The following is a 72089-nucleotide window of genomic DNA, read 5'->3' on the forward strand; positions in this document are numbered from 1 at the left end:
GTGTCTGTTGACTAGCTCTTTCCCTACCGGATGCCACCCCACCAGTAGAGAAGAGGGGAATAAATTAAGGAAGAAGCAAGAGTATGCCTGATGTTAAGTGTGTTACTCTAGACCAGGGGTGTCCAAACTGTGGCCCGCAATCCATTGTTAATTGGCCCGCAGCAAATTCTAAAAATATATTTAGTTAAATAAACCAGGTGAGGCAATACGTACTTCACCTCGAGTGAGTGGCCCGGCTGTTTGTGTATTTTACCACATATGGCCCTTGGTAAAAAACGTTGAAAAAAGTTTGGACACCCCTGCTCTAGACGAATGGCCGTGGGAGTTTGCTGAGTGACCGCAAAGCTGTCCCGGTTAAGAAAGTTACTCTTAGCCTATGCTAAGTCTGATGCCGTACCAGCTCGATGGCTTAGCTCTTTTACCGATTAAGAAGCTTTTCTATGGAATTTGACTGTTACGATTTAAAATCGACCGTGTGTTTGTCTTACATCTCACCCCCTCCTACCATGTTAACTACCAACGATTGACTTTTTTTTTTTCCCTTGGTGAGCTGCCACAATTTAAATGTGTGAAAACTTTGGAACCTTTGGAATGGGAGCACGAGATGAGTCTCATGGCAGAACGGGGTCCCTTGTGTCTGTGCAGCACCAATGGCGCTGGCTATTGTGGTTCTGCACTCTTGATTTGGGAAGTAATCTTTGCTCAAGGTACCCCTCCTCCTCTCGGGTGGCAAAAAACATTTCTTAAGGGTTGCTGCTATTACCCCCAAGTAGACAACAACAACTCTGAATCCAAATGTAAGCTGAGATGTGGAGAAATTTTATCAGCACTTTTGCAGGTTTAAAAAACGAAAACAAAGACTTTCCAATGTCTATTGCAATCTGATTATTTTAAAAGACAGAAATCCATAGCATGAGCTTGTTGATGGAGCCGATCATAGCTTGTCTTCCTGCCACCCGTGTGCGTTCTTTCCAAACTTGTACACTAACCTTCGGTCAACCCGTTCCAAAATTCCCGTTTTATAGTAGTACCTGAGAAAGACAGCAGAAGACAAATGTGGGGAGGGTTTGCACCCCAGGAAAACAACAGAACATAAACACTCTCTCCTCATGCCTCTCAGGTGACAAGGCTGGTCTTTGGTTACCTTGGTATTTTCACACCCTGTTATCAACTTACACTTAAACCTTTTCCCAGACATCTTGGAAGAGTGAACCTCGCATTCAGTTCAAAACGTGTTTTGTGTGTGTGTGTGTGTGTGTGTGTGTGTGTGTGTGTGAGATCGCCTGGATTCAGAGTGATCCCTGGGGAATGCTGCCAAGAATGAGAAGGATGGCATGTCCATTTACAAACCATAATCCTGCCCGTAACTAAGAACCAAAGTGTTGTCTCATGACCTTTCGATTATCAGGAAAAAGCTGCAAAAACAATTTAATTTTCTGTGGCCAGTCATTTTATATAACTCTGCCAGAGGGTTCATGGTATTTCATACTATTAACTTACCTCAGAGCTCTGCTCAACTTTTCATACGTCATTCTGTCATTTTTCTTCCTTTGTCCCCACATCTTTGCCAGGGCTTCTGATTTGACCACCCGAAAAATACCTTGTTCCCTATCTTCCCATTCCAGAATGCCACAGTTTTCTTCAGGAGATAGAAGCAGGTCTCGTACAAATTCCCATAGATGAGAACTCTGCAGGTCTTTGAGGAGGAAAAAGAGTTCTTGAATTTTTTTTTTTTTTAATTGTAAGAGAAAATTTGTACAACTTGTCATTAACCCATGAGCATTGCTGCTTTGTGGGGTTTCCTCCCATAGTTGTGACGGAGTGCTCTACTTGGGACCTTATCAAGCTGTAAAACATCTGTCTCTGGTAAAGCAATGACAAAACACACATGCGGGGACACTAAACTGACATCGACTAGCAACACTGGCTCATGGATTGTCCTTGCTCTATGGAATCATGGATTAATTCTTATGGAATCAATGATATGACCATTAAATAATCTTTTCTTTCTGACAGGCAGTGTGGTTGTCCCACAGCTGCAGCTGTCTGGGTGGACCAGCCCTACAATTATGTTTTTCATGGAATTTCTCTTGTTCTACTGTATTGTAGTTAAGACTGGTTCGGGAGTCCAACTGCTTGAATTCAGCTCTTCCTAGGTCTGTAATCATAATCTCTACTTCATCTGTAAAATGGGATCATAAGAGTACCGACCTCGTAGCAGAGGTTAGGGGATTATGATTTAATCCATATCAAGTGACTAGAACCAAGCCTAGCAGACTGATTGTGCACTGGGTAGATGTGTCCTAGTTTGGGGAAAGGCTAAGAGAATTGCCAACTCATGGTGTTTTCTCTACTCTTGCCCGAGTACTTCAGTGAGAAGGACCCCCCAGGACGCCAGGACAAAGAAACCTTTCTTCAGAAATTCAACATGTTTAGAAAATTTCTTCCTCAATTTAATTCTTTATAGTACCATTTCCAAGTGAAAAGAAGTAAGTATACATTTGATAACATTTATAAAAATCATCATCAACTTCTGCTACCTCTTTTGGGAAATAACTGGTCCCACTTAAACATTCAGTTTCAAAGTTATGAAAGCAGATTACTTTGTCTCGTAGTTTTAGGACATTAGAAATGAAAAGTGGTGTCTGTACACTTACTCGTTCGACTATGACTGTGACAATCTTGACTTTTGATGCCACTTGTTTTCAAGCAGCTGGAATCAGCATCTGAAATAGAATGATTTATGGCCGTAGGAAGGAATTTAGAGGCCACATTCAGACCTCAAATCATACCAGATATTAATCGAACCCCATTTGTGGTAGAAGACACCAATTTGGGTGCTTTGGGGGTAATTAGGAGGTGAGAGGTGCAAAGATGCCCGAGAGTCAGTATTTCTCTTTAAGGAGCAGGGAGCGTTTATGTTGAACACGGGGCCTGCTGTGTGCCGGGTTCTGGGCTCCATGCTGGGGATACAAGAGCCAACAAGACAGACTCGGTCCCTGATGATGTGGAATTTAAGGACGAATGGGCAAGGTAAAATGCAAATGAAACAAATCACCCATGGTTTTAAGTTTTATGAAGGAAACGAGACATTGGATAGAGAATGCGGTGGAGGAAAGTCTAGTACTTACTTTAGACAGAGTGGCCTAGGAGGGCCTCATGAAAAGGAGACATTTATGCTGACAGATAAAGATGAGAAAGAGCTGAGTGAGGAGGAGGGATAGATATTCCAGCATGTGCGAAGTCAAGCATGGAGAGAGGACCAGTGAAGCAGGACCAGTGAGGCAGGTGTCTGGGGAGAGTGGTGGGAATGGTCCTGGGGAAGCAGGCCCAGGTAAGGACTTAGGGTTTATTCAAAGAGAAAAGCGAAGACTTTGGAATTTGACAAGATCCAGGTTTTAAGAACATCCCTCTGGCTAGTGTATAGAGAACAGACTGGAAGGGGCACAGGTAAAAGCAAAGAGATCGGTGCCTAGCTCTGGGGCTGGCACATAGTAAGTGTTAACAGATGTTTGTCAAATGGATGAAAAGAGAAAGAAACAGATGAGAGAAGCAAAGAAATGACAGGCTTCAGATTTAGACACACCTCGGTCATCTGTCACCTAACCTTGTCACCTTAACCTCTAAGCTTAAGTTCCTACCTCGGTAAAAGGCGGTGGTACTTACTAGGCCTTGTTTAGGTTATAGGAGAGATGACCTGAGACATTGTCTGTAAATGTCTAGCCCAGGGCCTGGCTCAGAGTAAGCCACGTCTCCTGCCCTCAAGGCCAGGACCTTTGTACGGGACTCAGGTAACTAGCAGCAATAATCATTATCATCTTAAAACAGAAAGCGCCCAAGTTCCCTTTCTAAACCTTCTCCATCTGCAAAAGCAAAACAATGAGGGTTAATTTCCAGAATCAGCAAGGCCATCTGAGCTCCTCCATCACCTTATAATTACAAACTCAACCTGCTTTGTGAGCTCAGATTCTTCGCAGACACTATCAACCACAAGCCAGCCCCTGGTTAGTAATTAGGATGATTACTGCTAACGGATACCAGTTTTTGGAGCTCCTCAGCTGCTGGCACCGGCCAGACACTTTGTAGGCATTGTTTCTTGAGCTCACACCATTTGATAGACAGGCAAACGGAGCCTGGGGGAGGCTAGGACAAGCCCCCAGGCTCTGTCCACTGCCTTTCTCCTGCTGTCTGCTCTGAGCCTGTGTGACTGTTGCAGGCCATCCACCTGTCAGTGTGCTCCTAAAAGAATGATCACGCCCATGTGCCAAACAGTAGCCTCAACAGAGCCTCAGGTGGCTTGAACTTGGCTACTTACAGTCTTTGATGGCAGCCTTGGTCTCTTCAGCATCATTAAAAAAGGAGTAACCTGGGAAAGAAAAAGAAATCCACAAACCATACCATACAATCCTGATTTCCCCTGGCCAGAACTGGAGAGGAGGTCCTGGGGAGAAGGGGAGTAACTGTCTCCTAAGCAGCATTGTTTTCTTTCGGAAGGAACCTTGGAGACCATCTGGCCTTTATAAGGCCACCCTGAAGCCAACCCTGAGAGGTGACAATCTCCTCATTTTGAAGAGGAGAGATTCCCCCGGGGCCAGGTGTTCCAGCAGCCTCTAAGATTTTCTGAGTGGGCACTGGTGAGTGAGTCCTGGCTCAGGGCCTGGAGGCCTGGGCTCTGAGCTGGGCTGGGTCACTGACCTCTGTGAGGCCTTGCCCAGCCATTCAGTCTCTGGGCTCGTGTTCCTCATTGGCAACGTGACAAAACCACCAGTGAGCTCCCCTTTGGCTCTGAGAGTCTGTGATCTGTGACTCGGCCTCTAATCCCTCAGGGATTTGAATGCCTGTTGGGTGCTGGTCAAAGGAGAAAATGGACATAGGAGGCCACAAGGAGTGCAAAACCTGACATGAGGATTTAATGAGGATTTGGGAGACTTGGGGCCTTGGTTTGCTCCTCTGAAGAATGGGTGGGCTGGAGGTGAATTAGGAATTTCAGATCATGCTTTCATGAAGCTGCACTGGCCAAAGGACACTGACTTTCTAGCTGCATGTTTTGAGTTTTTCTTTTCTTTTTAAAAATGTACTCAGCTCACTTTCCTATAACTGGCTCCCTTTTATCTACAGTCTCCGATTCTAGCATCCTGGAGCTTTCTCTAGGTTTTGAGAGGTTTGGGTTCACAGGGAACTTGGGTGCCTGACACTGACCTTGCGAGCGGATGTTCTGGAGGATGAAGTACAGGTACTCCCCGCAGATGCCGGCCGCCTCCACGAACTCCTCCTGGGTCATGCTGCACAGCTGCAGGCCGCTGATGTTGAAGTGGCAGAAGGAGATGCAGTTGATGTCTAACTTGTACTGGTCGCAGCAGAACTGGAGCCATTCCCAGACGTGGCGCTTAGTCCAGTACTCAGGGTGGACGGCTGTCCAGTACGAGTCACAGGCTACACCAGAGGAGAGAGAAGTGAAGGACTGTGGCCCCAGGAGAGCCTCTGGAAGGGCCCCCAAAGGTGGCTCTGGTTGTTATCATCCTCATCGCTTGTCCAATGAGTCGGAAGGACCTCCAGCCCTGGAGTGTCCTGCTGGGGCCCAGGTCACTTACGTTCCACAGTAAAAACCAGAGGGGATTGAATCCTAATGGTGGACTTTGGGGTGGGAGAGGGAATGACAGGGACAAGAAACCCAGGCACGGCTTGTGAGTGCCCACGTCTAGTTACATTGCTTAAAAAGAAGGGAACTAATGGAGAAAGAAAGAACGAGGCCCATCAGCGATTCCGTTTTGGACAACATGGTGTCAGGAACACAGGCTTTGGAGCTGGACAAGCCTGGGTTCAAATCCTGGTTCTGACACTTTCCGCGTGGGCCAGGTCCATAGACACGTAAGCCTCAGTGTCCTCATCTGTAAAATGGGGATAATAATATGCCCAACTCATAGGGCTATTATGCACTTTGGGGTTAATATATGGAAGTGTGGTGCATAGAAAATAATCAGTTCAATACTTATTAAATGCCTACTGTGTGCCAGCCACCATGTGAAGCTGATTTGATTTCCTCTCTTCTCATGGACAGCTGCCACCACTAGCTACTGGTTTGTGCATTGCTTCTGGCCATCTTAAGCTGAGGGCCTCGGGCTGGTGAAATAGTCCTTAGATCACAATAGCAGGCTCCTCTGGGGGAAAGGGAAGTGGAGGAGTTCATTGTATTGTGGTGTTGGTGGTGTTTTGAAGAATTTCTCTCCTGAGACCAGTGCCCCTTCACTCCTTTAGAGGAACCCTGTACACACCCAGACAGAGCTGGGTGCCATCCTGTGTGGGAGGCAGGGCAGTGGCCATGTTTGGCCCAGGGCAGACACTGAGTGCTCAGCAGCCCTGTCCCAATGCCAGGAGAAGGAGAAAGGGTGGCAGACATAGGGGATGGAAGAGGTGAGGTACCAGGAACTTGCTCAGGCTCTTTGACATAAATAATTCTTGCAACTGCTGTGGTACTCGTTCGTTCATTCATTCATTCCTTCATTCAATAAATGAGGTTCACTTTCCTCATTGGTAAAATGGATATACAGTGGTACCTCGGTTTTCAAACATAATCTGTTCTGGAAGTCCATTCGAGTTCTGAAACGTTAAAAAACCGAGGCACAGTTTCCCCATAGAACGTGATGCAAAATGGATTAATCTGTTCCAGACCTTTAAAATCAACCCCTAAAGCTGCAAATTTAGCATGAATTTTACTATCTAATGATACCATAGATCCATAAAATTTACGGCGCTCGTAAACCGAAATGTTTGTCAATGGAGACGTTCGAAAACCGAGGCACCACTGTAATGATAGCACCTATATCATAGTTGTTCTGTGGATTAAATGAGTTAATACATGTAAAAGTACTTAGTACAGAGCCTGGAAGAGTTGAATGCTATTATTAAGATTGTGATTGAACACCTAGTATATGCAAAGCAACAAATTGTATGCTAAAGAGTAAATAAGAGGTTTGGACCCTGTCCTCTAGGAAGTCACAGATGAGGAACCTGAGGGTCATGGAGGACGTGCCCAAGATCCCACAGCCAGTGTGTGGCAGAGCTGGGATTTGAACCCCGGTCTAAACTTGAAAGCCCATTCCATCTCTTCCCGTTCCATCAAACTGGTCCTCAGAGGGTCAGCACAGACAAGAGATGAACCATGGAAAGAGAGGTGGGGGTGGTCAGAGAGCTAGAGAGAATAAGAAGGCTTGAGGGGAAAGGCAGAGAGCAGGGTACAGACTGGCTTAGGCTGGGTGGATGACAGAAAGGGGCACTCACAGTTTAGTCTCCACAGCAAATGGCAATGAGACTATTCCGATGCCCTCTTTAAATGCTGCATTTGCTGCCACTGGCCCCAGTGGAGCTGTGGAGCTTCCAGTCCTGGACAGGAGATGGATTCTCTGCCCTGTCAGGTGTACTGCTCCCTAAGCAAGTATCTCCTGCCTGTCAGCTTCTTACGTTCCTCAGATCCTCCTAAATAGGTGTGATTAGGCTATTTTATAAAGAAGGAAACTGAGGTTCCCCCTAAAACTCAGAGCTTTCACAGAAATCTCTTTTCCTACCCTGGCATGGCTTGAGAGGCAGTCAAACTTACACAATCGATTTGTTCTATTTAATATTTTTAACCAGAATTCTGTGTGCATGAGGATCAGAGTTAATATTCTACCAGGATCATGGAGACCGATGTCGTCACCTCTACCTGGTGGCTGAGGAGAGAAAGGGGGCCGGTGAGGCCCACGCCAGCCTTCTGGCTCACTGGCTACTGGCTGGAGCCAGCCCAGCGGGCCGTGGTGCTGGTGGTGCGGCACCATATGGTCAGCAGGGTCTCCTGGGAAAATACGGTGGCCATTCTCCAGTCTGGCCTGTGCTGTCATGTACTGATTTATGGCCTGAGGAAACCTAGGGGCCTTTAGTTTTCTGATACTCTGGGAGAGATGTTTATGAGCCTTGAAATTCTTCTACCTTTGGTCCTGCGCTGAGCCCCGGCAGAGATGGCTATCTCTGCCCTGCAGTTGGAGGGCACAGCTTATTTCTTTTCACGGAAAGGTTTCACCAAGTCTTCGTTCCTTCCCCTCCCTCCTTCACGCCCACCCCCTCCTTATTTTCTTTGGCACTTGAAGAGGGCCATGTTGTTTCTGGAACACAAGAGGGCCTAAAGGATTCGGAGAAATGCCTGGATGGGGGTGGCCCTGACACTAGGAAGGTGTCGCTGGCACAGGCTCCCTTCTTTCCTCAGCTCTCTCCTTTGAAGCTCACCCACAGAGCAGGCTTTGTGTATGGCTTGGGCCCCTGGAGGGAAGCCAGGGCCAGAACCAAGCATGGCGGGCTCTCCTCACTAGGAAAGTCCTTTCCATAGCCCCCAAAGCAGAGAAGAAAAGGGCAGTTCTCAGTGATGTAGAGATACCATCATGGGGTACTTTTCTGTTGCGGTGTGTTTCTATGGCCCCATCCTCACAAGGAGGGTGACAGAGGTGAGGATGACGGGGTGAGAAAGGCCTGCTTCTGGGCCTTCCCTTATCGGGCCTCCCCTGTCATCCCCTCGGAACTGGCTCCTGGCTCAGTCCTTCCACAGGTGCTTCCCTTTGCCGAGGACAAGGTCCCCATCTGCCTTCTAATTAATTCCTGCTCCTCCTCAAGACCACACAGCTCACGCCCCCCTCTCAGAGTCTTCGCCTCCCTGCACAGCTCTCCTCAGGTGCCCATCTCACAAGGATTTGCACCTGCCTCCCTCCCTCCCCAGACCTTGTGCTCCGTGAGGTGGGGCCAGCTCTGCGTTGCTCACCCTGAGTCAGGAGTGCTTGGAGCCTGGCCTAGCCCACTGTGGGCGCTCAGCGAGAATAACTGACTGAATAATGGATGATTATTAATCTCCACTTGACAGGTGAGGAAACAGGTTCTGGGTGGTTAGATGAGTCTACTAATGCCACACAGCTGGCCAGTCAGGGAATTAGGCCCCATGCCAACTCTTCCCTTTTTGGATGTGGGAATTTTACATGATATCTTGCCTCACTCATCCTGGTTGAGGAGGACCAAGTTGGATATACGTCTTGAAGACCGATTAAAAAAGATGTGAATGTATGCAGATATATACATATGAGTGTGTGTGTGTGTGTGTTTCTATACATTCTGTTCATATATTTAGATACATTCTACACATGTAGTGTAGGTTTGCAAAATCAGAAAAAGGATTGAGAGATGATGACAGTGTTTGCAACCCCAGTGAATGACCTGAAGAAGACCCTTTTACTATTTAGAGGAGATGAACTCAGGGCCAATAAAGAAAAGGGTAATACACCCACAGAAGACGTTATCTTCTGTATTGTGTGGAAATGTAAAGTGTTTTTGTTGTATTATCTGGAAATGTAAAGTGTTTTCCTCAATGCACCTTCCATTTATAAAATAATCTGAACTTTTTGGAGAAGCTGAGCTATGAGGACCTTCTGTCAATGTCTACCGGTTGGGGACAGATGGCATCCAGTACCAGGTAGACTTAATCCAAATGTCCACAGGCCACTATTAAGCAGCAGCCTCAGCCAGCTCCTTTGAAGTCAGAAGTGAGTCAGGACACTTGTTTAGGGGTCAGCTGCCCTGGGAAGAATTGAGGAGCAAAAAGGAGCAATTCTGGGGGAATTGCCACAGGTAATGCTATAAACTGGGATTACAGTCAGAAGGAGGACTTGAGCTTTTAGAGTTGGCTGGCACCCTCAAATACCCACAGACTCAGCAGGCAATGTCCATGCCTGAAGTGCCCCCCCCGTGGGGACAGCGGAAATTGGAAAGTTCATGCTAAGTGGACAATTGCTGCCGAACTCTACTTGGCCACTGCCATGAGGGAAGGGGGGCCCTGTGTAGCCAGGCCCAGATTGTTATGTGTTGGCAAGTTATTTAATTTTTAAAAACACTCTGAAGGCCAATCACAACTCTTCCATAGACTAGATCACTCCTGGAAGTCACTTTGTGAGGGAACATTTCACATGCTTTTGGACGGTTGTCTTTTTCGAGATTATTGCTTAGAATGGGCATGCTAGAGTTTTAATTGTTTTTTTTTTTTTAATTGAATAGTATTTTCTTCAAATTAAAACTTATTTGCAAAAAAGGGGCACTGCTTTGCTGGGAGTTGAGATGAAGGTACTAGATGTCTTCCCTTCCACAGCTCCAGAAGGCTCCTTGAAAATCTTTGCTGTAGAACGTGAAACCAGGGTTCCTGTTTGGATTCCCCCTAAAAGTTGAAAAGGCATGTGGTCTCACACTTACTGGTCTTGCCCTCTTGGGACTCATCTGCAAAATGGGAATAATGGGACCTCCCTCACCATGATGTTGAAAGGATTAAGTGAATCAAAACATGGAAAGTGCTTATAATGGGGGCATGAATGGAGTAAGTGTTCATTAAGGACCATCCGTTTATACTTGTTAATACTGGGGCTATCCATACGGCTACTTTGATTGCATTTCTTCAAATACTTCCAATATGTTTTTTCTCTCTCTCTCTCTCCCTCCCTGTGTGTGTGTGTTTAGGCCAGCAGCTATGTTCTTTTCCAGAGTTTTGGGTTTATTTTCGTTATGAAAAATGAGGATATTATATTATTGATCATGCTACTTTGTCCTTGTATGGCTAGCGTGAGTCAGGTGGCCAATGCTATTCCAAATATGGGGACACAGGTGAGTCTGTGTGACTTTGTAAAATACTTCATGATCGGGACATACGCCAGACTCACACTTCTGAAACTGGGGTGGAAGGGTGGAAGCCAAGGCCCCGGAGTAGATAGAGGGTGACAGGGATAACCAAAGTCACACGATAATGCCTGTGCCTCTTTACTGGAGATGCCAGAGAGGGGTCCATTATCCCCCTCCTTTATTTTTTTTTGTTATGGACATCTGATGTCTTCTCAGTCTTATCTAAAGTGCTTTAAAAAAAATTCTAAGCAAGTCCCTTTGCCATCTCTTCCAACTGGATGGCTGTCCCTAAGCCCTTCCTATATAGAAATTTTGGAGCCAACACTTCATTTTCTTGGAGCCTCACTTGAAGCAAGAATTTGGGGGCGAGGTTTTGACTTTAGTACAACAAAACAGATACGCAGCAGAATGCAAACTCTGCAGACTGCAGAAGTACTTTGAGCGTAGAGCTTTGAATTCCTAGACCCTCTGAAAGAGAAGTTGATCTTTCTCCTCTGCTGATCGGGGAGCATAGATGGGAAAGTTTGCGAAGCTAGAGGAATCTGCCAGACTCTCGTTCCCATCCTCCATTCTCGGGGTCTGTCAACCGAGCTGGAGTGAGAGGGACCTTCCAATGGGAATTGTAGGACTGTGGGGGGTAACTGAGCTTGGGCTGTGGAGGTGGACCTTCTTGATTTGTAGCCCTGGCTCTTCAACTTCTTAGCTGTGTAATCCTAACAAAGTTTCCTAACCTCTCTGGACCTCAGCTTCCTTCATCCATAAAACAAGAATAATAATAGTGCCTACCTCTTCGGAAGTTTGCTGTGAAAAGGAAAACAAGGGATCCACGTAAAGTACTTAGCTCAGTTATCTGAACGACAGTAAACTTTTGATATAAGTCACCTATGATTAGTTATTATGTTGGGACTACATTTGTTCTCCGGAAACGAGGCCTTCCCCTCTGGGGCCTCAGTCAAACTGAGGGACAACCAGAATAAGGGAGCCCAGGGATCAGCTCAGGGGAGGCAGAGAGTCTGGGTTAGAGAGGGCCTGAGTTACACAGCTTGGGCCATAATTAGCATAATTTATTAGCATGGGGAAAGTTTTGGGAACGTTTTTTTGCCTAGGGCGGCACTGAAGAAACTTGGTCAGTGAACTGGGTGGCACGGGCACCATCAATTGTGGCTTTGTCACTGAAAGGAAGGACTTTATGAGGGGAAACTTGCAGTGATAAATTGCTTCCAGGTTTCCTCTCAGAGCAGGTGTAGCCCTTCTAGGCTTTCCTTTCAAGCCTCTGGAATGATTTAGGCCAGGAGATGGGAAAAAAAAATATTCAGAGCGGTGTAAGAAACAGGATGGAGAAAAGACGAGAAGGGATGGCTGGGTATCAGCAAAGAGCTGTGGCCTGAGGTGTGTGGAGTTAGGATGGGGTGAAGAGTGCCAATCCCCGAGTGGCCCTGGGCCCACAGCTGCCCAGAAGGCTCAGATATATGCAGGATAGCCCAGCAGTGGCAAACAGTGAGGCCTCTCCCTGGGGGTGTCCTGGAATATGACTGCTGCCACAGGGCTCACCTCAGACTTTTCAGCGATGTATTTGTTTATCTGCTTTTGATTGAGAGATTCTTAGATTCTTTCCTTTTCATATGCTCTCAAACTGCTATACCCAGCACATGAATTTTGCTTAGACAAGCCCATATGAGACACACATACCTCTCTCTCTGATCTTCTGGCTATTAATACCCAAGATCAGTGGGTTTTGCATGTCTTTTTAAAGTTGTATAATAACAGCTAACACATTTATTGAGCACATAGTATGTGCCCGTTACTGTGCTACGCTCTGAGTTTTCTCATGCTCTCCTCTCCTTCACACAACGTTATGAGGTAGGTCCCACATCATATCACCCATTTTCCAAAGTAAATGAAGGAAGGAAGGCTCAGAAGGGTGAAGTCCCTTTTCAAGGTCATGTGTGAATAAGTGGTGGAGCTAGGAGTAGGTCACACAGGTTCCTTCTAGCTCTTTAGCCAAGCCTCAAGGACCACTCCATTGTGCTGTCTTCAGAATTAAAGTATAGGAACCTTGCTTGAGGGTGGGGGTGGAGAGGGGGGAGCTGGAGCCTGTCCTTCTCAATTGTTACCCCAGGTCTCTAGGGGGACCTCCCAGGAACCCCTATATCTGCTCCAACCTAGAAACCACTGCTGCAAAGTATAAATGAGATTCCAAAGCAAAGGGGGCACTGCATGGGGGCGTGACCACCTTGGCAATCCTGGAGGCCTGTGGGTGTGTGGAGGTTGGGATGGAGTTCCAGAAAGTAGGAGTGAGGCCAGGATACTCCATGACTTGTCAGATGATTGGCTGCTGGAACTTGATTGGAGACATAGTGTTTTAAAAATATCGTATGCTTGTGAAATATATGCAGCACCTCCTTTGACAAATGTTTCCAGTACTTGTAATTCCTTGTTTTAAGAGCCGAAGAGAAGACCAAGGTGAATTGATGAAATTCTAGAGTATTTGGCAATGTGACTGCCCACTCCCCAGCCTGCAGTGCAGCCACGCAGAAGTCCTGCTTCGATGAGCAGGTCAGATCCTTTGCGGTTAGCGCAGCTTCAGCTGCGCTCTGCTAAAGCCGTGGGAAAAGCTTGTGAAAGCAACTGGTTTTCTTAATTCTGTTGCATATCGCTCCCTACCCTCTCACAGACATCCTCTGTCCAGCGGGCACATCATTTCTTTTCCCCTTTCTCTCCCTTTGATCTCAAATGTCTAAACTGTCAAAAATTCTGAATTGGAAAGGTTGAGCTGGAGACCTTTGTTACTTTTGCTCAATATGGAAAAATGAAGCGAGGAGAGAGAAAGCTACTTTTCCATTAACTGGGAGTCATCAGCTATTTCTGGCTGCGGTAAGTGCCAGGCAGTTTGTCACGCACTCGATATGTGCAACCTGTCGGTCCTTCCGACTCGAGGAAGCAGATACTGTTCCAGCTGGGGAAAGAATATCTCAGAGATGTTAGATAACACCTGCTCAAGGTCACGGGGCTGGTAAGAGGCAGAGCCAGCCCTCGAACCAAGACTCTAACAGGAAGCTGCCACTGGGACAACCCTGAATTCGAGATGGAATTTCCCATGAGGTAAGAGAGATGTCTCAGAGCCTGCTGACCACAGAGCACACTGAGCCTGCTTGCCTCTGAACCAGCCCTCTCAGAGGGGGCTTTTACAGACACTGAAACTGATGCGTCAGCTCTCTGGGTGAGAGAGAGACAGAAGGCAGCCCCAGGCCTTCCTCCCACAGGTGGGGCTCTGAGGACAGCCAGGACCTAGGAGGCTCATGTAGTGCTCACTGGAGACTACCCACCTTTGACCGTTAGGAGGTTGGAGACACCCAGCTCCTTCTGAAACCCAGAGGGCCAGATGGCAAGTCAGAAGTCTGGCTCTTCCCTCAGGGAATATTAGGAAGCCGGATCACTCCTGGAGGCTATTTTATTGCCATTGGCCTCAGATGTTGGCGGGAATTTCTATTCTCTCAATGGGTGATGGGGGAAGAGGGCTACATCTGCGATGTTGCCTGATGCAGGAATCAGAGAAGCTTCTGGAAGGGATCCTAGCAATGACCTGGTCCAACCTCTCTTACACTGATGGAAGTGCAGAGGTCTCAGACAGGAGAAGGCTGTGTTTACATATATAAGATTGTTGGATTTAAGCCACACTGGCCATTGTATTGGTGATCACTTCAGTTTACTCTTCATTTTCTAAATTGTGGTAAAATACACATAACATAAAACTTACCAATTTAACCCTTTTCTTAAGTGTACACTTTAGTGGCATTAAGCACATTCACACTATTGTGTAACCATCACACTATCCATCTCCAGACCTTTTCATCATCCCAAACTGAAACAAATCCTTCATTTAAAAACACTTCTATGTGCTTGCCGCATGCCTGACAGTGTCCCAAGCACTACACGTATTAACTCATTTTACCCTCGTATCAACTCTACAAGGTAGGCATTATTACTATCTCCATTTTACAGATGAGAAAACTGAGGCATGAGAGGTTAAGATGGCGGTTGTTAAATGTCAAAGCCAGACTCAGCATTTAGGACGCCTGGCTCCAAAGTCCAAGCTCTTGACAACTGCAGAAGCTGCCTGGGACATTGCACGAGGTGGGCGGCTGAGTCCAGCCCCTCCTACCACGGTTCCAGTTGCCACCCTGCAGAATAAGCAGGAAGAGGGGGCTCCCAGGATAGCTGGCCATGGGTGGAGAGAAGGACCAGGAGCTGGGCCCACTATCGTGGGACACATGGGGAGGGAACGGGAAGTGAAAGCCTTCATTTTCCTCCTTTGAGTTAAGCTTCTTAAACAAATATTGAGAAGAGATCAAGTACATTTCTCATCATCTTTCTGGGAATGAGGTGCATCTTAGGCCTAAAGGAGACTTGTAATATGCCTCTGAATGAATCAGGTCAAAATGCAGTGATCTGGACCCTTTGGATAAAGGTGTCAGAGGTCGTGTGCTTATGTGTGCATTGGGGCGGTGTTGGGAGCAGGTACACAACTGAATTATGTAGGCAAGTGACTCAAGTCTGTCTGAGTGGCCCTGGCCTCTGGCCCGGAGGTGGGTTTTCCTTGTGGTGATGGACATTTCTCAGCATCCTGGGAGGCCTGGCCTTTCCTGGACTTTTCCCTCAGGGAATGTTGCCTCCTGCTCCTGACCCAGCCTCCTGACTCTGAGTGTGGACCCGCCAGGCTGGGGTGAAAGGGTTAAGGCTCTGTGGCCTGAAAGCTTGATTAGCAATTGCATCACCACTGCCTACAGTCAGCCAGGTTTTCTGTGATGTGTAGTAGTCACCCAAGCACCTGCGGACAGAGGCCCTCAGTGTTTCTGGGGCGAAGCTCAGCTGGCCTCCCTTTGGCATGGTATTTGCACTCGGCCCTATTCTTCCTTCTCAAGTAGGGATAACTGGGCCCAGAGAGGAGGAAGGGTAGGGAGGGTGGCCTGGGGGGACAGTGAGGGTACTCATACATACTAAGCACTTGCTTGTGCCAGGCTATATATTTTACATACTTGGGCTTCCTTAATCCTCACAGTGACTCTCATCATTGCTGCTTTAGGGATAAGAAGATAGAATCTCAGAGAATAACGATAATATTAATATCAATAACCACAGCATTATATCACTTATAAGATGACCGTGTAGGATAGTTAAGAGCACAGGTACTCAAGTCAACTTGCACACAATTTAACTAACTGTGAAACTAACTTGAGCAAGTCTCTGAACCTCTCTGTGCCTCAGTTTCTTCATCTATAAAATGGGAATAATAATTGTTTCTCACAGGGCTTCTATAAGGATGAGATGGGTGCTTGGCATGGGGTGTGGTGCATAGCTAGTATTCAGTAAATGTTAGCTAAAGCCATGATGCTCAAGAAATAACTGTACTAAGCTATAGGCTAAGGGATTCTTTCTACTACATTGTTTAACTATAATAACTCCAAGAGATTGGTATTATAATCTCCATTTCACCTATTAGCAAAATGAGGCTCAGAGAGGGGAGCAGAGCTGGGAAGAGGTTGAGGAGAGGGTTCCAGTGCTTTCCTCTCTACAGAAGCTGCCCTCCCATACACGCAGGCCTCGCCTGGACCTCTGCCCTGAATACTGGTGAGATCTGGCATTTAGAGTCCCCCAGCATGTCCTTGTCACCTGCCCGAGGCCAGCACCACCTCCTGCCCCAGTCCGCCCCAGCTCAGGTGGACTTCTCCAGACATACGCACCTGTCTGATGCTCAAAGGCAGGATAATACTCTTCATTGCTGAACAGATCAGTCCACGACATCAGCGGGTCGCAAAAGGATGTGTTGGGCAGGAAGGTGCTGTGTGTCACTGAGTCCAACATCACCCTGCAACAGCGGGAGAGGCTGTGAGGAGGTGGATGGCTCTGGGAAGCCACACTGCAAGAGCCCTCAGCATGCCACGCTTGCTTTTAATAATGAGAACAAATACTGTACTTACAAACAGGCAGCCTCCTAGGAGCCAGGCACCCCTCTAGGTGCTTTCCATGATGACATTAATTAATCCTTGCCACATCCTGTGAGGTTTGTTCATCCATCCCCATTTCATAGATGAGAAAACTGAGGCACAGGGTTTGAGACAATGGCCCCTATAACATGGCCAATAAGAGGCAAAGCAGGGATTTGACGATTGGGGCTCTTATTATGCAACATTGCGTCTTTCTTTACTTTTCCTATTCACTCACATCTGACGCCTGAACTCTGGCTTATAATGTCTAATAATATGCTCCTGAGAACAGAGCAAGAGTCGCTATAAATGAGTATACCCACAAACCCTTAACCAAAATTCTGAAATTAGAGAGCTCTGAAACTGAAAGTGTGTGTGTGTGTATATGTGTATGTGTGTGTGTGTGTGTGTGTATTTAATGCATTTATTTCCCAGCAAAAAACAGTCCTGCACTGATGTTATATAGTTTTGTATACTGTTCCATATGTTACATCTATGCATCTATATATGTGTATAAACTATATACTATACATATCTAAGCACATACAAACTATATGCTATATTGTTTTATAACTACAAGTTAAAATTTTATTTATTCTACTTGAATATTCATGTGAAATACTGCAGGAACGCTGATGGGTTTAGGGAGTCATAGAAGGAATACCTGGGGGGGGGGGTGTATTCTGTGTTCTACACACTGTATAAACTTCCTAATGCCTGAAGAACTCTTAATTCTGCAGCACATACAGCCTCAGGGTTTTGGATAAGAGGATGAGGACCTGTCATTGTAACACACACGTAGACACTTTGGATTCCACGCTGAGCACTTTCGAACTTTACATTCTTTATTCATAGTCTCCTCAGAACAACCACTCTGAGAGGTGCTGGTAGTGGTTCCATTTTATAGGTGAGGGATGGACGCTCTGACATTCCATGTAACATGCCCCAAAGCACCCCGCTAGCAGGTGGTGGCGCCTGGGTGACCGCTCAGGTTTGTCTATTTAAGAAGTCATGACCCGAATGGCTGTGCTCTATTCCCTCCTCACACTGGCAAGTAGAATGTTTTGGGAGAAGGTGTCTGGTTGAAGCTGGGAAGGGGACAGAAGAGATGGGCCTGGGACCACAACTGCATGGATTCTTGTCCATGCAAGTCTCAATCTTTCAAGTTTCTCTTTGCTGCTTCCCATATTCCCACAATTCAGACATATATGTATCATATATCCATGGTATATATATCTATGTTGGTGGGTTAGGATTAGAAAAGTCTATCTGCCCAACTTCTCTTTTCTTATTATTGCAGTAATATTGATGACCTAGGGTGGTTCTACCCCTCCATTCTGCAAAGGGGACACAGCCGCTCAAGATCACGTTAGATAAAAACACATGGAATTTTAAGATGCTCAGGGGCTTATAAATCATCTAGTCCAGTGTTTCCCAACTTTTGTCATTTGCCTACCATCATGATAATCTACTTAATACATTAAAAAAAATCAACTCCCTTTTTGTTTTCACATAAATACATTTATTTAAAAGGAAAACTTCATATCGCCACTATCAATGAAAAGTCAGTATTTTTTAGCACACGTAAAAATCAAGATGTACGTATTTAAGTAAAAATTGTTCATCCATGCACCTAAATCAGGTGTTAGCAAACTACAACCTACAAGCCCAGTGCATTGCAGCTCACCACCTGTTTCTGAATGGCCTGTAGTTAAAAATGATTTTACATTTGTAAATGGTTACATATTAAATGACTATTTGCCTTTTGGCCCACAAATCCTACAATATTTACTTTCTGGATCTTTAAGTAAAAGTTTGCCTACCCCAACCAGTTTCATCCCGTGTGTCATGAGTGGTGTAAGTACCACATGTTGGAAAGTAGTGTTTCAGTCCCATCTTTCTCCTCACCCTGTCATTTTAGAATTGAGAAAGCTAAGGCCCAGGGAATTTGTGTCACTTGCTCAAGGTCACACAGCCAATGGGTGGCAGTGTTATATTGTATGAAGAGAGTTCTTAAGTTTTCCAACTCTTAACCTATCTCCTTCCTTTTCTACAAACACTCACAGTCCTATCTGCCCAGAAGACACACCCTAGCCACACTTACATATCAAATAGGTCCTCAGTACTGAGGGGACAGGGTTGTATGATTCCAGAACCAAAGACCCAATTGCTTAGAGATGTTTGCAAATCTACTATGATCATTACCATCAACTGTACATGCGAACTGTGCTTCTGACATAGATAAATAACCAAGTTCAAATTCTCACCCGTAGGCACCCATTCTGTGCCATCAATGAAAAGTTACTAGACCCCACTGGGAAGCCTTCCTGACGCCCAGAGAGGGTTAACGTGCCAGGCGGATTATCATGGTCATGGATCTCTCCCTGGGAGCCATATCAAACAGAGGTCAAGGCTGCCTGGGTTTAGACTCTGATTTTCCCACGGATTGGCTGGTTTTATATCCTGAGCGGGAGGCAGGATGAAGAGGGATGGGGGTGGGAGGTTATGAGAAAGGGAAGAGCCCCTGGAGCCCAAAGCCCCTTCTGCTATCTGGACTCAGCGTCAAGAAAGTTCCCGTAAGTGACGGCTCAAGGTAAAAATGCCTCCTGTCCCTCTGAGGCTCAAAAAACCAAGGCAGAGGATGGCGACCTCTGACATGACCTTCATGGTGGGTTTGGAGAAAGGATAGGTGGACACCACGTGGAAGAAAATAGAAAACCATCCCCAGGTCTTTCATGTCAGTTAGAAATCCTCCAGACATAAAACAACAGCGGGAGTGAATGCTCCCTCATCTCCACCTGACAAATAGCTCACACAAGTCATGCGGTAAGTTGATTTTGGTCATATAAAAAATTAGGAACATTTTTTATCAGTAGGACATTTACCTCCTTCAAGGATATTTTTTTCTTACACCAGCTCACTTGTTCTGTAATCTCTCTAGTGTCTCACACAGTGCAGTATCTGATTCCCTTTGTTAATTCCTTCTATGGACAATTATATCCATTAAGTTTTCTTAAACTGCTGTTTTTCTTCTGTAATCATTTCTTGCTTTGGGGGAAAAATCTTTTATCAAAGCAGCAGATGCTTTTTTTTTTTTCCCCTGCTATTGCATAGGAGGGCGTATTATTAACTCTGGGCTCTCCACAAAAGGACTTGGCTACTTAGCCAGCATGCTCTAGGTGTGAGTGTTCAGGAATAATGGCTGCTTTGTACTCAGTAGCCAGCTTCTTAGGCTCTCTAGGGTCCTTGCTATAAGTGAACATTTTAGCTCTCAAGATTTCCTTAATGTAGGTGGAACAAGGTGGGTGAGAAAGCACAGCTGTTTGGTGCCCCGTTTCTCACCGAGGACATTGAGACCCAGCGATAGTTAGGCCCAGGCCTGAAGTTAGATCATGCATTCCCAATGGGGGGGCGACATTGACCCAGAGGGAACAATACTGGTTCTTGGGTGTCAAAAACGTCTTAGATGTTATTATGTTTCATGACCCTCCAAAGGGCCACAGTACATTAACGATATACAGTATTTCTATGGTATTAACATTTCATGGAGAGGGGAGACGATTAAGAAACAATGATCGAAAAAGTCTCCTTGGTGGGGGCGATAACGAAAAAGTGGTTGAGCAGCTGGGTTAGACCTGGAGTCAGCAGTAGGACAAGACGGGGATCTCTAGGGAGGGCCACGGGTCTGCTGTTCTAGCCACACAGTTTTGGTTTTTGAGGGGCTGGCTAGTTTGTCATCATGGAAAGAGCACTGGGCAGGGAGTCATGGTTCTGCCTTGACCCCCACCCCCCCAAGCCTCAATTCTTCATCTACTAAATGGACCCGGTGGACTCCAAGCTGTGCCCTAGCTCTGTGGTTTTCTTCAGGTACCCACCCGATGTGGCCAACACACCCAAACACGTGCACTCCTCCACCTATGCATAGATGTTGGTTATATTTGGCTATTCTGGTCAAGCAATTCATGAAACCACTAACAGAGGTTAAACTTTTAGCTCTGAAAAGGGCCCCCGATTTCCTCCTTCTCCCTTTCCTCCTATGCCCACTACTTTCAGCGGTGGGTTCTGGATATCCTCTGCCTGGGCTAGCCAGGCCCCTGAAGCACGCTGGGCTCCCACTGGCTGCCCATCAACAGCCCCATGGCTGTGGCAATCAGTTTCCCCACATGTGGTCACCATTCTAGCTGCCTAGCAAGTAGGCAAGGATCAAGCACAACCCACACAAGGGGAGGAATGAGGTGGGTTCCCTTCCATGCACAAGAAAGGCTGGTCGCAGGTACCTTTCGGAATGAGACAGCGATGGCATGGAGGCTGAGGTCCCCGATGACTCCAGGGGCTTCCTAACCCCTCTGAGAGCCGGCTCACTCACCAAATGTGCACAGGGAGGGTCCACACAGTCAGAGGGACAGGCCCATGGGCTTCTCGCCCTACACGAATCAGAGGCCGCCATCAGAGGTGTGGTGCCCATGGCCTGAGCAACCAGCCACCTCTGTTCAGCCTTCCAGAGAGAGAGGGGAAGGAGCAAACCACCCAGCCTTGGCCTGTTTGCCAGAGGAGGAAAATTCCTTTCTGACCCTGGCAGAGATCATCAACTTCACTCTGGGCATGTGACCAAAAATCCACCCAATGAAGCATCTACACATTGGCTGTTTATACACCAAAACATCACCGGGCAGAACCAGGCCGTGAGGGTATAAACCATGGGAAAGGAAGCCAAGGAGGGCCTTCCTTGATCCCACCAGCTGAGCCGTCTCATTGGGAAGAAAGATGTTTTTCTTCCTTCAAAGCCACAGTGACATCAGAATGTCCACTTGGTTGTGAGCCCTGTGGGCAAAGTAGGGTCAGTTTCCCACCCTTTGGACCTCCCTAAGAAGGGACACATGGGGGAAAACCCAAGGGACTATTTCGACACTTGCTCTTAAAGGATTGTGGGTTGGGTGCTTGAGTGTTTGTTCTTCTGGGAGAAACCAGACCAGCTGTGAGAACAGACTTGCTGACGTCTTGCCAAGCGACTCCTCATTTTTCTTTAGCTTGCTTAGGGAGCTTATTAGTTTGTTTTTTAGTTGTTTTTCTGAAGGGGCAGCCAAGACCTACAGAAGGTATTCCATATAATGTGCTGTGGGCTCCAATGAAAAGCTGATTGTTTTTGGATTAAACCCATGGATGGTTCAATCCTACCTCTGCCATCCACAAGGCAGGAAACATGGGATACATTTCTTACTGCTCAGCCTGTCAAAATTATTTTTGTTTCCTACAAGGTGTGGTATATAAAACTTCATGACCCTCTCTGAGCTCATCTCTAAAATGGGGATTTTAATATGCAATCCTCAGAATGTCCCGAGGACGTAATAAAATTAGATAATATATGCAGAGGCCTGAGCACAACACATAGATTCATTTCCAGTTGGGGAAACAAACTCATTCGTCATCAGTGTATCTAAAAAGTTGCTACTTAGATGACTCCTGAAAAAAGAAGACAACCAAACTGTGGAAACTTCTGAGAACACCTTGAATCACAAATAAAACATTCTCACAGATAACAGAAGGACACAAGAATTAAGCTTTCACTCAGAGGGGCAAACAACCCCTCTCCATGGATCTTTAGACTAAAACACGAAGTTGTCTTTCTAAATCACTTTACCTTTCTAGCCCTCAGTTTCCTCACCTGTAAAATGGAGAGGTTGTACCTAATGGTCTCTGACATCCTTTCCAGCTTGTATAATTCTCAGCACAACCAAAGGTGGGTGGGTCTCCAACTTCAGCTTGAGAAGGGAGCATGTGCTACCACTGGCTGCCAGCAGGGGGCGGATGCACAAGAACCCCCACACACTGCAGTTTCGGAAAAGGTCTGAGAACATATAGTGGAAAAACCCTAACCATTGCTTTTCTGGAAGGTTTCTCTACTAAGGTGATGTGAGAGGGCAACATAGGTTTCTTTAGAGTATTACATACAGACGCATTTCTGAAAAATGCCCCAAACTGGAATAAGGCAGCTTATTTTCTCTGTCTTAAAGTGGGGATCGTGAACAGACCAATGGGGAAAGGAGGAGTTTGGCTCGGGGGAGGTGGGCTTTCCTTGAAGCTGAATATTTTTTTCTGGGTAAAATCCAGTTTTCCTTCCTAACGATAGCTTTAGGAGGCATAGAGAATTGAGTGCCTGTACGCATTCTCTCTTAATTCTGCTTGGTTGGGTAAAGTGATCCCAGGGGCTCCCGGGGAGGGGGTGGGTGGTTCTACACAGCCTGAGGAGGCAAAAATGTCTCTCTCAGGCAAACAGTTACATCCCGGTCGCACAGCTCCCAGGAGGCACTGTGACTGATGGAACTGGCAGGAGGGCTGGCAATCTGGGGATGGAGACCAATAATCAGACCCAGGTTCCAGTCGGAGCCTCTAAGCCCTGACACCCCGTACAATTCATCCAAAAGAGCAAAGAAAAGGTGCTTACGTGAGGACAGCGGTGACTAGGTCCAAAGAGGAGGCTTTCAAGGCAAGAGAAGGCAGGCGCTCCCAGCACCAGTGTACAGTGGAAATAAAGGCACCTGTAGCCTTGTGATATAAGTAACACCTACAGACAGGTCCGTTTGGTTTTTCAGGTTTACGCACAGCCCCTTTGATGACGGTGACATACAGTGTGACACGGCTCCTTGGAGGAGGGGGGGGATGGTTCTCACGTGCAGAAAATTTACCTTTATCCTGCTTTTGTGCCCAGCTCACCACCCTCCCTCCTGACCCAGGGGACTCGGTAAACAAGCCGAGAATTCTTACCTCTGGGAGCTTTGCTGGATCCTGCATTGGCTGGGGATTCTCGTTTGTGCAAGTTGGAGGGGAAGCTCTAACATACAGCCCTGGTGCCTGTCTCTGTAGCTTCCCTCTCAGCCCGGAGGAGTCCTGCCCTTTTGTAGAGCGTGTCATTCTCCCCTTTTCCCTTGTGGCAAGGAGGAAGGGCAGGATGGGGCAGTGGTTAAGAACACAGGCTTTGCAGCTGGATGGCTTTGGATTCAAGTTCTAGGTCCATCATTTTCTAGCTGTGTCACCTCGAATAACTTAATTAGCCGGTCTGAGCTTCATCACTCTGATGCAAATCAGTACCTGTCCACTGGGGCTTGTGAGGTCACATGAGGTAATGCACGTGAAGCACCGAGTAAGCCCTTTGTTAGCTATTATGATCATAGTGGGTTTTTTTGATAGTCCATGGTAACCAGAAACCCCTCCTCTATCATTTCCTCCAGCCTTATGCCTTCGGACCAGGTGGGGGGAACAGCCAGCTTGTAGAACCATGGTTGGGCCTTTCTTCTACATTTTCACTCAAAGCATGAAGAGGGCATTGGATACATTCACTTATTCGACTTCTAACGTCTTTGGATGTAATGAGCCATCTGGTGGCTTTCTCCCTCCCTGCCTCCCTTACAGACAGAGAAACAAAGAGCTGTGGGGGCCCAGTTAGGTGTCCACAGCTAGGAGGCAGAATCTGACTTCCATGCCAGCTCTCAGGTTGTCTAGCTGAGAATTACCTGCTTTTTAGGGCTTCATTATGAGAGCAGAAGTTCAACCTGAGTTAGGCTATAAAATACAGGGACCCCAGTCATCAGTAGGACAGCATGTGTAACTCTATGCCTTTTTGCACTGGGCTTCTAGTTCTCTTGGGCAGTTAAAACACTGTGTACAAAGTGCACACTCCAAGCTTTAGAGTGAAAGCAGCGACTGGTTTGTTGGGTTTTCTTGGGAACACTGGGCACAGGGACAAATACACAAATACAAACACACGTGTAGTCCAGAGAAACAAAAGGCAATTCATTAGCGAACTCAGGTGTCATCATGGAAAAATTGTTGGAGGAAGACAGGGGGACTATCTAGGCCACCGACTTGCTGTGTGCCTTAGGCAAGTTAAGTAGCTTCTCTGGGCTTGATTTTCCCCATTTGGTAAAAGTAGGCGTTTAGATTAGAATAGTGATTTTCAAACTGTGCTCCAAGGAACCCCAGGGGGGTTCCCCAGAGCCCTCAGAAAGGCTATTGGGGATGAGAGGATGGGAATGGAGTGGGTTCAACTTTAGGCTTCTCTTTCCTACTCCAGCAAGAGCACCTTAGCTTTTATACAAATCTTCAGGATAAGATTTCACTTGAACAAAAGAATCTGCACTTAAAATGTGTTCTCAAAGAACTGGATTAGATGGTCTTTAAGATTCCATTCAGCTCAGAATTCTGTGATCTGCCTCTTACTGCTCAGTGTCTGGGAGACGCAATGGGCCTACATCACATTCCCTGCTGTTGGGCGCATTCCCATCTTGTCACTGGTTTCTGAAATGCTTCTCATGTTTGTATCTGTACACAGACATTCTTCTGGGTGGAGAGGTTTTCAAAGAAAACATATTATTCTGCTATTGCTTTTAGAAAAGTGTCTTTTGGAGAAATTATATATATATATTTATATATATTTATACTGCCTTGGTTCAACTATTTCAGAGTGAAAAGTTTTCTGGCAGTGGATGTGTATGACCACAGACCCTGTTTGTCTCATGGTTCTGACTGTATAATACGGCATCTTTGAGTGCCTGTGTGGGAAATTACAGGCTTCAGGACCAGTGGATAAAAGGGGTGATTAAGATAAAACCAAAATAAAAGAGGAATTTGACTCTAATTAAATCTAACTATCACACTGAACCTAAACCTGATAGGAGCGGAGATCTGGGATGATATCAGACACTAAGCTTGTAAAAACTGTGTTATGAATGTCGGTCAAAGACAAGAGATGGGGGTTGAGAATGAGGAAGAGGCAGGTAGAAGAAGGAATGGAGCATTTTAGAACTTCCAGCCTATCCTTCTGGTGTCTCAACCACGCAGTAATAACTGGTAACACTAGGCTTAGAAGAGCCACTGGTGACCAAGACCAGATTCTGGAGGGCGACTTTTCAGATTTGACTCCTTGCTTTGCCATTTGCTGGCTGGGGGAGCCTGGGCAGTTTATTTAACATGCTTACATTCCAGTTCCCTCATCTATAAAATGGAGAAAAAGAATACATCTCTTCTAGGGTTGTTGGGTGAGTGAAATGAATTAAAACCTGGGGAGTGGCTGGAGTCCTAAGTAGGTGCTCTATTATCTACGTGCTGGCCTGTTACATTTGTTAAAGTAATTAAACAAGGAGGCCGCGAGACTCTGCTGTCTCTAATGCCTTGGTATCCTATGTAAGCAAACTGAAACGTAAGCCAGGGTTGATTGTACATGCACTCATATCCAAAAAACAACATTTAGAAACAACCAATCATAGTCAACTAGGCTTTCCTAAGGAAGGTAATGTCTTACGCTGTAGCCAATCAAACAATGCTCTTGCTTTGCTTCCATATCTGCTCTGCTCTATAAAAGTCTTCCCTATAACTCTTGTTGGTGGAATGCTCCTAACCACTTCCAGTTTGGTGATGTCCATTTGGAATCAAGGTCTGCTCAAATCAATAGTTGACATTTTCTTGTGCCTCAGTTTATCTTTGAATACATTCATTACGTTAAATTCTCACAACTCTTTGAGGAGGGAGTTACTTATTATCTCTATTTTACAGATGAGGGAACTGAGACACACGGAGGGTAAGTAACCTGCCCAGGGTCACACAACTAATAAGTGGTAGAGCAAGTCATTCCATCCAGGTTGCCTGCCTCCAGAGCCCATCCTTATAACCAGCATGTGACCCAGTCTCTGGGTGCTCCTGGGGTGTTGTGTGGTGACAGGGAGGAAGGAATCACACACATGTAGAGAGCATGCACCATGTGCCAAGTATTGTGCTAGAATCGCTCACCTGTCTTACCTTGGTTGTTTTTCACACTAACCCTGGGAAGTAGCTATTCTTACCTTCCTTTTAGGATGAAGAAACAGAGATGCCAAGCTTGCTGGGTGTCACCCAGTAAGGCAGTGGCCCAACCTGGGTGGAACTCAGGCCTGCCCAGTGTTAAAAGCACAACATAGACACAGGAGCTCAAGTTGGCCCCTCTCCTTTTGCTGAGGCCCTAACATTGGCCTCTTCCCTTTCTGTTGGTTCGCGATCCCTGGGTCTCATGGTTGTCACAGGTACAGACTGTCTCTCAGAGTGGAGTGGAAATTCTGGTATTTCACTGACTTCCTGGTGTCTCGTATGGTTCTTGGGACAAAGGAAACACTCAATACATGCATGTACCATGGAAGTGAATGAAAAGACAAGTCACCTGACCTACGGCCAGAGGCTCCTACCCAGTTCTTTTTCCCAGATATACAAGTGGATTTCATACTTTTCCTAGGCCTGCCTTCTTTAACATCGGCCACCATTTCTTTAGTCTTTTCTTGTCTCCCCCAGTCTGCCACCCTCACCACCACACCAAGAGGCAGCACAGGCTACAACAAAAGTGAGTTAAAAAATACATTCAGATAAAAAAAAAATTCATAGATGATGCGGTGAGCAGGAGAGCTTTGTAGGGTGATGCTGGAACGTGTAAGCTTTGGATTTGGCCTCTTGTCTCTATTAGCCTGATGCTGTTTTTAGAAATTACAGTTGCTGGAGTAATTACATTTTTCTATGCTCTATTGGTACAGATATCTAAGAATGAAAAGTTTTCTATCAGTGGGTGTGTATGACAAACGGCCACCTGGAAGACTTTGGATGACACATCAGCTTTTCAGGGCTTCAGGGTCTTCATCGGGAAGTACTTGCTATGATTTCTGGTACATAGTATGTTCTAAGTTCTCACCAAATGGCAATTACTATGGTCTATGGAGAGAAATGCAGATGTTGATTGAGATGCTACCTTTCAGCATTACCATATGAAGGAGGATAATGGGGCCTTTCCACCAAGAATAATCAAATCACAACCATAAATCAGGCATTTAGTAGGTGCCAAGAACTGTTTAGGCATGCTATTTGTATTCAGTCATTTAAACCTTACATCATTCATCCAGGGTGGGTGCCATTATTATTATCTGAAATTTACTAATGAGAAAACAGGCATAGGGAGTTTAAGTAACTTGCCTAATAGCACGGAGCTGGTAGGACTCAAAACAGGATTTGAGCCCAGGCAGATGGCACCATAGTCCACAAGCTTCACCATTATGCTATTATTTGGCACCTCTGGAGGAGGCAGAATCTAAGTTAAAGAGATACCAAGTTTCCTAGGCATCTCAGGTTGCTGTCAGGTTCCTCGAAAGCAGAGACAAGAGTTGCAAACCTATTATCCCCTAAAACACCTAGCATACACTTAAGCACCAATAAGTGCTCAAACAATTCTTGTTGGCTGATGGTGTATTTGCTTCATTTTCCCTTTGGGTAGCTTTCTCCAGTCTCCTATAGCCAACTCATCATTTAACTGTCTGTGCTCCTGACCAGGAGCCCTAATTCAGTATGGAGAGACAGCGCGGTGGCTCTCTGATCATCCCTGCTTGGCTATCCTCATGGAAATAGTGTGATTTCTAGCACTGAGCACATCATGAAGGCTCAACAATGGCAGTCAGTGGTTGGCAGACGTATAATGAAAGTGAGGATAAGAATACTGCTTCTGTCGTTATAAGGCTGAGTTCTCGTGATATTTGTGAAACAGCAGACACAACGGCACCATGGTATTTCTAGTCTCCCTTCTTCCCCTAATATACTGGAAGTCAATCTAATCAAAGTTTCTATGTGTTGGGTCAGCTCGAATAAATCTGAAGCGATCATGGCTGTACAAAGGCACAGATCTGAGAGTCCCGGGCAAAGGATGCCTTCTCAAACAGAGGGGTTTCGAAGACAGAATTTTCTTTCATTGTTTTCCTACCAAAGTCAGTCCCTTGGCAGGCATGAGGGCTTACTTTTACAGCTGCAGGCATTTTGACTTGAGGAATGGATGACATTGATTCCTCCATGCTATCGGTGGGAGGATGGCATGGCGCTAGTAGTGCCATTGAAACTTGGGGTATTGACTAGATCAGTGCCTTCAGCTCGAGCTAATTAGCTTGGTTAATCTGGAAACCACGCTGATGAAGGTGAGGCTGTCAGCAGATAATTAATCAGTCAACCATTAAAGACTTAATCTTCCTACAGGTGAGCTGACACAGGTCTGCTGGGAACTTAACTATCTCAACCTGTTTCCTTGCTTATACGTGGGCGTGATCATGCATGTAGTTGGACAACGTGTGTGACCACACGCACTTCCGTGTCTCCAGACTGAACTCCTCACTTTTGCTGGTTGTCATTCAAAGTCATGTCTTTAACCAGGGGATGGAGATGGTGGGAGTGGGGGGAAGGGTGTGAGAGTGAAGGTGGAGGGTGAGGAGGGTAAGGTTGCTAGGGGACATTTGTGATTGAATCCGTGAAGATTTATTCTCATCGATCAACCAAATCTTATTCTAAGATGGTGATTATAACATACTTCATTGATTTAGATAATTATGTTGAAGAGAAAACATTGCGTTAAATGTGCAGATAGATTACAAAGCTTATCCTGATTACAGAAATGTTAAAACGTGAATTTGGTCTGTACATATAGTAATTAAAAAAAATATATATGTATCATAGGCCAGTATTGTCAGGAATATAAAAAAGAGTAAGACCTAGTTGTGGCCTTTAAGTAATAGATATTTTAACAGAGAATTCATGAGGAAACATTTAGACATAGTATGTAATTCCAAGCCAAATTGTGAGTTAGGGGCTATAGGACGTCAGTGAGAGGGAGGTCAGCAAGGGCTGGAACAGTGAGAAAAAGCTTTCTGTGGGATGTGGTGTTTGAGCTGGGCCATGAAAAATTGGAATGACTTGCTCAAAATGGTTGGTTACCATGTGCCAAGCACAACTCTCAGAGTAGGGGGCTGCTACTACTCCCATTTTACAGAAGGGGAAACTGAGGCTCAAAAAGTTGCAGTAATTTACCCAAGGACACACAGCTCATAAGTAGCAGAGCCAGGATTGCATCCTAGGATCACCTGACTCAAAGCTCAGGCCATTGCCCATTATGCTCTGTGATGTCTGGGTTGACCAAAAAGAGAGGCTCTTTCAAACAAGAGGAAACCTGGAGGTGTGTGAGAGGAGAGAATAAGTGTGGGATAGCCCAAGATGCTCAGGGAAGGTTGGCAAGAGTCTCACACATGTCCCCACATGGCAGCCCAGGAGTTTTGAATCGTGATGCGTGAGGTGTCAGATCCTATGAACAAGAATGGTCCCTGGCCAGTTGATGGGGATTTTGAGTTTGAGGAGACCCCATCTTATCGGCTCTTCAGGGACAAATTTGTGCAAGGCAACCAGGTGAGACTTGGTTAGACTTTGGTTTTGTTCTCATTTTTCGGCCATATATTTTTCCATGATCATACAGTTATTTCTTATGGAGGTTGTTTGTGGGTTTTCTTCTTCCACCAACTCTGAAATAATATTGTTACTGTTGTTTCTTTGTGTGTGTGTGTGTGTGTGTGTGTGTGTGTGTTCTTCTAACTGTCTCCCACAGTTTAACTTGCCATTAGAAAGTATAAATGTCTGAATGTCCTGAGTTTGCTTCTGTGCAGGAACTGATTTAGAGAAACAGTCTGGGTTGTAAACAGAATCGTCTTAAGAATTTAGGCATTGGGCTTTTTACAAAACCTCAGTCTATCACTATTATGAAGTTTTCAGTGTTATCACTTTCTCCCAGCATTTGTCATCATATCCTAACTGAAATCCAATGATTCCTGGAACTTATAAACCTGAGGGGAGAGGCCTGAAACTTGGGAAGCTGCCCATCCTCGCCAAGAGGTCACATGGACATGGACACATCTGGGCCTGGGAGGTTCCAAGTAGGAACTTTTCACTCCCCGAGGTGTGTGTCTGGGATCAGCATTGGTGGACGTTATTGCTGAGCTGTCGGTGTTAAGGTGAAGGCAGCTGTCTTGTTTGCTCCCGTACGTCACTCTCGCTTCCATCCCTTTTCATAAAATGGTGTTTCAATTCCTTCTCAACGTGTGAAGGGAGAGGGCAGGAGTCTGTTTCATTTTGTGTCGACAGCTATCACTTTGGTTCCACAGAACCAGTGAAATATGGGACTTGCGTGAATATTTTCAGGTGACGCAATAATGAAACCGATAACCACAGTGTTGCTAAGAGCAAAAGCCCAACAAGAAGGCAGCTAAGGAAAAACCAGTATTCCGCAGAGCACTGGGTTTTGAGTCTGATAGATGTGAGTTCAGATCAGTTTCCTTGAACCACAGTTCCCTCAACTAAAAACCAGGATAAATTGTAACTTCATAGAGTTTTGGTGAGGATTAAACGACATAATGTAAGAATTTCTCAGCCCAATGCCTGACACATAATAAATACTCAACAAAGGATGGCTATACTATTACTACTAATTATTATTATTATACGACGACTACCAATTATCATCTTCACCATCATCATTCTCATCCCAGTCTCAGTTTCCTAACCAGCAAAATGAGGATAATATTGGCTACTCACTAGATTAATTGAAATAATACAGGATATGCATCTGCCACATTCTAGATATTCATCCTTCCATTTCTTTATTTTCAGCCTCTTATCTGGTGTCTATCAAAAGTTTATCAACCTTGGCAGTTAGGAGAAGGCTACAATACTTGGCCAACAGTCCTTAATTATCTTAAATGGAGCAATATTTTTATGAGACATTCATTCCGTCATCCAAATTTCTTTTCTGAGCTCCAATGTGCACTTCTGGGAACGAAAAAGCTCCAGGCGTCCCAACAGGAAACTCACTTTACAGAGTGGCCAACGGATCTGCCATGTGGCCATAACGATCCCAGCTGGCCCACTTTGCATCTTTCTACACAAGCCCTATTGGTGGGGCTTTGGCAAGTTCACCTTTCTGCAGAACCCTTGGGAGAATGGGTGTCACCTGGCTCTATGGGAAGGCAATAGCTGCTGGATCTCTCTGGTTTTCAGGTTGTATCCACCCCAGCCTGCAGCTGTCACTTTCGGCAAAGTTCAGGTAGCCTGTGTATTTAGGCAGAGGGCAGGTTTTTCACAAGGCCTTCTGAAGGAGGAAATAATCAATTGGGGTCAAGTGTGCCAGCTAAAGCAAGTGGTGAGTTGCACAATCAACCAGCAGATATGGGCTGTGCTGAGAAAGGGCTGGTCTGGGTGTCTAATGCTGCAAGTAGGCTGGGGGCGGGGGACGGGGGAAGGACAGAGATGACCAGGCTGGCTTTGTGCCTTTTCCACAGGTTGGTCACCCCTCTGTAGGGGGATCCAACTGAACCAAGCCTTGGAGTATTACCTGACACCCACCTGACCACTGATATTTAATTACCTTTAAATCAGAACTGGTGACTTTACAGGGAACACGTGTAGTGTCTGGACCCCCAAGAGATTCATTTCTCCTACCCAAGGGTGAGTGGCATTGACTTAAAGTCAGGCCAAACAATGTTCGGGAGGGATACTACTCTTTCAGGATCCCTTGCCTTTGACAAACTGGTTTACAGTCATGGATGGACATTTAAAGACAAGCCAAGATAGGTCTGGAGATAAGATTTGAAAATTGGGTTGACAATTAGTGGCGAAAGAGGGCGCCTGCAGGTGGCATCTGCAATTGGGAGCTCTGTAGACTCCAGTTAAGTACAAAAAAAGACCATTTTTTATGGAAAAAGAGTTATGACAGATCCAACGTGTAGTGGAGAAACAGGGACAATTTCAAGTCCAGTGGCATGAACCTGAGCTAACACACATGCGCACGGCTATCAGTGCTGTCGCAGGTACTCCCATCCCTCATGCACAGAGCCCACGCAGCACCTAGACTCAACTCTCCGCCACACCCCCTCCCCGGAGACTGTGCTCCCCAAGGACCAACCACACAGAGCACAGATCCCTCCGCCCCCACGCCATACACAGCCATCAGATAAACCCAGTCCCCTTAGGAAGCGGATTAATAAAACTATTTTATCTGTAATTACACTTGACTGATAATAATGTCCTCACAGCCTGCATGGTTAGATCGGCTTAGATTGTAACCTCCAGATTAGGGCTGAACTCCCTTTGAACCCTGGCCACTCGGCTGATCTCTCCAGCAACGAGATTACAAATGGCTTTAGCTGGATTCGCCCCATGGAACCAGGAGGGTAAGTAGAATTCCAGCTCTCCTTGGTTTTCTGTTCTGTCCGATGCTGTACAGATGATATCTGTGAAAACCCTGGCGAACACTCGGAGGGAGGCCCAAATCAAATTACCTCCTCCAACCCACCACTGCATCCCCTGGTGGGTCGGTTTTCAAACCAATGTCAAGCTCAGATTCTGTGGAGGAAGCCACTGTGAATGCTCTCTTGAAGACTGACACTTGAAAATAAACAGTGTAATTCCTGGACCTTGGGCTCTTGGGGACGGGCTGCAGTCAGCCATAATTAACTCTTTCATGTGTTCACAGTGTCCTGAAAGTAGTAAAATATCTGATTCTTTATGATGTAACGCTGAATGGAGGCAGAGAGGAGGCCTTTTAGCCTAATTACATGTTGGAATGAGGTTAATGACATGCCAAAGATTCTTCGCATGACTCTTCTGACATTGACAAGTCACTTGGTAACACACTAGGACTAAAGACAGCGACGGCTTTTAAAGAAGGCAGGGGCTGAACACTGAGCTACACGGGCCCCTGACGTCATTCCCTGAATCTAGTGTCTCTCTCAGTTGGGACTAGCCCCCCTGATTTCCAGGAATTAAGAGACCTGGAGTTTACACTGGCATTCCATGGCGTGGGCCTGGAAGTGTGGACTGACATACGCATGGGTCTCAGCTCTCTCCTGTGCATTTTTCACAGCTGCAGAGTTGAGCCACTGTTGAAAATGGAGGCCCACTCTCTACGGGGATGCTTTGGGGCTGAGCAGAAGGCATGTCAGTGCAATAAACCAGGTGAGAGCAGAAGGCACGTCAGTGCAGATAAGCCAGGTGTGTATCTGAATGAACAACTGGATCACAGGACAATGCCCCGCACTCAGGAATGGCTTGTGATAGCAGCCAACTGCAAGAGCTTCCCCTGACTATGATAATACTGCAGATGAGCACACTGGCATTTCAAAGCCACACAGGGAGATCCCACAAATACTCCTTTTCTGTCCTTCTAGTCAAGGCCAGGCATGACTTTGCTCACCCGCCAAGCTGCTCCAAGGGACACTAGCCTAGTGTCCAGGGTGCCGTGTCCTGCTCTCCTGACTCCCCAGTAGTTTGAATAGGAACCTCAAGGTTTCCTTGGCATTTGAAAGAAGGCACCCTTTTTCCTCCCTCGTGGAAGGTGTGGGGCAAGGCTGGCTCTGCCCACTGGATGCCAGTGTTTCCTCTCCCACCATGTGCCCTTTCTTCTCCCTTTCCACGCAGACACACAGCACCTACCTCAGCTCACTCGTCCCACCAGGCTGGGCTGGGCACGGGTCCTCTGATGTCGTCATCACCCTGCTCAGAGAAGGCCCCGGTTGGGGGGACCCCTTCTCCTCAGCGAGAAGGACACCACATGGCTGCCTCCAGGCAGGTGACACCTCTTCTGGGTGTCCCGGCCCCGAGCAGTCTCCCAGGTGTTGCAGGGTCCCAGAATGGCAACCGGTTGGTGGGTCATCCACCTCCACAATGCCCAGGTGGTAGCAGAAGGTTAGGCGAATCTCCTGTTTGGAAGGGAGCTACAAAAGGGAGAGACGGTGGCCTGCAGAGAGATACCGGCTCCCTTCCTGAATGTTGTTGAGATCTGAGTGCCCTGTGGGGGATCGCTGACAGGTCTGTGGTCTCCTGAGGAGGATGGTGTGGTGTCTGGAGAAGTCAAGGAGAAATGTGTCAGACAAAGCTTGTTAGCATCTCAGCACCCTGCCAACTAGCAATTACCAGCGCCTTGTGCCGCCCTGGAGAGGGAGGGCAATATTTTTATCCCCATTTTATAGAAGGGTAAGTGGAGGCCCAGGGAGGTCAGACAGCCACTTTAGCCAGTCAGAGGCTAAACTTGACCCTGAGGGAGCTGACTCAGAGGTTACCATTGGAGCTTGGGTGAAGCCAGGTCTGTGGGGACACCACAGGCAGGTCTGCCTCATGGCAATTGTGCACCCCAACAGCTGTGGAGCCTTCTAGCCTCCTCAGGGATCCCTTCTCTCTGCCACTTCTGCTTCTCCCATAACCCCTCTGTGACTCTACTTTCTACTCTGGCCCATTTGGCATCTGTCTAATGCGCAGTTCCTCCCCCACAGGGGAACGCTTGTCTCCGAAATGCTATATGAAGAAAATGTCTCTGGGCAGCTAATTTAGGACAAGGTGCCATCTATATTCCTTGCTTAGGATTCACCAAGCACGTTAGCCTGTTAGAAGCTCCAAGAAGTCATCCAGCATAGCAATCTGTTTAATGTTGCTTAACCCAGCATTTTCCAAACTTATTTGAGCAATGTTTTCTAAGTAACACCCATTAGCGTACCATCCAGCTAGTGTTCCACCCAGATGCACGTTGAGAAACGCTGATGGAGATGGGCAACTCCCCAAGAGAAGGGACTGGGGTGTTCTCTACATCACCTGCTCATGACAGGCTCAGTAAGTTGGGCAGAATTGAGCGGTGCCATCATTTCCCTAGTTTTTCAGGCACAAAAGCCTGAAGTCATCTTTCATACTCATTCCTTAAAGCCCTTGCCCAAAGCTAGCCGCCATGTCGTGTGGACCACCTCCACGCACTGTGATGTTTCTCTCATATCTATCCTTCTTTCCTTGCAGCCAGGGTCGCATGATCTACCACCTCCACAGAGAGGCCTTACCTAACCACCCTTTCTAAAAGAGCACTTCTCAGGGTGGCCGTGTTGCTCAACTCCGGGGGGTGCCCTTTCTATAGACCACAACATGCATGGTGACTGCTGGTGATGCAATAAGGCTGCCCCCTTACTCTCAGTCCCCTTTGCATTAGTTTTCTTCATAGTACTTTTTTTTTTTAAATTTTATTTTATTAAATTTATTGGGGTGACAATTGTTAGTAAAATTACATAGATTTCAGGTGTACAATTCTGTATTACATCATCTATAAATCCCATTGTGTGTTCATCACCCAGAGTCAGTTCTCCTTCCATCACCATATATTCGATCTCCCTTACCCTCATCTCCCACCCCCCACCCCCACCCCCCTTACCCATAGTACTTTTAATATTGTGTTTACTTATATATTTATTTGCTTATTAATGATCTTTAGGACATTATATCATGGTTGTGCAGGTTGCTCACTGCACAAGGGGGCTGGACTAAGTATTATCTTTGCCCTTTGGTATCATTCCTGAATCCACACCAACACTGCAAATCCCTGAATACAGTAAGAGAGAGGAGGTAGAAATTTAGCCTGAGCTCTGCTTTCTAAGTTGAGCATCCTGGAAAGGCCTGCATCTTACCACAAAGATGCCTGTACTCATTTTGCACTAGAGGGATGTCTGTTTGACCAACTGTGCACCTTTGGGCTATGCCCACCCAGTGGGGCACCCTTTGTCTAATGTACCCAAACGTGCCATGTGGGCTAGCCTCATGGCCTCTTCCATAGAATGTAGGCTCCATGAATTGGGTGACCACTTAATGTATTATCCAAACCAGGTGCACTATTTAATAATGATGTGGGGAAAACAGACAAATATTGGGATTGTCCTGGGCAAACCAGAGCATATAGTTACCCTGTCCATGTTGGTAGACTTTGTTTTGTCCCCACCATCTAGAACAGTATCTGGCACTTCATGTTTGTGGCATAAAGCTTAGGGGAATGACTCCTGATGTAATTTTCAAACTGGGTTCCTGGTATCAAGTCTCTCTCCTTTCCTAATCTGTCCTACCAGATGAGTCCTCCTAAAACATCGTTGCATGTGCATAAACCTCCCCTCCAGCATCTTTAAAGCTTTGGCAGCTCTATTTTCCAAATTGTCTTCAAGGAAACACGAAATCCAGTGTGATGTGTTAAAGAAAGAAAAGGAAAAAAGAGTGCTGTGGGTCAACACGCGGGGAACATTTATATACCCACAATGACAAGGTAGGGTGGAAGAAAGAACTACGGAAAAGACACTTGCTGAACTTTGTTTAGCCCAGTGATCCCAAGTGCATTGGAACCTGCAATTCCTGTTTCTGGCCTACTACATCCTATGCAATGGGATGGGAAACAGTTTGGAATACTCTTCTATAGGCTGAAGTCCTCGGTTTGATATCCAAAGGCAATAAGAAGTGAGCCCACCTATTTCTCCTTATTGAGCAACTCCAAGTTCCCGTATAGGAACCCTTGGTCCATTCACTTATCCAGTAAATATTTTCTGAGCACGTCCTAGGTGCCAGGCACTGTTGCAGGTTCTGGGACCAGAGAGGTGCAGGAAGCAAACAAGGTCCCTGTCCTAGTACAGCTCACAGTCTAGATGACCACGAAGAAAAACAAATCCTTATTTTATTAGGTTGGTGCAAAAGTAATTGCAGTGTTTGCAATTATTTTTAACCTTTTAAACTACAATTACTTTTGCACCAACCTAATAGCTGCACTGTTCAGCGAAGGCCTCTCCAAGGAGATGACATTTGAGTTGAATGTCACCGGAATGACCTGGGTGTGAGTTAAATTGGTTTGTTGTCCATTGCCCAAAGACACCCCATGCGTTCCTGTCTGTCCCTGAGCTTTAGATCTTATGCTCCTTTACCTCTGAATTTTTCTCTCCATTTTTGTCTGTCTAATCCTATTTTTCCTTCAGTGGTCGGTCCCCTATGTCCTCCATTAGCCTTCTCAGAGCCATTATGGGTCTCTACCAACATCGAAACTCCTCCAACACGTTGATCCAACGTGTGTTTGGCCCTGAGCACATTGCCTTGTATCTCTTTGGGTGTGTCTTTCCTGAATCCACACCTAGACTGTCAGCACTTGTACACGTTAGGAGCTCAGCAGATGTTTGTTGGTGTTAACGATACGTTCTCTAACACAGGCTATATGAGGACTGGAAAGTGGCTTTTATCCCACAGCTATGGCTGCCGGAGGGGCTGTGTTTAGAAGGCTCCTGATGTTGTGTGTAAGGGGAGCCATACTCTATTAACAGTTTTCCGTGGGTGGGGGCTGTTGGGGTTGGGGGTGGTGGACAGACAGAGCATAGGCAGTTCTATTTGCCATTTCTGAGCTGTACCTTGCAGGGGTTCAATGTCCTTAGCTAGAAGGGATTGAGTGATGTGCAGGATTGGAGGAATTGTCAGGGAGAAGACGAGGTGACATAGTTGGCCTTTAAGTGCGAACTATAGATTCCACATCTGTATTCCCTGTATTCATAGAGAGCCTTTCTTAAAATATCCCTCTCTGGCTCCATGGTGCCTTGGGGTGGCTGCAGAAAAGAAACTGCTGTAGGAGAGGACCGAGGGGGTAGGGGTTCTTCACTTATTCAGCCTTCACTTATTTAGGGTGGAGCCCAAGCCAAGCAAACTTGACTCCCCACCTCTGGTCTTTAATATTGGGCTATAGAAATGTTTTAGCCTCCTCGCTTTGAGGGACAACGATTTGAGCGTGGGTGAAAAAGAAGGAAGTAGCATCTGAAAAAGGTAGTAACAGAAAGTAACAAAGGAAAAATGAAAAGGAAAGAAGTCATCTATAGTTTCTTATCCTGAACACAGTAGGCAGTTTATTCCTTTTTTCAACAAATAGTTACTTTGTGTCTCTCATGAACCAGGCACTGGGCTCATGAGCTACAATAACACACAAAGCAGTGAGTATCTACAAGGAAAACATAACATTTGTGTTTGTTCATTATAAAGTATAGTAGGCCCAAAGGTAGCTCCCCCAAAGATGCATCTCTGTCCTAACCCCCCAAAGCTGTGCCTATTACACTACATGGTTAAGAATGAATAAGATGTGATTAAGGATCTTGAGGAGAAGATTTAGCCTGAATTATCCGGGTGGGTCTGCAATGCAATCACATGTGTCCTTATAAGAAGAGAGAGGCAAAGGGCATTTAGAGACAGACGCACAGAGAACAGACACATAGAAGAGAAGGTGATGTGAAATGGGAGCAGCCCCCTGAAGCTGGAAGAGGCAAGGAAGGGACCCTTTTACAGAGCTTTTGCAGGGAGCATGGCCCAGCTTACATCTTGGTTTCAGACTTCTGGCCTCTAGAACTGTGAGCGAATACATTTCTGTTGTAAGCCATCCAGTTTGTGGGAATTTGTTATGGCAGCTCTAGGGATCAAATATACAAAGTAATGTATTTTTTTTGTAGAAATTACAGACAAACACCCAACGAAGAAAAGTCACAGTACATCCACAGTTAAGTGATTCGATAGTTAAGGAGCGCACACCCGCACACAATGGGATTATTCCGAACACCTTTCCATGTCCTGTTGATCTTCAGCATGATTTTAATGGCTTCCATCCTATTCTGCCTGAATGCACGTCCTGTAATTTATTTAATTAATTTCCCCATGTTTAATGTTTTGGTTGTTCCCAGTTTCCCACCGTTACAAACTGTTGCAGGTCTTTCGGATGGTAGAAACTGGGGTCAGGGCAGGTAGGGCACCTCTACTGGCTGAAGTAGAATCAGCCTCCCAGAGCCCAGCCAGGGAACCTGTGAATGGCAAAAGTCTCAGGCTAAGCTTATTAGCATAAGAGAGCAGCTTCAAAACCCACAACACCACTTTTTCATTGTGTTGAATGAGTGAGATTAAGGAAAGAATTATGACCCAACTGAGAAGAGCAGGAGGGTGTTTTCAACTTTGCATTCAGAGAAAGATAGGTGATGGGGCAAATGTAGATTTACGGCTATGCAATGGTGTTGCTTTAAGTAAACGTTGGTTAGAAGCTGGCTGCCTGTTTGCTTCAGCCCTGCCCCACCCTAGAGGATGCAAAGCTTAACAGATCCATTTCTTGCACGAAATAAATCCGTTGTCAAAGGGCAATGGGTGACGTGCGGCCTTCAGAAGAATTTGGAGCTATCACCAAATGTCCTATAGAAGAGAGTAGGCATTACATTTGTAACCAGTGAAAAGACATTTTGTGTTTCCTTTGTATGTAGTCACTGTCTTATGCATTATTGTGTTTCCATATTTCCACTTGAGGGGAGAGTGACCTAAATTAAAGTCAGGAACAACAAATGGGCCTGAACTTAAAAAGAAGTGGTCGGAGAGTGAAATTCCGACACATGCTACAACTATGACACAGGAGGGTGAACCCTGAAGACATTCTGCTAAGTGAAATAAGCCAGTCACAAAAGGACAACTGTCGTATGATTCTACTTCTATAAGGTACCTAGAGTCCCAAATTCACAGAGGCAGAAAGCAGATTGGTGGCGGCCAGGGGTGGTTCGGAGAGGGGGAATGAGGAGTTCCTATTAATGGGCACACCGTTTGGGTTTGTGAAGATGAGAAAGTCCTGGAGACGGACGGTGGTGATAGTTCCACAACATCGTGAACCCCTGAGCTGTACACCTAAAAATGGTTAAAATGGTAAATTTTATGTTATGTGTATTAAAAAGAATGAAAGCTCTTCTGGGAGCCCTGTCAAGACCGTGGAGGAAGAATAGAGGCTCCCAGGGCCGTGCAGACCGGGGGGAACCGAGCGGTGCTCGCGTTTACTTGTCAGCGACTAGGCCAAGCCCTTTGTATACACAGCTCATGCATCGTCACAATAACTCTAGGACATAGGTGGTGATTGTCCCTATTTTACAGAGGCAGGAACTGAGGTTTCGTGACGTGTAGTCGCTTCCCAAGGCGGGACTAGAGCAGAGCTGGAATTCAAACCCAGGTCTAATGCGTCCAGAATCTGTTTTCATTACATTCATGGAGACTCGAACATCAGAGGATGGGCTTTGCATATTTGTTTCACTTAATCCACATAACAACCTAGTCAATTTTTTATTGTCATGCCATTTGATGGAAAACCAAACTAAGACGTGGAAGTTAAGAAGTTTGCCTAACTGTGCACAGCTGATGGGTAGCAGAACCTGGATTTGAACCCAGGTTTGCCTGGATTTGGAACCCATGGCATGTTTGACTATGGCTTACTGGCTTAGACCAATCTCCAGGGCAGAGTTGGTCATACATTCTCCTTTCAGTCGGGCTGGGCTCTCTGCTGCAGCAGGAGTGGGGAGATGATTTGCTGGTGTTCTCTTATGTTAACGTTAAATATTTAAAGGTGGTCCCTGGCTTATGGGATCTCTTCTCCAACTTCTTAGAAGTTGTGCAAGTCCTAGCTTGCTTGCCTTATTACTTTTCTAAGACACCAAGACAGCCTGTGCTCTGAGACACTGCATTAGAAAGATTTATTGACCGATCTGTCTTGTCCACCAGGCTATAAGCTCCAAGAGGGTGTGGGCTCTGTCTGATTTATCTGTTTCCTCTGTGCCTAACACGGTACTCACTCATAGGAGGGACTCGTTAAATATTTGTTGAAAGAATGAATGCATGAAGCCAGAATGGCCAGTGGAAGGTTTTCTTTTCTTTTTTATTAGCTCGTCAATATAAGCTTTATCTGGTTCATTTATGAAATAATCTGTGAAGAATAGTGGTCAGCATTTGACTCTGACCTTGGTGTTCCTCCTCTGAGAGACATTAATGGAGCCATTGCTAGGTGGGTTGGGAAAACACAAATACATATGATAAACCCCTGATTTTCAGAAGCTTACAGTCTAGAACGGTGCCAAATGACACACAAATCTCTGGAATAGTGGAATGTAAACAGTGTTGAGTGTCCTGAAAAGAGATGAGATTTCTGGAGAAGGATAAGAATAGAGGCAGAATAAAGTTAAGATTTAGGTTGCTTATGGGCTGTGTGACTCTGGCAAATTACATAAATCCTATAAGGCTCAGTTTCCTCGTGTAAAAAAAATGGGAGGTGCTATGGGTTGACTTATGCCCCACCTCCCCCGCCAAAGATGTTGAAAGTCCTAAGCCCCAGGACCTGTGAATGTGACCTTATTTGAAAATAAGGTTTTTGCTGATGGTGAAGTTAAGATGAGGCCATTTGCGTGGGGCTTAATCCAATGTGACCGGTGTCCTTATGGAAGGAGCTTTTTGGACATAGAGGCAGATGCATGCAGAGGGAAGACAACATGAAGACACAAAGCGGACAACATCTGTAAACCAAGGAAAGTCTGGGACGATCAGAAGCTCGAAGAGAGACATGGAACAGATTCTTCCTGCCTCAGAGCCTTTGTAAGGAACAACTCTCCCAATGTCATGATTTCAGATTTCGAGCATCCAGAGCCGTGACAATACGTTTCTGTTGTTTCAGCCACCCAATGTGTGGTACTTTGTTCCAGCAGCCCTAACAACTAAAACGGGGCAATAATAGTGCTTATCTCATGCAGATATGAAGATTAGATAAGATGATATAGGCAAAATGCTTAGCAAAGTTCTTGGTACATAGCAGCAGCCATTGGGTAATGTTGGGGGATTGCTGTTATTTTTGTCTGCCCAGCATTCTTTTCTCTTCTTTTGGTAATAGCCACTCCGTTTTCCTTTCTTAAAGACTCCCGTCTCCTGCTCCAGTCACAGTTCTGCCCTGCCCCAGGCTGGCCAGTTAGAGGTCTCTAGCTCCCAGGCCACATAATGACTCCAGGAGGGGCACATGCCCCAAACAGGGCCAATCAGATTCTCACTATGATAGGTATTGGGTCCTGAGAAAGGAGGATCTCTGTTCCTTTGGGATGAGGAACAGGAAGGACAACAAACCTGGAGTTTCTTGGGGGCCATTTTCCCATTTTTTTCTTGACCATGTGGAGGAAACCATCTTCAGGATGAGGGAAGTAGGCTAATGTGCAAACAGAAGTGAATCTGAGTAGGAAAGTGGTGAAGAGAGAGAGAGAGACAGAGACAGAGATCTGAAGATGGTGAAGTAGTGTTTGAGCCCTGGGAAATCGCATTCCTGAATCCATGTGCCCAAGGGGCTTTAAGTTATGGAAACCAATATATATTTTTTTACATTAATTTGTGTTGGAATTGATCACAAGCACTTACAAGAGTGTGACCTAGTTGTTATCTTCAGATGCCTGCCTTTCCCCGAGGACAAGCAGCTAGCTTCTGGGTAAGAATATTCAAGAAGGTAATGATGGTGATCACGGTGGGGATGGGTGTGGAGCAGCATCCCTTTTCTTTTGAGGTGTCAAGGAACTAGATCATTTTGGAATTTCTGCTCAAGCTTAATTTCTAGTACTCTTGACGTATCCACCTCAGTGATGATGTAGCTGTTTTTCTCATCCAAAGGGGTCATGAGAAACTTTAGGGTCCAGATTTGACCTTCACCCAACTATGTGCAAATAGTCATATGCAAAAGAGCAATAATTTTTGAATGTGCTCTGTTAATCTATTTTATATTTCTATTTAGTCTTCTAGTCTAAAGGTGATTAGTTAATGTACAAGGCTATTGAAAGAATTGAAAACTTGGAAAAACTTATTACTCAGTAAGTAGATTATGTGAGAACACATAATATACACTAAACTGTAGAGTTACGAGGTATGACTATTAAGTTTGCAAACTTGTTGGAACGATATTGCTAACCTTTTTTGATATCAGAGGAATTATTCATTATGACTTTGTACTAACTGGACAAACAGTTAACTAAGTTTACTCTTTGGAAGTGCTAAAAAGGCTGCATGAAAAAGTTAGACAACCTGAACTTTTTGCCAGCTATTCGTGGTTCTTGCGACAATGCACCAGCTCACATGGCACCGTCTGTGGGGGGAGTTTTTAGCCAGTAAACAAATAACTGCATTGAAAAACCCTCCCTACTCACCTGACCTGGCCTCACAATGACTTCTTTCTTTACCCAAAGATAAAGGAAATATTGAAAGGAAGACATTTTGATGACATTCAGGACATCAAGGGTAATACGATGACAGCTCTGATGGCCATTCCAGAAAAAGAGTTCTAAAATTGCTTTGAAGGGTGGACTAGGCACTGGCATCAGTGCATAGCTTCCCAAGGGGAGTGCTTCAAAAGTGACCATAGTGATATTCAGCAATGAGGTACATAGCACTGGTTCTAGGATGAGTTCGTGAACTTAATTGTCAGACCTCGTAGATCTACATTTTTCCATTTTTGTGCCAGGGAGCTTGAGGAAGTGATGACCACGTCATGGCTGTATTTCAACCATCAAAGATGCTGTGCTCCCATGGGGAATACAGTCAATAACATTGTAATTACTATGTATGGTGTCAGACGGGTACTAGCCTTACCAGGGTGATCACTTCGTAAGGCATATAAATGTCTAATCATTGTTATACACCTGAAACTAATATAATATTGTACGTCAACTGTAACTGAAAAAAAATAGACTTAGCCTTAGTAACCCCCCCCCCACACACACACAAAATAAACATAAAGATGAGGTGCTCCCAGGCCTCCTGGAAGAGTTAGACTATAACAGTGATGTGGGCCAGGGAATAAAGGAGCGAATACTGAGCATTTCAAAGCTTATAGAAATAACTGTGATAGACTCTTTACCAAATGGTTTTGACTGCATGTTTATATAATTCTAGTTACTGACTGAGGACTATAGGTGAATTCTGCTTTTTCATGTACTCAGACTACGTATATTACTTATGCATAGAACAGTGCCTGGGACATTATTGGCACTCGGTAAAGACTTGGTGACTACATGAATGAAGTATTGGCAGTGGACTCTATTTCCTTTCTCTCTCGATGTTTCAGCTTTGTTGGACTTCTCCTTTTGGTTCCTGGGATACCCCACACTCTTTCTTTCCTCAGATACTTTGCACATGGAACTCCCCTTGCCAGGGACACTGTGGATTCACCCAACAAATATGTATTGAGGGCTAACTATGTGGCAGGCACTGGTGCAGGTACTGGGCATACCATAGAGAACAAAACAGACAGTGACGCTTACATCCTAGTTTAGAGAGACGGATAATAAAGGAAAATAAGTACACGATACATGTTATGTCAGCTGAAGAAAAGAGCTAGAGAGAAAAATAAAGCCCAGAAGGGGGACAGGTGGGTTGGTGGGTGGGGGCTGTTGTTGCAAATTCTAAAGAGGTGTCAGCTGACCAGCTAAACCCCAGTCATCCTCCAGGCCCTCCGTGAACCCCTGGATTCAGCGAGAGTTTCAGGTTCCCAGAACTCCTTTACTTCCTTTGTCATTATAGTCATTATCACTGTAATTACTTCATGAAGACTGTCTTCCCTGCTGGACCGAAGCTTCACAAAACCAGGGGCCATGTTGTTTTATTTTCCACTCTATTCCTGGCACCTGGAGCTGTGCTTTGCCTATACTATTAGACACTCCGTGAATATTTGTTGGGCAAACAGATGAGTGAAAATAGAGCATTTCTTTGAAAACATCCTACATTTTCATACTTGCCATGTGTACACTATAAATGATGTGCTGGTTTTTTGGTTGGTATTAGGAAATCTGGAAAGCAATGTACCAATTACATAGGGAGCTTAAGGTTGGTGTTGCGCAGGGCTTCTCAAACTTGAATGTGCATACCAGTCACCTGAAGACCATATTTTCCAGAGATGGCTCAATAAGATATCCAAGCCCACCTGCTCTTCTTACAAGGTAACTTTGACATTTCTTCCATGGAGACCTGGGGTCTATTCCCCTCCCCTGGAGTCTGGGCGAGACATGACTATAGTGGAAATGATACGATATAGTGGAAATCAGCCAACAGGCTGTGAAAAGACTTAATCTCAGGATCTGTGTTAGAGCTATTGAAAAGAATTTCTCTTTCTCCTGGGTGTGTAAGCCTGAAGCTGCCGAAGGTCCATTATGTGGACTGTTTAAGAGTGAGACTCACATGTAAGGGAACGGAGAGGACACAGAGAGAAACCAAATCCCGGTGATCGTTTGAGCCCCTTGATCCAGCAGTGTCTGAACTTCCCTTCAAGTTTTCGGGTAGATGAACCAATAACTCTTCTTTCCTTTTTTGTTTTAAGCTAGTTCAGTTGGATTAAGCTAGTTCAGTAGTATAGTTACTACTATAACTACTATAACACATTTTTCATGTGTATCAGAAGAGCCATGACCTATGTAATGGACAATATTGTTGGCAGCAGAGTATCTACAAACCTTGTCTTTGAAAACTGTTCATTGCTAAAAAAAAATAAAAAAAAAATAAAAATCCAGGCTATGGCTAATCCTACTTCCATAAGACTATGCTAGAGAAACCTACATCGATTACTATTGACGAGTACATCCAAATGCCAGCCCTTTGATGATCTAGGCACTCTCATAGGTATTTCTGCCCTCTTCCATCCATGACCCCTGAAGTTTCCCAGGCCACCCCAACTCAAGGATAAACACCATGTAACTATTTTCAACATGCCTTGCTGAGAGCAGGACTGGCTTAACCCAGGGGAACCCCTTGGAGCTCCCGAGTGACTCATCTTCAACAGAGCCCCAGGTTTACCTGAGGATGCTGAGGGAGTTGTTTGAGAAACTGTAGGATACACATGAATAAATAAGTTGGCACTCAGTGCCATTTTGGAGCAATTAAAGGATCCTGTGAAAGCTGAACCTCTGGAGCGAGGTTACGCTTCTATTGTATAATCCTCTAAAGTAAAAGGGCAGAGGAGTAGGCCCTTTTGATCTGAGCACCTGTGCACACCAACTCTTGGCCCTTGGGTTCTTGGCTCGAGCAAAATTTGTTGTTATCATGGTGGCCAGCCCCAGGCTCTTTTCACTCTGGGAATGCCTTCTTGTGAATTCCTCCAGAGATCTGGTTCTGGACCATGCTGGTTATTCTTAGTATGTTTAGATATGGCCCCTGGGTGTTAAAAGCAGGAATGAGTTGCCAGAAAGACCAAATTCCTCCTTTGAGGCTATTCACTCTTCTAGCAGGAAGTGGTGATGTGTTCTTTCCTACGTACCTCTCCTTTCTCTCCGAATCCCGATCTACTTCTAAGGAAGCCAAAGGCCACCATATCTGGGAATACATCACTGACTATTTCCTCACTCAGGCCTCGGAGCTTTAGGAACTCATTACCCATGCTCTAGTTAATGAGTTTTTGGCACAGTACTCCTTCGGGATTTGGTGGTGATGCCCCAGGATTCAGAAACAGCTTCTTGAACTCCCATATCTCTGAGATAGTCTCTAAAAACTTCCCAGAGGCACATGTTGGAATCCTAAGGGCTCTAGCTAATGCAGACTCAGTAACTCACTTTCCTCTGTCTCCGGAGAGCGGGGTGGCTACATTCTGGAGACAAGATACTAGCATTGGAAATGCTGCTGCATCCCTTTCTAGTTGTGTGGTCTTGCGCATGGAGCTTAACTTGTCATTACCTCACTTCCCTTATCTGTACAATGGGGATAATAAAGAGCTGTGCTACTGAGCGTTGCTGTGATGATTAAATAAAATGATCCAGGTAGAACATTTGTACAGTGCTTGGCACATAAGAACTCAGTAACAATTAGCTGTTGTTACTACTATAACTCAATAAAAATGTATTTAATATCAACTAGGACACAGGGTACAGTTTTAGGTTCCAGCCTCCGAGCTTCACGTGGAATTGACCTCTCGGAGTCTTGAGGCAGTGTTCAGCTCTTGCTGTGACCAATTGTACCATTTTTCATCATTTTGTTCATTCACTCAACAGATACTTACTGTCTGCCTACTATGTGTCCATCATATATACGCTACAGCTCCCACAGTCGGGTTGTGGGAATCAGGACTAATGCCCAGGAAATACTTGGCAGTTTTGGCTGAATGATGGATTAGTGTTCTAGATATTTGCTTCTGCACTAGAATTTATTTTGCCAGGTCCCAACTCTGTGGTCAGGGACAAGAGATATTTGCTTTGTATCGGGAATGGCAGGGTGAAAATAATACCCTTATTTCTGCTATTTCTTACCCAGAAGCAATTTAAAGGAAACTTAAGAGAGAAGTGTGTGGGTTGAGACAATGCTCTCTGGGTAGTAAGAAATGAAACCACAAGGATTAGGAGATATATTGCACATTTAAAAAAAAAAAAACAGAACAAGCAAGGGACTTGACTCTTTGTGTGCTGGGCGGAAGTACAATATTCACAATCACAGTCTTTGGCTACTTACTGGTAGTATATGGGTCCACATATGGATTCATGGGTCCTAGGGGATTTTCATTTGCAGCCAAGATTGCAAACCTCTGCCCTAGGGCAAGATGAAGAGGATAGAACTGTTTCCTATTGGTCCCAGTCTCTTCAAGAGCAAGTGATCAGAGGTTTTCAAAAAGAGATGACAAGATACAGGAAACTAGATGACTGCTGAAGTTGTTTCTGTGGAGAAATAAAACCAAAAAGTTGTGTACTGGGTAAGGTTTGTAATGAACTCAGAAGCCTGCATTGGAATGGCCACTTCGTCACGGCGCCTGATATTTTTCTGCAGGTATGCAGTCCCTCGGATATAGGAGTGAAGTAGGTGGATAAAAGGTGGTTCTATTTCACCAGCCCTGGGTCACCAGCCTGGTGACTGAAGGGGCTAAGCAAAGCACACCCAACCTTTGGCTCTTCGAGGAGCCAGGGGAGACCAGAGATGGATTTTGATGAAATCTGGCAACAAGAGCAGAAAATCACCCAAGACGAGGAAACAGGCTGCAGTACCTTTTACTGTATCATACGCCACCAAAAACAAACGGGGTGGGAAATTGGGAATGACCTGGATGAACAAAATGACATAATTGATGACCTTGGCACCCTGCTGAGTATCACAGATACCACACTTCACACTAAAACCAGAGGTGTGAATCTGGTGGACAGAAAGTCATTACAGTGTGGGAGGGTAATGGTGCTTTTATAGTTGTTCGTGGCTGCTGTGGTTGTTCCAGTCTGCCCTACCAACTAGTGGCAATCCAGGGACCACCAGCGGTGACACCTGCCAACGACGGAGAAAAGCTTAGTATCTTTTTTTCGACATGAAAGCTATTCTCAATAAATGCCCCCAAAGCTCTGAGACAAAAATTTATACATGTATATTTATATATATTCCCTATATTTGGTTCCGCAGGGATTGTGTTCACCATATAGAACCCTTTGTCTGACTCCATGTGGAGAAGCAACCCTTTGTCTGACGGTAGGTACAATTCTACAAACAGAACTTCCCCCCTTAAATTCTGTTTGCGTCCTGTAGTCTGCCCAATTAGTCAGTGGCAAGGATCATATAAAACCCTGCCAGGCTGCAGTTCAGCATACAGACCACTTTTTTTTTCTGACAGTGGTGCAGTTTTGACTGCTTACAATGATTTCTCTATCAAACCTAGGTGCTATTAGCATTTTGTGTAGAATGATTATTCTTTTTGAGAGATTGTCCATTGTGTTCCCACTAAAATCCAGTCACGCCTTCCGGTTACCACAACAACTGAAAATGCCTCCCCCCATTTCCAAAAGCCCCACAGAGAGACTGCACCATCCCCTTTGAGAACCACTAGGTAATGCAGCTCTCTCTATAGGTCATCTTGTCCGATGATGACGTGGAGTTGAGCATAGAACTTTCCCCACTACACTGGAAGGTCCATGAATCCTGCACAGACCCATGTCAGGTTTTATTTTGTTGTTTTTTGATACTTGAGACAGGGCTTGACCCTCTGAGGATTCTTAATAGATATCTGCATCAGGTTCATGAAAACACTACATAGTATAGCATTTACTGCACATAACCTAGTCAAACTGAATGGCAGAGTTTTTTTGTAAACAAAGGAGATAGTCAAAACATCTAAGAAACAGTACTTGCACAAGAGCTGACCAATCAGAACTCATCCTGGAGCGTCTGGAGGCCCCTCGCTGGAATCAGCAAGCTTTAGCTGCTGCCTCATGGTGCAGTCCAGGGGTCCCAGGAATGGGTATCAGGGAGACAGGGGACAGCATCTCTTTGTCAACCGAATGTAAACAGCCAGCAAGTCAATACTAGAGGGTGCTCCGGAATATTATCAGAGTGCCTATTGTGTACAGTGTAGGACAGGATGTTTTCAGGACGCACTGCTAGATAGTCATTCATTGAATAAATATTGTGAAATTTCTTTACAAAACGTTCTCCTCGGATTCTCAGCCTTTTACCACTTACCTTTTTCCGGAAGTCTCTCTCCTCTATGCTTTGCTCAGTCAATGACTATCCACGTTATTCAAGAAAAGAGTGAGAAAGAATATTGGGGCTCATTTGATATTCCGCAGACGTAACCCAGAGACAACTGTCTGCTCCTCAGGAGCCTGTCAACACTGACTACACTAACAGTTTCTCCGAACCCCCTTGCCTCTGCCCTTGAAGCCCTACCCATTCTTCAGGTGACGCTCCCAGCCTTCTAGTCTCCAGGCCTTGGTTGAGCAATTTATCCCATAGAAATGTGACAAACGTTTGGATTCCAGGACATCAGGAGACCCAGATTTCAGTCCTGCCTCTTCCCTTACCAGATGGGTAGTTTTAAGATTTATTTAGTTAGGATTTATTTTTTTCCCTGCGGCAAGTTGACTTGGCTCATTGAATACATATAGGTGTGATAAAGTCAGTTAGTAATCTGCCTTGAACATTTGCATTACCTTTCCTTCAAGCCTGCACGCAAATCACTTAGCCTCTCAGTGACATCAACTGTAAAATGTGGGGTCTGTGTCAGCTGCTCTCTAGGGCTCTCCCAGCCCAGACCCCTTGGGTTCCATCTACTCTGACCGTCTCTGGCTTTTGGCAGTGAAAGACTTGTCCCATGTTTTGGCTCCATGCCCGCTGCTCTGGCTGCTGGTCAGCTCTTCCCTCACCTGCGTAGTGGGCACCCTTGGTCCTTGCCCACAGAAACCCAGGCTTTGTCCACTCTCCCTTGCTTTGGTCCAAAGGGTCTCTGGGTGGTGGAGCCTCCAGACCTACGCCTTAGCTCAGAGGGGCTCCCACAGGAAACTATGGCGATGACTCATTTCCTGCTCCACATCCATTCCTGCACTGCTCTCACCTTCCCTCTCACTCTTATTCACGCTTTTGCTCTTCTTTCTTGATTTTCTCTCTCTCCTTCTCCTATCTCCTTTCCTTTCCCACACTCTCAACCCTGGGCCTCACCAGCTTATCTGCTTCAACTCCAAGGAAACTATGGTACGCCCTCCATCGCTGTTGTCAGATTGCTGCTTTCTTACTCTGGTCCTTGGAAGTTAGTTAATTTCTGCTTACCTCAGTTTCCTCATGTATAAATGTAATATTTGTTCCTACCTTACAGGGTTGTTGGGACAATTCAATGAGCTTATACATGTAAAATACTGCAGCAGTGCCTGGCAAGAGGGAATTGCTCAATGTGAGTTAGGATTTATTTTTTTCCCTGCAGCAAGTTGACTTGGCTCATTCAATACATATGGAACGGATAAAATCAGTTATTAATCTGCCCTTGAACTTTTGCATTATCTTTCCTTCAAGCGTTTAAAATATATGAGTGATTTACTCCCTGAGCTTTTTTTCTCCCATTCAGCTGCCATTCCTATTCCTTCCTACAAACACACACATGCTTCAACCTGACTGAACAATTTGGACTTCCAAGACTCACTTGGGTTTCTCATCCTTCCTTTCTTTGCATATGGCCAGTATGCTCTTTCTCCAGTCTATCTTCTTTGTCTTTGGTTGGTGAGACAGGTGGACCTCTTATTGAAAGATGCTTCAGGAATGAGCTCACATGCCACCTCCTCCAGGAAGTCTTCCCTGATAGCTACCACTCCCCAAGGCAGATTAAGTGCTTTTTTTCTACTTTCTAGATACTGTTATCACAAGGCTTACCATGGCAGTATTGTGATTTCTGTTTACCTGTCTCTCTTTCTAAACTAGCAAGTCCTTGAAGACAGGCTCTATGCTTTAGCCATCTTTTTGTCCTCAGCATGCAGTGCAATATTTTGGTATTTAATGTGTATTTAGTATTAAATGAAGAGAATGGGAAAATACCTCATAAAAACTTACTACAGAAATTGCTGTCCTTATACTAAAGGGCATTCATTTCACTCATAGGAAAGCTGTTCCATTTGTTTTCCAGACATATATTTCTACTTTTGGCACAATTACAACAAATTTGATTTTTATAAAATCCATAGCTGTTAAAAAGTGCTGATTAGGTGGGGTGGGGAAGAAGCTGTTAGAGATAAGAACACTGAAAGTAGAAATGACCCCTGACCTTCTGATAGAGATAGTAACAGAAAAAGTACAAAACACAGAACTGTGTGCTCAGTCAAGTATGGGATCATTTAGAGTATGGGGGAAACAGTTGTAAGTAGCACAGAGTATTCTTACACAGTCCAACAACTGCCATTCAAAGGGAATACTCTGAATTACTGAAAGGTTAAATTATACTTTGCATGCCCTACTTAAGAAAATGAAGTGTTTAAATCTATTAAGTTTTCAATGGAATATGTTTCAGTCACCTAGAAAGGCTGCGGCCCTCATTCATTAAGATGTTACTTGGACATTTTAAGACAGAAACTGTGTTGCTGGTTTGCAGCTGTTCTTGCAATCTCATAACTGTTTTTGGATACAGAGGCCATCTTGCCAATAAACAACAGAGTGGTAAATAGAAGATGTCTTCTCTTTAGAACCCTGGGGATTCCACTGTATTCTCTCCAAGATTGATTCTGGGATAAGGGAGTGTGGGAGCTACATTCTCTCCACTAACCGTCTTCAGCTCCCTATTGTCTGTGCAGCACTCTGGGTGTCAGTGTAGGATTTTGTTTGAAGGAAAGAGTCCTCAGCTAAAAAATGTGGTGACAGTTTTCTCATGGCAGGTAAAATGGGTGTCCAGGTATATGTTCTTAAGGGGCAGCAATTAAGAGTATCCTCATCTCCTGGGCTTCACCTTGCTGTACCTCAGTTTACCTATTTCTAAAACATAGAATTGGAGTTCCTGTCTCACCAGGCTGTTGTGATAATTAAATCAGTTATGATATGTAAGGTAATTAGGGAAGGACCTAGCATGTAACAAATCTATGCAAGAGTTTGCTGTTTAAGCCCCTTGATCAAGCGTGACCTGTAATGGGGGAGGGAAAGCTTTGAAAGCCTGCGCTATCTGAGCCTTGAAGAATAAGTAGCTGTTTGCCACGTAGAGAGGAACAGGGCATATTTTTAGTCGCAAGAACAGGCAAGGATGAGAAAAGATCATATGCTTGGGCCTGTGTTTAGGACCTAGTATAAAGAGAGGACAGGAAGAATACATGACAAATATGCAATTAATAGGTAGTGTCTCACGCCAGCCAGTGTGGTGCAGATGGAAAGGGGGCAGGGGCGAGGTGATGGGCAAACACTGGGGCTGAGGATGGGAAGGGGCGGGTGCTGTGTTGTGGACTACCCATCTTGTCCACCTTGCTGAGGAACCAGAACTTTATTCCCAGTGATCTCTTTGGACCTGTGTTCTAGATAGATACTCTGGAAGCGCCGTGGAGGATAAAGAAATTAGTAGAGGAAGAGAAGGATGGAGTCGACGGCTGTTATAGAGATAAACTCCCAAGGGAGGGTGTGAGGCGAGGGAGAGGGAGAGGTCGATGACGGTTCCAGTTTCCTGGTTTGGCAACTGAGTGGATGGGACGCCACTCCTCAAGAGAGGGAAGGCAGGAGGAGGAGCAGGTTTAGGCGGGGAAGGGCATGAGTTCATTTCCGGGACAGGCAGAATTTGGGGTGCCTAAGGGAAATCGAGGTGGAGACACCCAGTAGGCAGCTGGGCGCTGCATCTGGAGCTCAGAAAGAAAGGGCAGCACTAGAGAGTCTGATTCGAGTCACCTACTGATGAATGAAAGTTAAAACCTGGGGAGTGGTTAAGTTCATTCAGGGGCTGTGTGTCAAATGATGGAAAAACAAGAATGGGGCCCTGGGGAACAGTGACAGCCAGGCGTGGGCTGAGGAAGGGGTCAGCACACCAGGAGGGGCTGCCAAGAAAGCAAAGGCCTCTGCTGGAGCATATGGGACAGACACACAGTGGCTTCCAGAGGGGCCCTTCCCAGGATTTGCCCGCCCTGATAATTTATCTGAAAAACATTATTGCTCTCAAAGGGCAAGACGGGATTTATGGTCTTGGAATCAGTGTGCTTCGGCGTTGGAAAGAATCTCAGAGATTTTATGGTTCAGTGGTTTTCTTGAAAAAAGTGTTTAAGGCAGACAACCTTTAAAAACAAGTAAAAGGAAACCTTGTGCCAAATCCCAATAGATGATAGAGTGATAAACACAGCTGCCGTCATTGAACCTGGGGCTGGTAGCTTCTCCCAAATGTCTCGGAGCAGCCCATGCACCTATTTATCCCACAAATATTTACGGGGCAGCAAGTGTACGGCAGGCCCTGGGCTCTGCTCTGGATAAGCTGTGGGCAAAACAACTTCTGCCGCTGCGGCTCCCTGGTTCTCTATCTTGGCTGCACCTTCAGAGCACCCGGGGAGCTTTGAAAATTCCCAGTGCCCAGGCCGTTCCCCGTACCCATGAAATAAGAATCCCTGGCAGTGGGACCAAGCATCAGAATTTTAAAAGAATTTCCAGATGATTTCAACGTGTCAGAACCAGCTCCAGAGAGGCCATCTAGTGCACTCAAGTATTTCCCCTGAACCCAGAGGGCAGAACCTTGAGCCAATGCACTGCCCTGGAGTTACCCACCAGGGGAGACACCAAGTGGGCCGAGGAGGAACGTGAAGGCTCTGGGCTGGAGCCCCTGCATGTGGCCCTGCTCCTCAGCCCGGCTCCCTCTTCTTGCACACCAGTGTGGCCTCGGCCCCTTCCGGCTGTGTGGCCCTTGCCCTGCTTGGTCAGCCGGCTTTGATGTTAAGTACAAATCAAGTGAATGATCTACATTGTTCTCGGTTTTTCACCTGGGCTGTCTTCTTTCTCTGTGAAAAACCAGTTGAATTCTTTCTCTAAATGGGGTATTCTTCATTGAGAGGGCGCACAATGGGCCTCTTTCACCGGCGATTCAGTCTGTAGTAACAGAGACCTCGGGGCCTGCCAGCAATCTCCTTGTGAAACTGGCATGCACCTGGCTTCTGAAAATGAACCATGGGCACTGACACCTGGGGAAATGGAGCCCCACACTGTGAGAGCCAGGGGCTGCTGTGGCGTTGGTGTGGGAGAGCTGCCGACAGGGCGCTGAGCCCACGTTGAGGTCTCCTGGAGTTTCTCTCTTCAAGGGGCAGCTAAGCCCTCATCTCTATGTGCCTCACCACAAGCCTGAATCTGGTAACTGCTGTTTAAGCCAGGAAGTGTACCTGTGTGACTTTGGCTTAGTGGCGTAACCTCTCGGAGCCTTGGTTTCAGGCTGGAACATTGAGGATGTAGGATTATTGTGAGAATTCAGTGACATGATGGATGCAAAATGTGGAATATTACCATTTATGTGCCAAGTGCTAACGTGAAGCTTTTATATATGTATGTAAATATAATATGTGCTTGAATCCAGAGAACTACATCAGAAAGTGGGCTGTTGTAGATTGTTATTCCTAGTTTATAAATGAGGATACTGAAGCCCAGAGAAGCGAAGAAACGTGTCCAATGTTACACAGTCATGAAAAGAGCTGGACTTTGAACTCAAGCCTCCCACAGTGAGAGGTCAATGGTGGATGAGCTGTTACTGTGTTACCAGATGTTGCTTAGAATTCAGGTGGGGGGAAAGAAAAGACAGCATAGGGCGTGGGGAAGACTTTTCTTTTATTACTTTGGGGTTGTATTCATAGCCATGATGATATTTAAGCCAGGAGCTAAAGAGTTTTATAGTGGGAACAGGCGAAAAGAAACCAATTTTTGCTGGGACTAACTATGGGCTGGGTACCATGCAAAACTTCTTTGGTGGGCATGTCTGCATTATTTAATCCATAGGAAGAACTCTGTGAGGGCGGTGCTGTGGATTTTTATCCCTATTTTGGGAATGAGGATTCAGAAGCTCAGAGAAGTGAAGCCACATGCCCAATGTCACAGTTTAAGAGTTTAAGCGGGACTTGCCCCACGGTCTGTCTGGCTTGAGAAGCATCTGCCCTTTCGCTTTTGCTTGGCCTTACAGAACGTGTCCTTTTAACCCTGAGAACTGAGGACACCTACGTGTTTTTGTTCTCTCACTTCCTTATGGAGTCTGTCCCATTTTCCTAGATCCTGCAACAATCAGAAAGGGCGGTTTCATAGGCTGTTTCGTTGGCAGCCACGTTGGGAGGAGAGTAGCTCTGATACTCATATCAATAGTAAGAACGAAAATTATAACTAACATTGAACGCTGTGTTCCAAGGGCTCAATGTGTTCCGGACACTGTTGCAAGAACTCGACAGACCTTATCTCTTTTAATCCTCACAGCACTCCTAGAAGGTTGGGATCATTAGTCTCCCTGTTGTTGCCAATGGGAAACTGGCACAGATCAGTTCTGCAACTTGCCTAAGGACACACAGCTAATCACTGCTGGGATTTGGACCATGTGGTCAGATCCAGAAGCCACCACTTTTGGCAGAACTTTCTGAAAGCAGATGTTGTGGTCTTTGTGCCTCCCAGTCTGGTTTCCAATTGGCAGCTGTTGCAAGTGGTGTTCTATGCGGGAACACTCACTGGGGAATGGTTCTCCCCTCACTTCGTTTTGAGGAAACGGTCGTTCCTGGTGTGAGGAGGTCGCAGTGAATTTGAGAGGGCGTTTACTCTTTTCTGCCTGTAAGTTTCCACTGAGTTGGTCTTTGTTGAACTTGGCCCTGACCCGCTCACTCAGCTGGGCTCTCAAGGCCTAACAAGTCATTCCCTGTCCTTCTTTAATGAGGGGGAGCAAGAGGTGGGGCTCCTGCGCTTTCTCGCCTTATTCTCAGGCCACATCATTCTCTGCAGGCTGCCTCTGTGTCCCCAGACCTTGGATCTACGAGCTGGACCCAAATCCTGTCTGTGGCCAATCAGGGCCACCAGCCCAGGTTTGGCCCCAGGGAACTTGGCCACAGTGGATGCAGCATTCCAGCTGTGCTGTGTTGTAGCTACAACTATGCGCCTGGACTTATACTGCAGGGAAGGGAGACGGCTTTTTCTTTAAAGGGATTTAATTCAGTCCCCTCTTTCAAGGGGGTGTAAATATGGTAGCATTCTTTCTGCCCTTTATATTCTCTACTTAGCACAACAACAAAAAGCAGACACTGCCTTAATCATATTATAAGCAGCAGTGGTTGACTGAGAACTTACTATGTGCCAAACGCTTTGCAAACATCATCTCATTTTAATCCTTTTAGCAGTTTTGAGGGGAAGGCCTTGATTATCCTGTTTTTACGGTTGAACAAATTGAGTGTGGAGAGATTAATTTACTGCAAGGCACACAGTAGGAAGTGGCTGAGCTAGGATTTGAGCCCATATCAGCCTGACACCAAAGCTCTTAACCACTAGTCATACAAATTCCCACCTCTCTTCTTACCCATCTTTCCCTTTGTCTTGAAGTCCAAAGTGTCGCACTGATGGGTGAGAACTTGGGCAATTTGGGGGACACGAGGAGCTATTCTAGTTGCTAATTTCTGCCTACCCACACTGTGTGCATGTGGTTTCTTAAATCTGGGACCAGGGGGATCTTGTACAGTTTCTTTGGGGCAGAATGTAAATCAGTCACTTGTTTTTTTCTCTCAGCCTGACAAGAACAGCCCTGTCATGTGTGAATGTGCATGTAGACTCTCGTGTTCCACTCTTACTCGCTCCTCCTGACAGATAGCTGGTCCTGTGCCCGAGTTTGATTCATTTCTAGTGAAAAACAACCCCGACCTGAAGATAAGAATTCACTCAAGCAAGATTGGGGGGTGAGATAATGTGGAGCTTGCAATGAGTTCATTTTAACTGGTAACTTATTCCACCCAAGCGTTCTCATGTGTGAGAAGCGAGTCTGGGGAGATGTGCAGGGAAAGCAGGGAAGTCAGCTAAATTCTCCAGGAGAGCCGAAGGCTTCCTACTGCAAATGCTTCAGAGCCCAGATCCTGGGCCAGGAGCGGAGGGTGTGGGGTGGCTGCTGATGCAGGCTTTTGGGGGCCTTTCATTCTGTAGTAGGCATTCCTCATGTTTGTGGCATCTAGCTTTTTTTTTTTTTTTTGCACACTTTCTTAGGTTTGTTTCTGCATTCTGAATCTTGACTCCCCAATGGAGAAGCTATATACTGGCTTTCTCAGCCCCCCTTGCAGCTGAGTGGGGACTCATGACTTAGGCTCCTTCAATGAGGCACCCCCAAAGCAGACTTTGATCTTGAACGGAGTACTATGAGGAAAATGGCACTGCAACAGAGCCATTTTCAGGGGCAGCAATGGTTGGGGTCCTGGCAGAGTCAGCATGAGGCACAGTAAGTGGTGGTGGCAGGGGCATCTCCGCAGGAGCAGGACTGTTGTGGGGCTTGAGTGGTTGTCTTGTTCTTGGTGACAAGAGCTCCCATGTCTGACTCTCTGACCTTCCAGGGGATTCGCAACTTACATCCTTTAAATTTGTTCAGGTTTGAATAAGGGTGCAGGACATGGTCCAACCGTATATGCTCCAAGGGTGTGTAAATGTGCATTCTGCTCTCGCTGGGTGGAGTGTTCTATCATGGTTGATTAAATTCTGGGGATTGACAGTGTTGTTGAGTTCTTCTATATTCTTATTGACATTCTGTCTAGTTGTCCTATCAATTGTTGAAAAGGGGGTGTTGCATTCTCCAACAATAATTGTGGATTTGTCCGGTGTGCCTTTCAAGTTCTATCGGTAATTTTGCTTCACATATTTTGTAGCTCCATTATTTGATGCACACTCTTTAGTATTGCTATGTGTTTCTTGTGAATTGACCCTTTTTAAATCATTATGTAATGTCCTCTGCCTCTAATTTTCTTTTCTCCGAGATTTACTTTATCAGATATTTTATAGCCTGTTTTCTTTTGATTAAAATTTGCATGACGTATCTTTTCCCATCCTTTTTTACTTTCAACCTACCTATATCATTATATTTGAAGTGAGACAGCGTATCATTGCGTCATGTTTTAAAATCCACTCTGACAATTTTTCTAATCTAATCTCTGTATTTAGACCATTTAAATTTAATGTAATTCTTGGTATCACAGTCCTTAAGTAAAGGGAGGTGGCCTCGTTACCAATGGGTGGTGATGAAGTCCTGACTCTTTCCTAGTCTTCTTCTAACACCATCCAGTGGGGAGGGGCCAGGGTGCCTCGATACTTCTAGGTGGGGGTGGAATCCAGGATTTGAGGGCTCCACTGACACCATGGTGGGTCAGGTACTTGTTACCATTTGGTGAGGACGAAGGTCGCAGCTCCTTACTTGGCCTTCCCTGGCATCAGAATTTTCTCTGTGATGTTTGGCTAGAGTAGAGCAGTTATTATCTAAAAGTTTCTGTCTTACTTCCCTTTCCTGGTTCTTGGCTAGAGAAAGGAGATGTATATTTGGTGGTGTGTTTTTTTTTAATGTCTGTGCTCATTTGTGTTTCTGGGTAACAGGCTTCTTCAGCTCCCAGTCTGGGATACATGAAAGAAAAAGAAAATCCAGAAAACTTGTTTCGATGGCTTTCCTCAAATCCCAAGACCCTAACCTGAAGCTTTCCCTGCCCTACCTTTCAGAATTTTCTCATGATTATTTTATATATGACGTCTGTGGGTTTCAGTTGTATTAGTGTGAGGAGCAGGCAGAAGTACGTCTACTCCATCTTCCTGGAAGCGGAAGTCAATATCCTTTTATAAACTCTCCTTCTGCTGAAACTAGCTACAGTGGGCTCTGCTGTCTGCAGGAAGGACCCTGATGGACACACTGCCCCTTTGAGAAGGACAGAGACACAGAAGAGCTATCCCTTGAAGTGGGCATATGGGTCTTGTCAACAAATTTCCAGAACTGGTAGCTCTCTGTTCTACCTATGAGTGGTTGTTATCAAATCCATACAGCTTTTCTTATGAACACAACCCAAACTGTTTTTTATTACTGTCTTCTTTTAAAAAAGACTTGCTTTTTGTAGAAAATTTAGAAAAACATAGATAAGTAAAACAGAGAACATCTCATACCAGAATAGCTATTGTTAATATTTATATACCTTATTTATATATAATAAAAATTAATTACACTGTATTTTTTGCTTAGTAACCTGCTTTTTCACTTAACCAGATATCTTAATATCTCTCCAGTCCAATAAATATAGTTTAGATTGTCACTTTGTAATGGTTGTATAATATTCCATTGCAAGAGCGTAGTTATTTACATATCTGTTCCATATGGTTGAACATGTAGATTATTTCTATTTTTTTCCATTGTAAACAATTCTGCATGGAACATCTTTATAGATAATCATTGTGTACTTGTTAGGTTATCTCAAAATAACCCCCTAGAAATAGAGTGGCTGGGCTATAGAGAATGCACATTTTTTAAAATAAAGGTTCCCATAGATGTCTTTACATGGAGTTCCCACCCTGCTTCTAGGCCCAGTGCCATTGCTTGGCTCCCATTCTGCTCTAGAGTTTTCTCATTCATCGAGCACTAATGGTGTCCTTCCTCCAGCTTCCCCTCCACTTGACTCTGTCCACTGGTGCTAGCTTGTGGCAGGATGACATGTGACAAATTAGCTCGTGTTGTGACATCCTTTGTGTTCTACTTGCTCACTTTCTGAGGACTTTTGACGGTTCAAGACGTGGTGGAAACTTCCAAACTGGGGTTGCACAGTTTTAAGTTCAAATGCTGAGAATTCAGATGGAAGATTTGGGAAGTAGTTTGATCAGCTATTTCCTTCCCTCACCTCTGACCCCTGATCTTCAGGGAAGAAAAGGGATAGTGATGATGTAAGAGGGTTAGACATGAATGTGAGTGGTCCTATCTCATGTCTCCCTCCATCCCATAAGGTGAATCTTGGTCAGAGGGACATAATAGGATCTGTCTTGAAATCAAGGGGACCTGTGTCAGGCTTCCCAGTGGATCATTTGGAGAGTCATCAAACTACATGTGAGTCCTCTATTCATCAGAGAAAGACATCCATAGAGTAGGAATGGGAGTATGGTAGGTCTAGGGGGGAGAAAAGAGTGTAGGGACAGACTTCCAATTTTCCCTAGGCCTCAGAATGCTGAGGGTTAGGCATCTGAATGTCCCTGTAACATCAAGTTTGTATATAGAGGAGGAGGAAGAAGACAGAGAGGAAGAAGGACGGGAGAGTAGAGGAGAGAGAGAAAATGAGAAATGAGAGCTGGGAGGCCTACAGGTGCTCCTTGCTTGAATGTGTGTGGACCTCATGGCAGAGGCTGGAAGGTGGGTCATGCTTCCAGGCATCTGATGAGAACATGGTTGCATGTTGGAGAATTTGCTTGCATGGGACACAGTAAGGACCAGATGAGCTATATTACATTTGAAGCCAGAGGCCAGCATGGGACCAAGACAGATGCAGACAGTGAGGTGACTTCTTTCTTATACTGTACGCAGGGTGACATCCCCCGCCCCCTCACACACACACACACACACACACACACACACACACACACATTGAGCTGAAATGGTGATTAAGAAACACTGATTTTGACTTAGTTTACAAGAAAGTAAATAGATGAATTATTCTACACTGGCCAGAATAGGGATCCCAGGTAGAAAGTATACTCATTAGAGAAAAAGTGGGGAAAAAAAGAAAAGGAAAGAATTTTTGCAGTTTTGAGTTCCCATTAGTTGAAAATTCTTACCAATTTATCTTATTTCTCTAAAGTACCATGGCCCAAGGAAAGATGTTTTCCAGATGTGAGCCTTTGTATATCTCCAAACAAAAGCTCCTTTTATTTATTTCTCTGTTATATGCGCATAGTGGTCATCAAACCTTTTAAAGTCCCATTTTGTTCAAACAAAAATTTTCACGATGGCTGATATCATGTAAAGCAAGTAAAAACTCAGACAGTGAGGTGAGGAGGTTGATTTCTATCAACCATCTGAGGTTCATAAGGGGGCTCTATAGAACCAACCCCTAGGAGTCAGCCGATCCAGGGCTGCCATGGATGATTGTGCAGCGTGCACATCACACAAAACTGTTGGCCAAGGCACCCCTCAGGAATTGAAATCCAGTCCGTGTTCCACTCAGCAAGACTTGGGCTCTGGCACAGGCCTCTCTCTACTTGGGGATCGCGATGACTTTTTCTTTGCACAAAGTACAATCTGCTTAGAAGCCATGTGTCCACAGAGCAACGTGCCCCCACAGGAGGTTTCTTTTCAAATGCATCCACCCAGATGAGGCACCTGTTGTACACAGGCCACATAATGGTCCTGCATGAGCATACTTTAAAAACCACAGTAAGTATTTACTGAGACATGGAATTTGGCTTTCTAATTTTGAGTCCCCAGTTTGCTGGTAAAGTTCAGTACATTTCCTTGTCCCAGACTTAGAACATTACTGCTTGAGTGTGGGTAAGGGGTCAACAGCCTATTGGAAAAGCAGTGATTGATACTGTCATTACACTGTGGAGAAATGTGCCAGGCAAGAGCTTCTCTGGGCAGAATCCCCAGGGATTTTTAGGGTAACCGTGAAAATCAGAACTAGGAGACTAAGGATCACTTTAGTGAAACATCCTTATTTTACACTCAGGGAATGAGGATCCTGAGAAATTATGGCTCATGCTCAAGGCCACCAGATTCTAGGTGGTGGACGGTCTTAAGACTCTTTAGTTGGCTATGTGACGATAGGAACCATATAATCAAAAAATGATGGGGTCTTCCTCACTGGCTTCCTTCTTCCAAAGAAAGATATTTTCCTCTTGGAGATGCTCTAGGTGTGGTCCTATTTCAAGAAAGGACACATGCTCACACCACATGGGGAGCCAAGCAATGTGCCATCAGGTGAGGTCGGTGAAGTGGGTGGTCTCTATGTATCAATGGCTCCTGCTGTGCTAAAATGCCTCCTCACTCTGTGTTGGCATTGAAGGCACCCCCTATTTCCTGGGCTGCAACGTGGCCACTCCAAACAACAACAACAATAATAGCAACGCTAATGATGGTAAGCACCCTCATCAGCTAGTTTGGTCCTGGCACAGCTCCTTTGATCTGGGGAATCTCTAAACACGTTGCCAACAGAATCCAGTGGTTAGTGTCATTACCTCCCTTTTACAGACAGAGAAAATGAGGAACAAGATGTTTAAGCTCGAGGCTCAAGGTCATGTGGGGCATCATTAGTAGAGGCATGTGAGGAACTCATGTTGTTAACTCTGAAATAAAATCTGTAGGCACTTAACAGGCTTTTGGTTGGCAATGGCTACCCTTTATGAGGACTGTATATTTTTTAAAAACCATGCCATAAAAGCAGATACTGATCATTAGATTTCATTTCAAGCCTGTCTTTCACAATCTTAAATGCTGTGAGCATAAGAGAGACGCTCCCCTGCGCCAAGCAGCCAGTTTCACACATAGTCCTCTATAATGCTCAGGTGGGTCCCCAGTGGTTCAAAAAGGTGACTCTTCTCTCCCAGGACTCAAAGCTGGCATTAATACAACAGAAGGAACATTGGTCAGAGTCTCCGGAGACCCCAGTTTGTTTTCTCCCCCCAGCTTTATTGAGGTATAATTGACAAATAAAATTTTATATATTTGAAATGTACAATGTGATGATTTGACATACTTTATGAAATGGTTACCACAATCCTGTTAATTAACACATCCATCACGTCACATAGCTACTTTTTTTTTTTTTAATGGTTTGAACGCTTAAGGTCTACTGTCTTAGGAAATGTCAAGTACACAACACAGTATTATTAACGACAGCCACCATGTTGGACATGAGATCCCTAGAGATTATTCATGTTAGAACAGCAGGCTTGTATCCTTTGACCAGCCTCTTCTCATCTCCTCCCTTCCCCAACCCATTTTTATCATCGTTCTACTTTTCGTTTCTATGAGTTTGACTTTTTTTTTTTTTTTTTTGAGTTTGACTTTTTTTTAAGATTTAACTTGTGAGATCATACAGTATTTTTGTGTGTCTGGCTAATTCAATTAGCATAACGTCCTCTAGGTTTATCTGTATTGTTGCAAATGGCAGAATTTCCTTCTTTCTCATGGTTGAATAATATTATTGAAAAATGAGATTGTTTTCTAAATTTCTCTTTCCTATAGTTCATTGTTGATGTATACACATGCAATAGATTTGTGTAAATTGATTTTGTATTCTGTAACTTTACTGAATTTGTTTATTAGTTCTAACCATTTTTCTTGGTGGAGTCTTTATGGTTTCCTATATATAAGATAATGCCATATGCAAACATATAATTTTTCTTCTTTCTTTCCAATTTAATAAGTTTTATCTCTCTTGCCTGATTCATCTGGCTAGGACTTCCTACACTATGTTGAATAGAAAAGGCAAGAGTGGGCATCCTTATCTTGTTCCTGGTCTTAGAGGAAAAGCTTCCAGTTTTTCACCATTGAGTATGAGGTTAGTTGTGGGCTTGTCAAATATGGTCTTTATTATGTTGAGCCACATTCCTTCTATCCCTTATTTATTGAGAGTTCTTATCATGAAAGGACGTTGAGTTTTGTCAGTTGCTTTTTCTGCATCTATTGAGATGATCGTATGATTTTATCCTTCATTCTGTTAATATGGTATATCAAATTTATTGATTTGCATATGTTTAATTAATTAATTAATTTTTTATTAGTTTCAAGAGTACAAAATGACATGATTAGACATTTACACTCCTCACAAAGTGGTAACCCAACAAGTTTGGTTTGCATATGTTGAATTGTCCTTGCATCCCAAGGTAAATACAACTTGATAATGTTGTGTGATCCTTTTAATGTGGGGTTGAATTCTGGTAGCTAGTTTTGTTGAGAACTTTTGCACCGATATTCACCAGGGATGTTGGAATGTAATTGTCCTGTAGTGTCCTTATCTAGCTTTGGTATCAAGGTAATGCTGGCCTCGTAAAATGAGATTACAAGTGGTCCCTCCTCTTGTATTTTTTGGAAGAGTTTAAGAAGAATTGGTATTAATTTTTTTAAAAAGATTTTTATTAAAAACACAGTTAGCGTACAATATTATATTAGTTTCAGGTATACACAATAGTTATTCAACATTTATATACCTAAAGAAGTGATCACCATGATAAATCCAGCAACCATCTGACATTGTACCATCCTGTCACAATATTATTGACCATATTCCCTATACTGTATATTACGTCCCCATGACTTATTTGTTTTATACCTGAAAATTTACACCACTTATTGCCCTTCACCTTTCCTCCCACGCTTTTTAAATTTTTCACTTACAGTTGACATTCAATATTATTTTATATTATTTCAGGTGTATAGCATATGGTTAGACATTTATATACTTTAAGAAGTGATCCCTCTGACTAGTCTAGTACCCACCTGGCACTATACATAGTTATTGCCATATCTTTGACTATATTTCCTGTGCTTTACTTTACATCCCTATGACTATTTTGTAACTACCAATTTGTACTTCTTAATCCCTTCACCTTTTTCACCCTGCCTCCCAAGTCCCTCCCATCTATCATCCCCATCTGACACCATACATAGTTATTACAATATTATTGATTACATTCCTTATGTCATACTCCATAACTACTTTGTAACAACCAATTTGTACTTCTTAATTCCTTCCCTTTTTTCACCCATGCCCCCAAAACCCCTCCCATCAGGCAGCCATCAAAATGTTTTCTGTATCTATGAGTTTGCTTGTTTTGTTTGTTTATTTTGAAATCTTATTGCATCTCTCTTTTACTGTCTGAGTCTTCAGCACAATACCTTCCAGGTCCATCCATGCTGCCGCAGATGGCAGGAACCCATTCCCTTCCATAGCTGAGCAATATTTCATTGTACATATGTACCACCTCCTATTTACCTATTGATCCTTCTACAGATACCCAGGCTGCCTTCACATCTTGGCCATTGTAAACAATGCTGCAATGAACATATGGATGCAAATGTCCCCTCGAAGTAGTGTTTGAGTTTCTTAAGATAAATACCCTGAAGTGGGATTACTGGGTCCTTCTTTGTCTCTTTATAGCCTTTGTTTCAAAGTCTATTTTGTCTGGTATAAGTATTCCTACCTCAGCTTTTTATATTTATTTTCATTTCCATTTTCATCAAATATCTTTTTCCATACCTTTACTTTCAGTCTGTGTGGGTCTTTCAAACTGAAGTCATTCTCTTGTAGGCAGCATATGTAAGGATTTTGTTTTCTTGTCCATTCAGCCCTCCTATGTCTTTTTTTTTTTAACATGTACATTTTTTTTTTTAAAGATTTTTTATTGGGGAAGGGGAACAGGACTTTATTGGGGAACAGTGTATACTTCCAGGACTTTTTTCCAAGTCAAGTTGTCCTTTCAATCTTAGTTGTGGAGGGTGCCATTCTGCTCAAGTTGTTGTCCTTTCAGTCTTAGTTGTGGAGGGTGCAGCTCAGCTCCAGGTCCAGTTGCCGTTGCTAGTTGCAGGGGGCACTGCCCACCATCCCTTGCGGGAGTCGAACTGGCAATCTTGTGGTTGAGAGGATATGCTCCAACAAACAGCCATTTGGGAGCTCAGCGGCAGCTCAGCTCAAGGTGCTGTGTTCAATCTTTGTTGCAGGGGGCACTGCTCACCATCCCTTGTGGGACTCGAGGAATTGAACTGACAACCTTGTGGTTGAGAGCTCACTGGCCCATGTGGGAATCAAACCGGCAGCCTTAGGAGTTAGGAGCATGGAGCTCTAACCACCTGAGCCACCAGGCTGGCACTCTTCCTATGTCTTTTGATTGGAGCATTTAATCCATTTACATTTTAACTAATTGTTGATAGATATGTAGCTATTGCCATTTTATTATTCATAATTTTGATCTTTTTTTTTTTTTCCGTCTTAAAGAAGTCCCTCTGATATTCCTTGCAATACTGGTTTGGTGATGATGAACTCCTTTAGCTTTTTCTTGTCTGGGAAGATCTTTATCTGTCTTTCAATTTTAAAGGATAGCCTTGCTGGGTAGAGTAGTCTTGGTTGTAGGTGCTTGGTTTTCATCACATTGAATATTTTGTGCCAATTCTTTCTAGTCTGCAAAGTGTCTGTTGAGAAATCAGCAGACAATCTTATGGGAGCTCCCTTATAAATTACTAGTTGTCTTTCTCTTGCTGCTTTTAGAATTCTCTCTTTGTCTTTAACCTTCGCCATTCCAATTATAATGTGTCTAGATGTGGGCCTGTTTGGGTTCATTTTGTTTGGGACTCTCTCTGCTTCCTGGAGATGTATGTCTATTTCCTTTACCAGGTTAGGAAAATTTTCAGTCATTATTTTTTCAAATAGGTTCTCAATCCCTTGGTTTCTCTCTTCTCCTTCTGGTACCCGTGTGATGCAAATGTTGTTACACTTGATATTGTCCCAGAGGCCCCTTAAACTATCCTAATTTTTTTTTTTATTCTTTTTTCTTTTTTCTGTTCTGATCAGGTGTTTTCTGCTACTGTGTCTTCCAAATTGTTGATTCAATCCTCTGCTTCATCTAATCTGCTGGTGATTTCTTCTAGTGCATTCTTCATTTCACTTATTGTATTCTTCACTTCTGATTTGTTCTTTTTTATGGTTTCTATGTCCTTTTTAAAAAATTTTTATTGGGGAATATTGGGGAACAGTGTGCTTTTTCCAGGACCCATTAGCTCCAAGTCAAGTCATTGTTTTTCAGTCTAGTTGTGGAAGATGCAGCTCAGCACCAAGTCAAGTCATTGTTTTCAATCTAGTTGTGGAGGGCGCAGCTCACTGGCCCATGTGGGAATCAAACCTGCGACATTGGTGTTATGAGTACTGCGCTCTAACCAACTAAGCCACACGACGGCCCCTCTATGTCCTTTTTTATGCTTCCTATCTCTTTGTCGAAATTCCCACTATGTTCCTTATAAACATTATTTTGAACTCTGTCTCTGTAGGTTGCTTGCCTCCATTTCGTTTAGTTCTTTTACTGGAGTTTTCTCCTGTTTTTCTTTTGGGATGTATTTCTTTGTTTCCTCACTTTGGCTGCCTCTCTGTGTTTGTTTATATGTATTAGGTAGGGCTGCTATGTCTTCCAGTCTTGCCTGGTGGCTTTATGTAGTAGGTGTCCTGTGAGGCCCAGTGGCACAGTCTCCCTTGTCACCTGAGCCAGGTGCTCTGGGAGTGTCCCTTGTGTGGGCTGTGTGCACCTTCCTGTTATAGTTGAGCCTTGATTGCTATTGATATGTGTCATGCAGGGACTCTATTCCTGCTCCCTGCACAAGAACGCAGGATATGGTGAGGCCAAAAAAAAACACCAGTGGAGCCATGGATAGGGGGTTCATACCACTATTTCTCGCTGGTGGCTGGAGACACAGGAAGCAGGAGCCACACGATCTGCAATCCGCTGCCCACTTCTCTGCCAACCCACCTCACTTGCTAGCTGCAATCCACGCTTGCTAGCTCAGCCACAGCAGTTATATCAGTGGCTAATGGCTAACTGGTTACAGCTGATGGTCAACTAGTCACAGCTGATGGCCATCTAATAACCGAGCCAGCACCTTTCCACGTGAGGCCGAGAGCCTGGAAACTGCTCTCTGGGACTCTGTCCCCAGCCTATGTCAGTGGGTGGTATTGACCCCCAGGTTGGCTGTAGGGCTGGGCCACGTCCACAACGTATGGGCTGCTGTGTGTGGGGATTGCCCCAGGGAGCAGGATTCCCCCAGTGGGCTCTGGGGTTGTTAAGGCTACCCTTTGTGGCTAACTGAGTGGTGCTCTGCTGTGATCTGCAGTCAACCTCCAAGTATGTTGGTTCTGGAGCATCTTGGGAGGGGTTCTGGTGCAGGCCCTGGTCAGCCACTGCCTGTGATTGGCTGAGAAGTACTTGGTAAGAGCCACAAAATGATCTATGGTTGGTTGCTGCCTGTGCTGTACCTGAAGATGTGTGGGACAGACCACGCTGCAAACCAAAGACAGCTGCCACCATTACCTGGCCTGGGGTAACTGCAAAAAGTCAGGACACTCCAAGGCCTGCTGCCACCTGCTGGCTTCCGTAAGTTTCAGCCTCTGATAAAGCCTCCTATGGTAGCAAGTTGGGTGAGGCAGGGTCTCAGTGAGTCAGCAGAGTGGAGAAGCAGAGCTCACCAGGCCAATCAGATTCAGATTTGGCCTGTGGGGGCGGGCTCAACACAGGAAAGATGGCGTCTGCCTGCTGGCTGCGCAGAAGGAGAGCCTCACACAGGAAAAATGGGAACTATCCCCTCCAGTCTTCACCCTGAAGTCGCACAACTCAGTCTCCCCATATGTCTCGATGCCCCCAGAGTCACCATCCCTCTGCCGGAGCCCAGGGTGAGTGCCTGTGGGGGCCCTTTAAGAGGATGTCTGGGTTTCCCGCAGCTTCAGTCCCATCCACATGCTCAGAATCCCCACTGTTTTTCACAGTCACATGTGTGGGGACCCCTTTTCACGGGACCAGTACTACAGGCTGGGGAGCCTAGGATGGAGGGCTGGGGTCCCTCACTCCTCTGTGGGGAACCTCTGTGGCTGAGATATTCCTCCAAATTTTCATCTGCCATGTGGAGGTTTGGGACCAACTCGTTCTGTGTCTCTGCCACTCCTACCAGTCTCGATGTGGCTTCTTCTCTATATCCTTAGTTATAAAACTTCTGTTCAGCCAGTTTTCAGATGGTTCTCCAGGTTCATTGTTCTATCATTTAGTTGAAATTTTGATGGGTTCACAGGCTGAGTCAAGCACAGTGTTTATCTACTCCACCATCTTGAATCTCCTCACCTTTTATTGGTATTGTTCTTGAAATGGTAAAATTCATTGGTAAATCCATCAAGTTATAAGCTTTTGTTTCTTCCAAAGGTTTTTAATAACTGATTCAATCTCCTTACTCATTTTAGTCTATCAAAATTTTCTTTCTTCACAATTCAATATTGGTAGGTTGTATGTTTCTAGTAATTAATAAATCTTTTCTAGGTTTTCCAATTTCTTGGCATATAATTGTTCATAGAAGTCTCTGCCAATCTTTTATATTTCTGTTGTATCAGTTGTAATGTTTCCTCTTTAATTTATGATTTTATTTATTTGAGACTTCTCTTTTTTTCTTGGTCTAGCTAAAGGTTTTGTCAGTTTTATCTTTTCAAATAACTGGCTTTTAGTTGTGTTGATCTTTTCTATTTTTCTGGCCTATTTCATTTATTTCTGCTTGGATCTTCGTTATTTCCTTCCTTCTGTTAACTTTGGGTTTAGTATATTCTTCTTTTTCTAGCTCCTTGAGGTGTAAAGTTAGGTTGTTTATTTGAGATACATATTTTTTCTTAATGTAGGCATTTATTGCTATAAACTTGCCTCTGAGAACTGCTTTTACTCCATCTTATTATAAGTGTTCGTATGTCGTGTCTCCATTTTCATTTGTTTCAAGATATTTTTTGGTTTCCCTGTTGATGTCTTCTTTCACCCATTGGTTGTTTAGGAGTGCATTAATTTCCACACATTTCTAAATTTTCCATGTTTCTATTTTAATGCTGCTTCTCACAAGGGCATTATTGGGGGAAACTAATTTGTTTCTAGAACTATGCTTTCAAGGAAATACTGTCTTGGGAAATAGTGTCTGGGAAATATTGATTTGTTTTTCTAGTGCCTGAATTACAGGGAATGGTAAATTAGTGCCAATGGTTCTATTCAGCGCAAATAGTGTTCAAATGTTATTTCACATGGTGTATTAGTCAGGATAGTCTCTGCTATGCTGCAGTGATAAGCAATCATAAAATTTCAGTGAATTAATACAATAAACATTGATTTCTCTCTCACCAAAGGCAGGCTGGTTGGCCTTCCTCTTCCTTGTAGGTATGCCATCTACAACAAATAACTTTCAAGACATTGAGGTAGGGGAAGAGAGAGACAGAGGAGTCACATTAGCCATTAACTACTTTAGCTTAGGAGTGGCCCATGTCATTTATGCCCACAGTCTGTGGCCATAGCTAATCAACTGGTCCCAACCTAGTAAGAAGGCAGGCTGGGAAATTAGGGGAGTAGGGGAGCATTTGGTAAGCACTTATTATCACTCATGGTAAAAAGATGAGGTACTTGGGTTCCAAGTTGGGGTGAACCTGCCTCTCAATCTCCCTTTCCTTCCATAAAAGCCTCTGAAGACAAAGTTCATATAGCTCCTCAAACACCAGTCTGAACACATTGCATATTAAGGAATTCAGAACTCTAATTTGGATATCTGTGTGATATCCTTGGCAAATCAGCAACAAATCTGTTTCTCCATAAACATTTCTCTCATTGGCCTAATCTAGCAACTAAAATGTCCACAATTAAGATTATTCTTTGCTCTCTTCCTCAAGGACATGCATGTATTTAAAATAGGTTGAGGCAGTAAGGAATCTTGGATTACACTGGAGCACTTTCAGGGAGCATAGAGCAGGATGTGGGATAAGTAGACTGAAGGCATGCACAGGGGTATGAGAAAGGAAAACTGGGGTCAGTGCATCCTATAGATGAGCAAGAGGGTCTTGAGGATATAGAGCAGGGGGCTGGAAGGCAGTGAACAGCGCACCCAAGGAAGATGAGAAGGGGGCATTAGGCAAATTCTCCACAGCACATCTTTGCCAAGAATCTGACCTATTGGGAGGCTCCAGAGCAACCATACCTTCACCCAATGCATCCAATAAATTCACAGATATCTTTCTGGACTGAGCTTGCTTTTGAAAGGTAAACTTAGGGCCCACCAGACTGTAGAGAGGAGAAATGAGGCTGAAATGGAATGTTTGATTTGGAGTCCAATGATTGATTTTACATCCTGACTCTGCCAAATTCTTTTCTTTTTAAATTTAATTTTTATCAGGTAACAGTGTGTTTTTTTCCAGGACCCATCAGCTCCAAGTCAAGTCATTGTCCTTCAATCTAGCTGTGGAGGGCATAGCTCAGCTCCAAGTCCAGTCGCCATTTTCAATTTTTAGTTGTAGGGGGTGCAGCAACCCACCATCCCATGCGGGAATCGAACTGGCAACCGTGTTGTTCAGAGCTCATGCTCTAACCAACTGAGCCATCTGGCCGCCCACGGGGCAGCTCAGTGACAGCTCAGCTCACGTCGTTGTCTTCAATCTAGTTGTGGAAGGCGCAGCTCACTGACCCATGTGGGAATCAGATGGGCTATCCGATTGTTAAGAGCTCGCACTCGAACCAACCGAGGTAACTGGCTGCCCCTCTGCCACATTCTTGTTGGCACTGCTGTGGACTTGTAACACAACTGTGTGATCTTGGGCAAGTTATGTAACATTTCTGCACTTCTGTTGGGAGCATTAAGTGAGAAATACATGTTAGGCACATAGTAGAGAATCAGTGGATCCAAGCTCTGCTCCCCATTTTTGTTCACCCTGGTCTCCCTAGCTGTAAAATAAAATGCATGCACCAGATCTTTCTCTGAAGCGCTAGGTCTCCACAGTTGTCTCAGGCATCCGAGGAGGTGAGGAGGAGGCTAAGTGGGGAAAAGCCTCTTTACTCTTATTTAAATCAGAGCTGCCCCAGGTAAGATTTAGTTTGGAAAAAATGTATTCTGCTGCTCAAGGGCACCCTGAGACCCTCTGGATTGGGTGATCCCTGCAATCACTTCCCTCTAACATATTTTGATCCTAAGAGATAGAAATGTTTGTGAAAATGCCTTAAAAATTACAACACACAATACAAACGTAAAGCTGTATTATCACTATCATTTTCCATTGGGTTCTTAGCTTGGATTTTGGTCAGAACAGATTGAAG

General features: G+C 44.9%; 1 protein-coding gene across 4 annotated transcripts; it reads right to left on the minus strand.

The window, feature by feature from the left end:
* Window positions 1-798: 798 nt before the first annotated feature.
* Window positions 799-23572, minus strand: ELF5 (E74 like ETS transcription factor 5). Of its 4 annotated transcripts, none has more exons than XM_019738625.2 (7): window positions 23421-23572; window positions 16416-16540; window positions 5200-5433; window positions 4316-4366; window positions 2658-2726; window positions 1501-1696; window positions 799-1031 (listed from the first exon to the last, which is right to left on the minus strand). In XM_019738625.2, exons 1-7 carry the CDS (start codon window positions 23492-23494, stop codon window positions 935-937), a joined length of 846 nt encoding a protein of 281 aa, XP_019594184.2. In that variant the 5' UTR covers window positions 23495-23572; the 3' UTR covers window positions 799-934. The 4 variants fall into 4 exon arrangements, with proteins under 4 accessions (XP_019594184.2, XP_019594182.1, XP_019594180.1 ...); XM_019738623.2 differs by lacking the exon at window positions 23421-23572 and adding an exon at window positions 23101-23248; XM_019738621.2 differs by lacking the exon at window positions 23421-23572 and adding an exon at window positions 20936-21212.
* Between the last annotated feature and the right edge of the window lie 48517 nt (window positions 23573-72089).

The sequence above is a fragment of the Rhinolophus sinicus genome, linkage group LG06 (genome assembly GCF_036562045.2).
Source record: "Rhinolophus sinicus isolate RSC01 linkage group LG06, ASM3656204v1, whole genome shotgun sequence".
Classification (NCBI taxonomy): Eukaryota; Metazoa; Chordata; class Mammalia; order Chiroptera; family Rhinolophidae; genus Rhinolophus; species Rhinolophus sinicus.

What these genes read in the sequence shown, in the direction of transcription:
- ELF5 (XM_019738621.2), bottom strand. Translation starts at nt 21,123, where the DNA reads ATGGGCACCACACCTCTGATGGCGGCCTCTGATTCGTGTAGGGCGAGA. An exon ending in CAAGGCTGCCATCAAAGACT is followed by an intron (nt 2,727 to 4,315) that starts GTAAGTAGCCAA and finishes ATTCTATTTCAG; the next exon opens with ATGCTGATTCCAGCTGCTTG. An exon ending in AAGTTGAGCAGAGCTCTGAG is followed by an intron (nt 1,032 to 1,500) that starts GTAAGTTAATAG and finishes TGTCTTTCTCAG; the next exon opens with GTACTACTATAAAACGGGAA.